The 58,795-nt window shown below is 38.6% G+C and overlaps 1 protein-coding gene across 9 annotated transcripts; it reads left to right on the top strand.

Moving 5' to 3' along the window:
• The first annotated feature begins 23,873 nt into the window (after window positions 1-23,873).
• On the top strand, window positions 23,874-56,403 carry LOC118669947 (protein FRA10AC1). 9 transcript variants are annotated; one of them, XM_036336561.1, is made up of 16 exons: window positions 23,874-24,077; window positions 24,161-24,230; window positions 25,183-25,309; window positions 26,326-26,402; window positions 27,781-27,876; window positions 28,008-28,053; window positions 29,781-29,857; window positions 30,931-31,014; window positions 31,558-31,642; window positions 36,181-36,226; window positions 38,648-38,761; window positions 39,850-39,892; window positions 42,291-42,409; window positions 46,787-46,825; window positions 53,609-53,687; window positions 56,233-56,403. In XM_036336561.1, the coding sequence occupies exons 4-16, from the start codon at window positions 26,326-26,328 to the stop codon at window positions 56,273-56,275; spliced, it is 948 nt and encodes a 315-aa protein (XP_036192454.1). In that variant the 5' UTR covers window positions 23,874-24,077; window positions 24,161-24,230; window positions 25,183-25,309; the 3' UTR covers window positions 56,276-56,403. The 9 variants fall into 9 exon arrangements, 8 of the variants coding, with proteins under 8 accessions (XP_036192454.1, XP_036192456.1, XP_036192455.1 ...); XM_036336563.1 differs by having other exon boundaries at window positions 23,874-24,065; XM_036336562.1 differs by having other exon boundaries at window positions 23,874-24,061.
• The last annotated feature ends 2,392 nt before the right edge of the window (window positions 56,404-58,795 follow it).

Raw genomic sequence — 58,795 nt, forward strand, 5'->3', positions numbered from 1 at the left:
GAATACCATCTAGAAGCCATTCCTCCAGATACAGGACAAGTACCTTAGAGATTCTTGATAATCTACATCAGTAATCCATTCACACAATCCCCCAAAAGTTAAAGAGGAAGGAAAGAACCATTCAATGTCCTTCAAGAGGATTTCGGTGAAACAACAAAATCGACAGATTTAACACATTGGAAAACCAAGGCCAGAAGTACCCTCAGACGTTTCAGGGGTACCAAGGAAGGAGAAGTTAGGCCACGTCCAGCCCTTTTCACAATCCACCATCAGTGACCAGTCCCAGCTCACTGGTCTACCATCCATTTAACATTTCTTTTTCCTCCCATCATACCAAGGCCATGCTTTCCAGGTAGCTAGAACTTTTAAACCACAGTTTCTACCTGAAATAATTGTACTTTACTTTAGAAATTGGATTACTGCTATCCTGGCATAGCTGCTAAATTTCAAAATGGTCACAATTTTCCTGCTGGGGAATTCAAGAAGCAAACCCATAACTATTAAGGCCAAAACAGTCTCGGGTTTTTATTCTGTACACAGCAAAAGGTCAAGTTCAGCTCAAAACTATGCGCACTCGTTTTTAAACTGGCCTTTTCCTTTACATGTGCACAGAAATCCTGGATGCATTTATGAATTTGTAAAAGCATTTCAATTCTCTATCTACAAGCCCATTAAGAAATACAAGCTCTATTGTCGGCCCTTATAAAGCCAACTGCTCAAAACATTGGTCTATCATACCACTAAAATTATATTAAGACCATGATTGCTAATTTAGTATTAAATAAATCTGGGAGGCAGGCACACTTTCTGCCCCATCTGCATTTCCTTAGTAAAACTCCGCCTTAAAACTCCACCCCTGAAATCCCATCCTGCCTCAGTGAGCAGACATTCCTTTTGTAATTGACTAAGTCAGAGGGAGGGGCCTGCTGTTCCAAGATGGCGGCCCCCAGGGGCACGGCATGCCATGCGGCCAACATGGCGGCTGCCAAGTCAGGCAGCTCAACATTGTGGCGGTCTAAACTGTTCTCTGACAGAAAAGATGATTTCCTCATTCTCACAATAAACAAGGGAAGAGCAAACCAAAACCCCTAAAAGATAGATGGCCAACATTATATTGCAGAACTTTTTAAAATCTTAGGTAGCAAATTAAATACGCTAGTCCAAAACCCTATCCGAAAACGGACGGTGCGCACATTAGTTTTAAGCCAGCTTTTCTCCTAACACGTGCACAGAAGTCCCAGACGCATTTACTTGGGGAGGGGGTGACCTGTTTCCACATACCCTCACTCAGGCGGCCGCCCGACCGCCACACAAAGGAGGGGGGAGGGCAATCCCCCTCCCTCCACACTCCCACACTTTCACCAGACATTCATTCAGACTTTAAACAATCCATTCAATTCCTAACAACTTCCCAACTGCTGAGGGAGCTCTAAAGCCTCCCCCAATCTCCTTGAAATGATTAATCACAATACCCAAAGGAGCAGTCTGAGTCCATCCCATACCATCCGTCCAGTACAAACACAGAACACTAAACAGGGCCCGAAAATACAGGCTTCCAACTCCATGGAAGCAACTAGACGTTGGCCTTACGCCAAACCGGCAGGAGTGACCTGCCTTGTCTCAAATCCGCGAGGGGCATATCCATCCCTCGTGAGGGGCATATCCATCCCTCCTGGGGTGAGGGGCATATCCATCCCTCCTGGGGAGCGGAACGTCTTCCAACTCTCCCCTGCCTGTGGTCGTTCACGGCGCGTCCGCCTAGACCCCTCAGGCAATTACAGATTCCAGAAACGAGCTCACACTGAACAGAACATACAACGACACACACATACCGCGGTCAGTCAGACTCTTCGGATCGGGGGTCCCTCGATGGTCTTGGGAATCCCGGACGAGCCCCCAAATGTTGTGCCCAGATTTCATGATTCCCAAGAACCCACAGGGAGCCAGCGAGTCCGATGCAAAAGCAAAGAGTCATTCATTTCAAACCTAGGTTTGGCTCCCCTGCCACACTCACCGATGCAACGGTAAGCTCCAGTGGCCGAGAGAGAGAGAACTCTGTGTGGAGAGAGGTTTTATAGGGGTTTGGGGTAAGGGGAGGAGAAAGGACTGTGGGCCCTGCTGATTGGCCAGGCGTGAGTACACAGGATGTGGTCATAGTGATGGCGTGCACTTCCCTTGACTATCTTCCGGGAAGAAGCTTGCTGAGCACATGGCCAAGTTAAGATGAAGGGCATAGCCCTTACCCTGGGGCAAGGTGGAGGGCGTAGCCCTTATCCTGGGGCAAGGTGGAGGGCGTAGTCCTCGCCCTTTCAATATATATGAAATTATGGGCAGTTCTTGAGGCCTTGTCCATATGAAGCAAGTATTATGCAAAATGTCTGTACAGTATCGTTTGTTAATATGAGGCATGGAAACCACTGAGGCTGACCTAGTCCTAGTTCCAGAGGCTCTCTGGGGATACCTGGGAGATCTCTTGGGCCATCCCAACCCAGTGGGATGCAATCTAGTAAGGAGGTTACAACTCATTATCTGACTGCCATTTACCAGTTCAGTGACCTTGGGCACAATTTTACACTCTCATCCTCAGTTTTCCTCATCTGTAGAATGGAGATAATTATTAGTACTCACCTCAGAGATGGCTATATAAAAAAGAAATGAGGTAATGGAAGAAAATGCCTGTCACATAGCAAGCTACTATTATTTTGATCTATCTCCCACTATTCAGAGTACCCTTATTAGAGCCCCCCTCCTGTGGTTGTCAAAGTGACTGAGAAAGGAGGGATGAGAGGAGAAACCAGGCCAGAGGAGGGGGAGAGCAGACTAGCATGACTGCGTTCCTGACATAGGCTATATCCTTCAACCGCAGGTGGGTAAGTTATGGGAAGGTGACTAGAAAATTTTATGTTAAAAAGGTTTGTAAGTTAGTAAGGTTTGTTATGCAGATAAGAGTCCTTTCAGGTGATAAAAGTTATATTGGAGAGGGCACATGTTTACAAATGGAGCTTATGTTACCTTTACAAAGGGAAACATATCCTGCTTCTGGACAGGAAGGGCAAGGGCAGAGAGCTAATTGCTTTCAGCTCAAAACAATTCTAAAAATAGTGGCATTTTTGGGGGTGACATATTCTGATCCCCTTTACTGGGCCTTGCTTGGGTATTAAACATTGTGCTAAGAACCTTCATATGTCTATTATGTTATATCATTTGTTTCTCTTAACTCAGTGAGGTAGGTATTAGCCTATTTTTTCAGGTAAGGAAACTGAGGCTAAGAGGTGAAATAGGTCATAAACCTAACCAATGGCAGAGGTAGGATTTGAACCAAGGAAAATGAAAAATTAATTGATTATTTCTTAGTAAGGGGCAATTTTTTTTTCTTTTTCTTTTTTTTCTGGAGTGGAGGTAGGAGACACTATTGTTCCTAAAAAGGGACCTTTAGGGAGAATCATGAAAGGGACCCTTAGTAGTTGTAAATCCTCCAGCACCTGGTGGTGCTGGCCACAGGAGGAGCTCAATAAATATGAATTGAGTAAGTAGTAAGAGAGGGCATGAAGAAGGGAGTGAGGGAATTCATGAAGCCCCTCAGATGGTCTCTCCCAAGTCATCAGGACCCTTCCAGGTTTTCCCCTGACCAATCCCAGTCACAGGTCAGCTGCCTGTGTCCTCCTCTCTTGCATCTTGCAGCTCCCAGGAATTTGGGGGGGGGGGGGGGGGCGGGGTTAGTGATTGTTTTCCCACACTTTCTCTGGTCTCTGAAATCCTAGGTCTCAGCACTGGCTGCTCCTGTGATTCAGTCTCCTTGGCATCTTTAGATGCTGCTGCCCAGAAGAGACACCCATAGCACCTTTCATCTCAAGGGACAGAGGATTACAATAAATAGCAAATATAAGGACATTATAGAGGTGGTGGAAACTTCCCAAGTTCCACAAGTGCAGGAGCTTGGGAAGTTTCCATAATCTGACTCCCTATATCATGTGCCGGAGTCTATTTATTGTCTTCACTAGCTGAGTATAGACAGAGACACCCAAAAGTTAGTAACCTTGAAGCCCTAGCAAAGGTCAGGGCTGTGTACCACCCAGTTAATCTAGATACCACCCAGTTAATCTAGATAATGGTAGCTGAAGCAACCTCCCTACCTTTATTCATGTAAATAGCTGAAGCAACCTCCCTACCTTTAATCATGATAGTATCTGTGTATCATTGAAACCTCCTTACCCTAGGGCTACCCCAGACAAACCTCCTTACCCTAAGGGCTCCTCCAGATCAATAAAAGGTTGGAGCAGCCTGAGCATCGGAGGAAGTCCTTCGAGACTTACCCGCCTGGTCCCCCAATATTGCAAAATTATCTCGTGTCATTTTTCTCTCATTTGTTGTGCAGCTCCTCTTTCAGATACCGAACCCTACTCCACACAGAACGTGGAGGGAGTCTTACACAACAATCATGGTCTCCCCAGAGTCAGACAACAGCCTTGCCCCTTGGTATGTAGGTGATCTTGGGCAGATATTTAACTTTCCGGACCATCTGCAAAATGCACCTATCTCTACAAGGTGGGATGAGCATTCAAGAAGGTTGTGTATTTGAAAGCCTTAGCACAGAGTAAATCCTAAATATGTTGAAGTCCTACTCTCCACTATGACTATTATTGGAGACTGGGCCTTTGAGGAGGTAATTAAGGTTAAAGGAGGTCATAAGGGTGGGGCCCTAATCCAATAGAACTAGTGTCCTTATATAAAAAGGAAGAGGCATTAAGGGTACACCCACATGGAAAAGGTAATGTGAGGACACAGTGAGCAGGCAGCCATCTACAAGTTAAGGAGAGAAACCTCAGCAGAAACCAAACCTGTTGACACTTCAATCTCAGACTTCCAGCTTCCAGAATTTTAAGAGAATAAATTTCTGTTGTTTAAGCCACCTAGTCTGGGGTATTTTGTTATGGCAGTCCTAGCAGACTAATACAAATGTTAATTCCACTTCTTAGTGTTTGAACAAACTCACACATTCAAAGGCAACTCCGAATTTGAACTACAAAACTTCTGATCTGCCTGAACCCAACTGGAGCCACTGGAACTCAAAATTTGGAAAGAAGGCCAAGGGAGTTTAGCATGTCTTCTCAGCGTCATAGTGGAACACTGTTTACAGGCGTGCCCAAGGATTAACAATGAGCTGGGCTGGGGAATGAACCTTTGCTTGAATTTCTGCTTACTGTTGATCAAAGGCCAATTTTAAAGTTACTTCTGCACTAGTAGACTTGTGCCCAGTAGAGAAGTAAATGAATTCTGAAAGGTAAAATATCTAATTCTCAAGTTATGGTTCTATTGCCTGCAGGGCATTAGCCAATTTTATATCTAATCCAACTGTCTTCTTCTAAGATTCTTTCTCCAATGCCTATATGATTCCAGTTCTAATTATCTTTAGAACCAGCTTCCCCTTCCGTCACTAATGAGTTGAATAAATCTCTGACATGTGTTCATACAAATATAGAATGAATACATGTCAGATATTTATGTTTTTGACTTTTGAAAACTATATTTTAGCAAGTACAAGGAATTCTAATATTTCTAGAATATAAATATCACACTTTAAGGTGATATAACGCCTTTTAGGATTGAGGTTTGTTTTTTTAATTTCTAGATCTCTGTATTAGTAGCTTTAAAGTGCCAATGTTCAGGAATCACAGTATTTATTAGCTACAGAAGGATCTGATTCCTTCCACAGACAGAGCAAACCTAAAGTAGATTGTAAAGTTGTTTCCTTTATCCTTTGTTCTACTTTTCTTTCCTTCCCACCTTGTCATATACTGACAGGGCTCTTTAGCCTGGCTCTGTTATTCTATCTCTTTGTCTCAGCTGGTAAGAAATGATCTGGTAGGACATAGGGTATGGATGACAGCAAAGGGTTCCTCCAAGGCCATTTGTATTGAAATAATGGGCAGATGCTTTAACCTAGTGGCTTTCAGATTATATTTCTAAGGCTTTGTATCTACTTCCCCTGACTTTCTTTCTCCTTGCCTCTCTTCCTGTAAATACAATTCTGCCAGGACAACTCCTCTTACACACTAAGATTCAGGTAAGATTTAATGTGAATGATCAATTAATTAGAGATTCATTTAACCCAAAGAAATAAAGCCTTAAAAATGGCAGAAGCGATTGTGGTGGAAAGGGAAAAACCCTTAAGCCAGGACACATAAAGAGTCCTTGCTCTGCCATTTACCAGCTGTGTGATCTTGTGCAAATCACTTGATTTTGTGGAGCTTGAGGTCCATACTTACAGCCCTACCTTGCAGGTGAATTGGGAACATTAAGAGAGGTTATGTAAAGTGACATGTAATTGTGGAAGGGTTGCTATGAACAACCTATCAGGCATTGCCAACATGCAATGAAGGAAATTATGGGGACCTAGAACTCCTACATTATGCTGATGAAGTAGCCAGCTACTCACATGGCTCTTGATTTTAACCTTATTGTATGAAGACTTGCTCCCTCATTACCTTAAATTCCTTTTGCCACCCATCTGCTTCTAATTAAAATTTGGAAGTTTCATGAAAATTCTGCAGAAACAGTTTTTACGAAAATGTCTCCAGTGAAGCAGATTGTGCTGCTCATCCAAGTCAGTTCTCAAGCTAATTTAACTCTCAGCCCTATAGCCTTCGTAGGGAAAAGCAGGGAAAGCAGAAATGGAGCTGTGACGAGTGGTGCCAACTGGACTGCCTCATGCTTGTGACTCATTTCAGAACCATTATCATGTCAATAGAAGCATCTCCCCCGCCCCCATATTTTTTGTAAGGAAATGCTATTAGGAAAGCAAGGTCCAGAGGAACATCACATTAACAGTGATCAGGCTTAAAGACAAAGCAGGGTTAGACACCCAGGGATGCCACGGTCACTGGAAAAAGGGGAAGAAAGAGCATTGGGAAAAGTCTATGTACCTAAAGCAGGGCAGATATCACATGATAATAAATAGCTATTGCTTACTAAACATTTACTAGGTTCCTGACACTGTGCTTATAAATCAATGATCTTGTTTGATCCTCACCATTGCTGTATTAGTCAGGGTAGGCTAACTGCCGTAACAAACAATCACCAAATATCAGTGACTTGATATGGGAAAGGCTGATTACTTGCTTGTGCCCCACCCTTCCCAGGACCTTGGAGTCCTCCATTGACACTGCATCCTGCCAATGGATGAGGGGAGAGTGAGAGAGCACTTAGGTAGACTCCCATGGGAGGTTTCTTAAGGCCTAAGCCAGGATGTGGAATGCACCACTTCTGCCAATATTCCACTGGCCAGAACTCAGTCACATGGCCCTACCTAACTGCAAGGGAGTCTGGGAAATGTCCAGGAGGTATATGACCACATGGAAAAGGAAACAGAGTTTAGTGAACACATTGTTTCTGCCATAATAGCTCATCATCATGTTTATTTTACAGAAGAAACAGAATTTTGGACAGGGGAACTAACTTGCCAAGTAGCATATAGCAAGTAAGTGGTAAAACTAGGGTATGATCTCGAGAACAAGGCAGAGAGGTCACTGCCCTCAAGGAACTCCTTGTCTGTACCCGAAAGTTCTTGCTTCATGATCATTCTTTTGCTGGTGGAGTCTAGCTATGTTTGAGGGAATTCGAAAGCAGCTCTAAGGTTACCCCAGGAGAACAGAGTGGTAGTCATCAGTATGGGAAGAGAGCAATCGCTACTCTGACATCAGCAGATTGAAGATGGACGTCTTTGTTTCACATCTGTTTTCTCCCCATGAGAAGCAGTTGGCCTCACTGATTATGTCCTATTGAGCGTGACCTTTCTGTTTTTCTCTGTTGGAAATGTGTAATTTAATGTGAAGCATCTATTGATGGGCTGCAAGCAGGAAGAATTCTCAGGATAATGTGTGTGATTTTCCCCTTGAAATAAATTCACATTTATTAAGTGTCTTTTATGTACAAGGCATGGAGCAAGGTGCTTCACATACATTATTTCATTTAGTCTCATTTAAGCCACCCAGTTGCCTCTGATGTAAGAGGCATCATTAGCCAGCTTTTACAGATAAGACAAAAGGGGAAGAGGAAATGATAGCTCAGGGCACAGAAAAATGCTAATTCACTTCCGAGGGATGAATATGCTTTCTCTCTGATTTCTAGTGGGTGGATTTCGATGAACAGTTTTAACGTTCATACCTGCTCCACATTTGCATAACCCTTTCAACTTTTCAACTCACTGTCAACTCTTCCATATCTCATCGGATGCTCAGGCTAGTCCTATGCTGATAACAGTCTAGAACTATCTGATGAAGTCTTTTTTTCCAATCCTAAACTCTGCAGAGAAACTTGCTTTTATTACTTAGCTAAGGTCCAGGATGATACCAACAGAAATCTTGCCTCCAGAAAATCTAATCCACATCTTCACCTTCAGGGTCTCCTTGGGGTGGTGTAATCTGTTGCTTAGTACAAGCAGCACACATACATCAGTACTCTCATATCAGAGCTGATTGCCATGACTGCATTTACCCCCAACATTCTCTAAAGCTCTAGATTCTAGACATGCTTTACTACCCTGTCCTTGCCAGGATCTTCATGCCACTCAGTTCGCCCCAGTTAAGGATAGCCAAAGAAAAAAGAAAGAAAAGAGCAGGTTTGCGTGTTTGTGCAATTAGATGCATTTATCCTAAAAAACAAACAAACAAACAAACAAACAAACAAAAACCTAAAAAAAACACACCAACCTTCCACTGAAACCAGCATGAATGAAGCAGGGTGGGGGTGGGTGATGGCAGATGAAGCATAAAGCAGCTGCTTACATAATTGTTGCAGCTGGTGCCATGGATTTGGCATAATTTTTCTCCTCACTTTTAATTATTGGCACCGGTGCCCATTTCACTTTTTAGTTGAAGCCTCCGAGGAGAGTCCAGGAAGCTGCTCTGTTCCTCTCTCACTTTTCCAGAAAAGCGTGCCGGCAGATTCTTACAAAGATTGTTAGTAAAACCCATTCTGAGTGTGTGTGTGCGGGAGGGGGGGGGGGCGCCCTCCGCTTCCTACTTACAACAACTCATTGATTATAGAAATGGAAATTGGTTTACATGAAATTTGATCTTTTGTTTGATTCTGCCAAAATTTTGCCGTGAGTTCCATTTGTAACCTCTTTCAAAAGACTGGATTCAACTGTTCAGACTCATCTGAAGTGACTTGGATTTCAATTGGATGTCTGAACCCACCGCTTACTAAGGTGTCTCCCTTTAAAACGCAGGTTGTTACCGACTCTGGTTGCTGCGGCACACTCATTTTGCTATTTGACTTTTTTCCTTTAAGTGAGAAGGGGAAAGTTGAGAAAATGTAGGATGCAGTTTATTTTATGCACTGTCATTCCAAAAATGTTTATGAAGAGCACACACTGTGCCAAACCTTATGAAGAACAAAACAATGTGCCAAGAACAACACAAAGAGCCAGGAGGCGTGCAAAGATAAATAAGATAAAGCCCTTTGCTTTCAGCTGGTTGGATCTTGAGAAGAAAATGCAAGGAATAACATAAACAGTTTTGAGAGAAGGAACAGTAATACACCAAAGAAACCCATGTGTGGACCAATCCCTACTGACGGCAGGTCTAACATAAAGGAGAAAGTGCCTCACTTCCCTGCCATCTTAAAGTAATGAGACATAGAGAAATGCTATTCAATTACTGTATTTAAGGTGAAATTTAAATTTCTGTGCATTTACCATACGTTATCTCCTTCTTTTGACCCTACTCTCTCTCTGTATGTGTAGTTAGTACAGTTTTAAACTGAAATTAAAAAAAAATTCAGACCTTTATTTCAGGCTGCATTTAAGGAAGGGGGAAGGAGAGAAAGGTTGTAGTTCAGAGAGGGCACGAGGACACCTGGGTTCTGATCTTGTTTTCGTCTTCATGGGTCCCGGGTCCCAGAGGGCTTAGCTTGGGTGACTCCCAAGACTTCTTTCAGTGCTAATGGTCTGAATGGAATGTCTCCCATCTTGTGCTGAATGCATCCAGGGACTGTCCCCTAGAAGCAAAGGGAACAGGAGGCTTAAGGGAGTGTCAGAGGTGCCAGAAATGGGAAAGAAAGAGTGGTATTGGGGTGACATACTCTTGGGCTCCTCTATTTCTCAGCTTCCTAGTTAAAGACCACCTCCTTTGTAGGAAAAGCATTAACTTCAGAGCCACTCAAATTTATAGCGGGTCTGATTCCTTTTATCTCCCCGTGGGTATAGCACCGGCTCTGAAAAATATAAACCATGGCATGGCCTAGCAAAGAAAATATCTAAAAGAACCGCAAGCTGGCTATATTTTGAGCTGAGTTGCATCCACAAATAAGTCTGAAGGTAAATGAAGTGAATTCTAAGGAACAGACTGAAGGAAATTGGAGAAAGTGTGGAGTGAGAATGAGGAATGCCATGTCTCTCCATGGTTCTTTCCTGTCTAATTTCACAGCCAGCAGTCTGGTCCAGGTCCTAATTAACCACATGGCCATTGGTTGCTGCTGGTCCCCAAAGGTCCCCTCCCTTCAGACTCTGCCTTTCCGGCTCACACATCATTGTCCTTCCACAAGCACTCCACTCACCATACTGCTCCCCTCGGCAGTGACTTACCATGAGTTCCTATTACCTGTCACATCTCATCTGAACTCTTTAGTCTAGGGCTTGGAATCTTTTATCCATAAAGCATGGTATTAAAAACAAGAGATCTAGTCCTGGCCAAGTAGCTCAGATGGTTAGAGTGTTGACCCTATACGCCACGGTTGCGGGTTTGATCTCCAGTTGAAGCATATACAAGAAGCAACCAATGAATTCATAAATAAGCGGAACAACAAATAAATGTATTTCAATTTAGTTTTTAAATATGGAAACTATCATTATGTACAGAGGACTAGACAGTGTACTGAAAATTCACAGAATGAATACAAATATTTTCAAGTTTACAATAAGTAAAAATAACATAATTTTTAAAAACACACAAAAACAGACCAGGAGATCTAGCTTTAACCTTGATCGTTGCAGCTGTGTGGCTTTGGGCCAGCTGTTACACTTCCCTTGCCTTCATATTCCTTGTCTAAATGACTGGGGGCTGAGGTCTCAACTGTAAATGATCTCCTAGAACTGCTGACCGCCCTGGTCTCACATTTCTCAGGAGTGCCCAGATTTAAATATGCTGGCCCACACTTTCAATAGCATCTAGAAACTTGGCAGACCTTGAGTCCCAAGTTTTAGTTTTTAAATGTCATCCACTAGCTTCCCAAGGCCATCTCTTGTTATTCTCTATAGCATTCCTTTGCTCTGGACAAATCAGTGGCCTCAGGCTGCGAACAAACCTAACTGCTTCCATCTTATCTGTTCTGGCTCTCAGCCAGTGCCCCTGATGGAAAGCAGGTCCCGGGCCCCTATACCACCCCACAGCTGTCAACTCCCCGATTAAAGCCCTTTTTAGCCAGAAGTCCTCACTGACTAACTATACCTAACAACAGGCATTCCTTCCATGGGGACAAGTTCAATAGCCATGTCCTTGGCCCCAGTGGCCTTTGACAATCTATTGAGAAATTCCAATCATTCCTCCAAGAGAACTTTTTTGGGTAAACATAATTTACACTACCTAGGCACCCCCTACGCCCTATTCAGCATTGTGTAACAGATGTTTTCTTTCATTGTCTCATAGTCTTCACAAGCTATACTGGATGCCTTGGGACTTTTCTCCTTTAAGTGGTGACCCTTCCTGTAATGTTGGACAATTTAAGTGTTTAGTCTTTCAATATTATAAATCTCAGTACATGTAGCTTTTTGAATATTTTGCATCATTTCCCTAGTTGACTCAGATGTGTTGTTACTGTAAGACAGACTTTCTTACGGCATCTTGTGGGGTGGCAAGCCTTGCATGTACCTATCTCGAGCTAACTTTCTGGCACACGCCTACAACTATTGTCCCAGACCTTCTCTGCTGCTTTGGCCTCCACTTCACTCTCTCTGTCTTCTGGGAGATCGCCTTCCCCAGGACACTACGTCGCTTTGTCTCAAAGATCCTTGCTTCTTCAACTCTTCCCTAATTCAGTGGTTTTCAGTCTGCAGGTGCATTGGAATCCCTTGGAGGGCTTGTTAAAACACATGCTTTGGGGCTCATCCCCTGATGAGTTCCTGATGCAGTAGGTCTGGGTTGGAGCTGGGAAATTTGCATTTTTTCTTTATTGATTAAGGTATTACACATGTGTCCTTATCCCCCCATTGCCCTCACCCCCCCTCACTCATGCCCTCACCCCCCTGGTGTTGGAAATTTGCATTTCTAATAAGTTCCTGGTGGTACTGATGCTGCTGGACCAGGGTTCACACTTGGTGAACTCCTGCACTCTTTCTCCCCTCTGATCTCAGAGGAAACAATTTAGCCTCTCTGACTCATACCTTCCCCAGTACCTATCCTCTGAACCTCTTTCCCATCTTCTCTGGGACCAAGCTCCTATTCCTGCCTGTTTTCCTCTAGTGCTTCAATTAACTGCACCATTGAAACTCCTTCCTCTGTCCTTCAGGCGTCCTCCCACCACTGCTAAAATAATAATAACCTTTTTTATTACCGATGTCTTTCCTCCTGCTGCAATCTTTCCTGAACTTGAACTTGTGGTTTTCACTTGCTGCTTCTTGGGGCAAGCCTTCCATGTATTTCCTTTTTAATGCCCAGAAACTTCCAAAGCTGCTCTACTGAAACGATCTGGGAAGTTTAAAATTACCCCTTTTCCCCCAGATTCCATCGTTCTCAGCCTTGCCCTTTTTTATTATGTAATAATAACAGTCAATAGTCATTGACTTTTAACTGTGTTCCAAGTATTGTGCTAAGCACTGTATACATGTGATGTGAAGATTATCCTTATGTTGGTGGCAGCAAGAACAGAACTAGGTGTTAGTCCAGTGGAGTTAGATCGGACCTTGGTTCAGCAACCTTGGTACTTGAGTTCTGGCAAGGAAAGAATTCAGAGTCAAGACTCAAAACTATAAGAGAAAGTTCATTTAGAAAGTCATAGAGTAGAAGAAGTGAGCGGTAGAAGAAATGGGCTCAGAAAAGAAGCTACAGAGGCAAAAGAAGGGGCCCTTGGAATTTAGGAGAGAGAAGGATAAAAGGAAAAGAGGAGAAGAGGAGGGTGAGGAAGAGAGCACAGGGTCCTCCGTCCTAAGGGCTTTTAAGGGCAGGGAATTTTAGGGGAGGTCCCAGGGAAGGATTAATAGAATATTCATCAGCTTCCCAGGTGTGTCCGTTCAGGGTCATGGTCTCCACTGATTGGTCAGCGTCAGGGCAGGGGTCATTAGTCAATGTAGCTGGTGCTTGTATGGTTTTGCTGCTTTTCCCAGCCTGGAGCCGAAACACAACTGAGACCTAGATATATTTGATGTGGGTCAGAACCTCCTTGCCCTGAGGACTTAATGCTTAAGGACCATGCTGCTGACCCCTTGTTTGTCCCGCCTCTAAAGGGGCCTGACCCGCAAGACCAGCAATATGGCAATATGCCAGGGGAGGAAAGGTCAGGAGAGGATTCAAACTGCATGATCAGTGATATGCTAGAGAAGGAAAGGTTACCCTGGGGGCGAGGTCTTTGTTTTCCCAGTTTTGCCTATTGCTAGGCACTTGAGGCTTTCCACCCTGGCGACCTTCTGTACCCGGCCCATCATCCTTGCTCTGCTCATGTCTGTCTAACTGCCTACCACATTTATATCAACTATATGTAGTGGGCATTATTTTACAGATTTAAAAAACTAGGCTCAGAGAAGTTAAATAATTTCCCCAACAGTTCAAATGAAGGGACCCAAACTGAACCTGGCTCAGATTCCAAATCTCACATGTTTAAACACAATTCCAGAACACACATCAAAATCCCTGGGCACCTGTTACAATACCGATTCCTGGTTCAAGTGCCAGACATTACAAACCACATGTGGCTAAGGCCTAGAAATCTGAATTCTTAACATCCCCCTGAGTGATTCTGACGTGGTTGCTCCAGCAGCCACACACATTTTGAGAAACAGTCCCTCTGTATTGACATAATTGGCCACTTTCTTTCTTTAAACACTTCCCTTGGTTGCTATGATACAACATTTTTGTTTTCTGGTTCGGTAGGTTCTCTGAGTCTGTTGTTCTCCCTCTCCTTCTTCCTCTCCTGCCCATATCAATGCCCCCCAGACTCTGCCCTTTACCTTCTCCTGCTGCTGCCTGTCCCCATAAGCCCATCCACTTCCAGTACTCCAATTCGGGCAGATGGTTCTCAACCTTGCCCTTCTGGTGCCAGCTTCCTGGGGAGAGTCACAGAGCAGCATGAAATGATTTTGGAACAGTGATGAGCTACAGTCTTGGACAAAGCCCTGAGGCAGGTGACATTGATCTTGGAGCTCCATCGCCCCACACCACCCATCAGATCACTGTGCTTTGCAGCTTTCTCATCAAACCAGTTCAGGAAAAGAGCTGGTCATTTTACACAGTCACACTAATATGTTAATTCTGCCACTCATTTGCATTTTTAAAGCCTTTTTTTCTCTTTTTGTGGGTTCAACTGATGTTCATGTGTTGAAGACATTTCAGGCTTCACTTAACAGATGGGGGGATTTAGAGGGAAACTGGGACCAAAGGGGGAAGGAAGGAGGGTGAGTTGGTTTGGGAGGCCCTTGTCTTCTCCTGGAAATTTTTTGAAGCGTAGACTCAAAAGCAACCGCAGCACCAATGGGAGGGCAGGACTTGGCTGGACTTGCCTCCTGCACACCCTGGGCTGGGTAAGCAATAACTGCAGCTGCTGCAGACCTGTCCCCAGAAGCTAGAGGGTGAGGACAGACTGTGGAGTTGACTGCTCGCTGGCTTCCTGCCACCCCCCACACTTAAATGTTCTCTTGGAGCAGACCATCCTGACAACCCTATTTAGAGAGGTTCCTCTTGGTGATTCTCTGTGTTGGCAGCTGTTTTCCTTCATTGCATTTTTCACAGTTTGTGATTATTTTATTTATTTATTTACTTATCCTTCTTGTCCCCATTTGGACCAATAAGGTTTAAGAAGACAGAAACCAGTCTGCATTAATCCCCACTGTGCTCCTAGCATAATGTCTGCACCTAGTAGATATTAAGTATTTGTAGCAGGAATAACTAAATAGCTGTCCCTTCACCACTGGGCACTTAATGAATAGTCCTTGAGCTGAACTAACTGTCCTCAGTAGCTATCCCAGTGCTGAAAGACTTGAGAGCAGCTGGTTCACCTCACTGCTGTGGTAGGGGTGAGGGTGGGGAATCAGAAAAAATGATGACTTTGAAATAGGCAAAAATTACTAGGAGTCCTTTTAGCACCCTGTTGAGTAATCAAAAATGTCATTGTCTTTGAGCTATTTTACAACTTTTTAAGTTATATAAAACTGAGAACAATACAAATGATTCTTATCAATGAAGATGAAAATGAACGTTGTCTGGTGGAGGAACAATTGATTATTGCCCTGAGGCTATTGACCAATTTTGAATCTATTTGTACACTCATTTTAGGGTTCCTGAGTGCCTATATAGGTGTATTCTTTGAGTTCTCCTTTGAACTGGTGGTAACATCTTGCTGGTTCCCTCATGAATTAGTTAAATAAAATCTCATATGTGTGTTAATTTCATATTTGTACAAAAGTCACAATTTTAGCCTTTAAAATTTATATTTTTCAATTGGACTTTTAATCAAATCAAGAACTTTCGTGCATCAAAGGATACAATCAAGAAAGTGAAAAGACAGCCTATGAAATGGGAGAAAATATTTGCAGATCATATATCTAGCGTTTACAAAGAACCAAAATTCAACAACAAAAAAAATAAAGAACCCAATTCAAAAATAGGCAAAGGACTTGAGTAGACAATTCTCCAAAGAGGATATAAAAATGGTTAATAAGCACATGACGAGACGCTCAATACATTAGTCATTAAGGAAATCCAATTGAAACTACATTGAGCACTGTTTGGCTCAGTGGATAGAGCACTGGCCTTCGGACTGAAGGGTCCCAGGTTCGATTCCTGTCAGGGCACATCCCCTGGTTGCTGGCTTGATCCCCAGTAGGGGGTGTGCAGGAGACAGCTGATCAATGATTCTTTCTCATCATTGATGTTTCTATCTCTCCATCTCCCTCCTCTCTGAAATCAATAAAAATATATTAAAAAATAAACCTTTAAAAAAAAACTACATTGAGATACTGATTCATATCTACTAGGATGGCTATAATAATAATATCAACAAAGAACAGCCCAGCTGATGTGGCTCAGTAGTTAAGTGTCGACCTATGAACCCTCTCTCCTCTCTCTTTCTCTCTGATATTAATAAAAACATATTTTTTAAAAAAACAATAAAGAACAGAAAATAACAAGTATTGATGAGGAGATGGAGAAGATAGGAATATAAAATGGTAGCTATTGTGAAAAACAGTTTGGTAGTTTGTCAAAAGATTAAACATAACACTCTCATATGACCCAGCAATTTTACTCTTATGTATGTATCAAAAGAATTAAAAGCAGGGATGCCAATGATATTTGTACACCTGTGTCCATAGCATTAGTCACAATAGCCAAAAGGTAAAAACAACCCAAGTGTCTATCCACATATGAAAGGGTAAACAAAATGTGGTCTTATATGCAATGAATATTATTCAGCCATTAAAAGGGTATAAGCAGGGACACATCAGCATGTAGATGGTCCTCTGAGCCCTGGGGATGACTGGGAGTGTTGGTAGGGAACACTCACCCCAGCCTTGCAGAACACCGGGAGCCTGAGATGGCAAAGGCTCTGTGGAAGAGAGAAAACTGAGTGTGGTGTCCTAGAAGCCAAGACAGACCTTATTCCTGACGTCTGGCAACTCATTGTCCAGTGACTTGGGGTCACTTCAGCTGCTGCTTGCCCTGGGAGATGGCACCGTGCAATAGAGTAATACTTCATAAACAGAACATCATAGTATTGTCAGAAACTGTGCTAAATAGTATAGTATATAGAAGTACAACGTCAAAAAACAAATCCGGATTTAGTTAGAAGCAACTTTTATTCAACAAAGTTATTGCAAGGGGGAAAGGAACTATTGTAATAGGGGAAGAGCACTATTACAACAGGGAGAACCTGCAAGTATCTCAAGCACAGACAAATAAAGGTCTTCTTTTGTAGAGCGGTGTGAACAAGGCTGGAGAGAACCGAATGTGGGGAAATGGAATGAAAGGGTGGTGTGATCAGATGGTAGATCAAAGAATAGTTTATGCTGAGGCCAGTCTGTTCACAGAAGGGGCTGTATGCTGGCTCAGGCTGAGGGTAGGCCAAAGTTCAGGAGCTTGGAGGAAGGAAAGAAGCTTAGCCAAAGTTTGGTTAACAAACATTTTGTTCCAATTGATCAGTGGGGATGAGTGGTGCGGTTCATCATTTATGAAGCAAAGAATGGGAATTTAGAGGGTCCATGTCTAGCTTTTTCCCAGGTTAAATAGTCTCATGTAAGTCATGTGGAAAGAGTGGTGGTTTGCAGTAAGCTGTTTTCCAGAATACAAAAATGGGGGGTCGCAATAAAGTGTATCACTGAAAAAGTTCTGCTTATGAATCCAAGTATTACATTGGGTGCTGTTGCTTTTACATAGCCAAAGCAAGGAAAAGCATGAAGTCTCCATCCCCTGTTACCACTGTCCCTTTAAACCTATCCGGTCATTTATGTTATCTGTGTGTGTTTATGTGTGTCCATTTCCTACCAACAATTATCACCTTCAGTACCAGGACAACTAATCAAAGAGGTTTTACTTTCAGAGAATATGTTAATTAAGGCATCATTTAGACCAGCGGTTCTCAACCTGTGGGTCGCGACCCCTTTGGGGGTCGAACGACCCTTTCACAGGGGTCACCTAAGACCATCGGAAAACACATATATAATTACATATTGTTTTTGTGATTAATCACTATGCTTTAATTATGTTCAATTTGTAACAATGAAAATACATCCTGCATATCAGATATTTACATTACGATTCATAACAGTAGCAAAATTACAGTTACGAAGTAGCAATGAAAATAATTTTATGGTTGGGAGTCACCACAACATGAGGAACCGTATTAAAGGGTCGCGGCATTAGGAAGGTTGAGAACCACTGATTTAGACACATGTAATTGCTTACTATTTACACCTAACTGCCTGACCACATAATAATGTCCTGATCACATAATAATGATGACATACATCCTTAGACATGTGGCAGACCCACTGCACTGGATATTTCACTTCATTATACCACACACTCTCTACATGGTCAACCTGTGTTCATAAATTTTAAAATCATGTGATATGGCCAAATCTTACTTGCTGCTTGCTTACATCTTATAAGAGAAGCTCTTGGTGCCACTGGTGAATATGGCAGGTCTGGCCTGGAGGATATAACTCCCTTTTCTTTGGATGCAAAGTCAGTGCAGTTTGTGGCACATAATTAAACCTGTGGTTGAAGCATTTTGAACATGAGCATGAAGTCCTCTGTCTCTGGAGCATTTCCTGTCTTTCTTCTCTCATGGCTAGGGGTCCCACCCTGGTGTTCCCACAGGCTTCTGGGACTATTCCTACTGCCCACAGCACTGAAATATAAGGACCTTATTTCTGTGCCGGTGTCCCACTTAGAATTTGAACTTGATGAGGGGAACTATATCTTTTCTATGATTACAGGCTCAGGTCTAGCCAATCCTTGAGGAAGGGTCCAGAGGTACAATACCTATACCCTCATTAATATAGTGAGTCTCTCCACTTGCACATTTCTGAGTGAGGTGGGGAACCGTTATACCCAAGGATATTAGATGACAAAAAAATAAGTGCATCCGTTTTCCGGTGACGTTTAGTGTTCCCACTCTCTGTTTCTCACCTCATCTGACCTGATTAGTATCTCCCTATCTCTTAATCACAAGGCCCTTTATCCATGACTGCCTCAGAGAGGGCTTCTGTAGACATCCTGTCTCTGCTTTTGCCTCCTGGGAACAAGCCTACCAATGACAATTAATTCATCTGGCTAATTGGTATATTGTTGTCTTTCCACGTTGCTTCACGGTGTTCATTCACGCTCTGGCAGCCTCCACCTGGCACTTACACAAGCAAGGGACTGACCTTTGACCAGCTTGCAAAAGATAGCTATTAGACCACGTCTCTTCATGCACTGAGCTTTACTACGGAGGTCGTGGAACTGCCTTCTGCCAGATTCTGGCTTATAAATGTGCAGGAAGTGCAGGCTGACCTTGCCGAGTGCTCAAGGCCTGGCGCTTGCAGTCCTTTGGGTGCTGACTAGCATCCTTTTAAACACTTATAGAGCCACCTGTCTGCTTCCATCTCAGCGCCTACAGGAAATTTGTCTTTGTGCAAGTATTTAAATAGCATCATTTCTGAAGCCTCAGGAAATCCCACCTATGCACTCCCCAATCTATTCTGTTCCTTCCATTTGCCACTTGGACTCAAAGTTTTAAAAACCAAAAGGAACAGTTACATTTTAAAATGTAAACTTTTTATTGAAATATTACATACATATATAAAAATGCACAAATCATGGACCACTCACGTAATGAATGCCAGGATCAAGAAATAGAACCATGTCACTAGAAGCACCCTCCCCTCCTCTTACCATGCTCCCCGCCCCCCCATTGCCACCACTGTCTTGTGCCCACTTCCAGTCTCTTCCCCTACACACACCAGGAAAACTACTATATAGGCTGGTAACAGATAACGTTTGCTTTTGTCCTTTATATAAATGGGATCATGTTATACGTATTCTTTTGAATATACAAATGCTTCTTTGGCTCAGCATTATATTGATGAGATTTATCCATGCTCTTCCATATAGTTGTACTTTGTTCATTTTTATTGCTGTATAGCATGCCATTGTGTGAATAAACTGCTATTTGTTTAATGATTCTAATGCTGATGGACATATGGATTGCTTCCAGATTTGAGTTATAAATGTTGCTGTCATTATCACTAGTCCTTTCTACTATAGGTCTTTTGGTGAACATAGGTACACTTTTCTGTTGAAAATACGCTGGGGAATGGAATATATGAGATATAGGATACATACATTCAGCATTAGTAGGTACTATTGAACACCATTTACACTCCCACCAGCAGCATATAAGAGTTATAGTCATGACACATCTTCATCAGCACTAGATCTGTCTTTTCCATTTAGGTATTCTGGTGGGTGTGTAAAAAATGTGCATTGTGGCCGAAACCGGTTTGGCTCAGTGGATAGAGAGTCGGCCTGAGGACTGAAAGGTCCCAGGTTCAATTCCGGTCAAGGGCATGTACCTGGGTTGCGGGCATATCCCCAGTAGGAGATGTGCAGGAGGCAGCTGATCGATGTTTCTCTCTCATCGATGTTTCTAACTCTCTATCTCTCTCCCTTCCTCTCTGTAAAAAATCAATAAAATATATATTTTTTAAAAAAATGTGCATTGTGTTCTTAATTTGCATTTCTCTGATAACTAGTAGCGATGAGCACTTCACTTTATGTGCATTGGCCACTTGAATATCTTTTTTAAAAATATATTTCTTTATTGATTTCAGAGAGGAAGGGAGAGAGAGAGAGAGAGAGAGAGAGAGAGAGGGAGAGAGAGAAAGAAAGAAAGAGATCAATGATGAGAGAGAATCATTGATTGGCTGCCTCCTGCATGCCCCCTACTGGGGATGGAACCTGCAACCCCGGCATGTGCCCCTTGACCAGAATCGAAACTGGGACCTTTCAGTCCGCTGGCCAAACTGGCTAGGGCTGAATATCTTTTTTGTGAATTGTCTGTTTAAGTCTTTTGCTAATTTGGGGGGCAGGGGTTTATAGTGTTTACTTAATAATTTTAAAAAATACTTTTATTGATTTAATAGAGGAAGGGAGAATGAGAGACAGAAACATCAATGATGAGAGAGAATCATTGATTGGCTGACTCCTGCACCCAACCCCCCGCCCCCCACCAGATATGGAGCCCACAGCTCGGGCATGTGCCCTGACTGGAATCAAATGATGACCATCTGGTTCATAGGTCGACCCTCATACACACTGGCTGAGCAATAATTTTTAAAGTTCTTTTTATATTCTGATAATGTGTTGAATATGCATATTGCAATATTTTCCCCCATCTTGTGAACTTAATGCTTCTTTTTCTTAATAGTCTTTTAAATGAGTCCTTTGTGCTAGCTGTTTGTGTTTCATATCTAAGAAAAGTTTTCCCACTCTAAAGAAGCTATCATGAAATATCATGAAGATGTTTTCTTTGAAATTAACTTGTGTATGGTGTGAGGTAGGAATCAAGATTATTTTTTTACCATATTATTCTGTTGATCTGGAACTAATTATTGAAAAATTCATACTTAAACCTATACCATTAATCATGGGATTATATATGTATGGATCTATTTTTGGACCATTTCCAAGAAACAGTTAATTGTTAAACTTATTCTCAAGAAAGAATGCCTGTAATCTGATTCTTCCCTCAAATAGCATTTATATGTTTATTATGAACTAGGCATCATGTTAATTAGCTGCCTCATTTCAACCTTATCAAACCCCCAGTTAGATAGGCACTATTACTACCATTATCTCCATTTTATAGATAAGGAAATTAATACTCAGAGAATAAAATAACTTGCTCAAGATTTCCTAGCTAGTAAGTATCAGAAACCTGATTTGAATGTAGGTCTGGCTGACTTTGAAGTGTGTCTCTTTATTATACTGTTTAGAGCAGCTTTATTTTGGGGGGGGGGGCAATAAAGATGTGTGATGGAGTGTGGGACCAACTTTCCTCACCTCCATCATATATCTATCAGAATATTTTGTTACTTTATTTGAGTTACACAGCCTTGGTGCACATTTAAATTTTCATATTAATTGAAAGAATGCATTTTAAAGATTGGGAACCATAGGTTCATGCCATTTACTAAGCACTTGGCATGTGATAGAATATATTGTTGTTATTATTCTATATATTCTTTCTTTCTTAATAGCCAACTTTTAAGAGTAAGGAGTGGCTTTTACATATTTGTAACTCTGATGACTAAGGACACTGCTCGGCCCAGAGCAGGCACTTAATAAATATTGGTGTTTGTTTGTTTTTTTATAGTTGTTGAGCTGTAATTGCTAACTTGAGAACTTGAAATTTCCTGATCAAGTATGTTTTCTATCCTGTATTGTTTTTAGTTTAGATCATGTGACCAATTCCTAACATGTATTTTCTATTTTTTCTCTTTCAATAACTGCTGCCTCAAAGGGGAAAATGCAGATCTGTTGCTCAATGGTCTGGTAGCAACAGATCTGAAATTTCTTAAATGTATAATCAGGAGCTGATTCCCACACAATTGAGGAGTTAAAAAGAAAGAGAGAAAGAGAGCCTGAAATTGACACAGAGAGAGACAGAGAGCAAACTGGGTCTTGCTCTAGAGACCCTCTCCGGGTCTGTGGCTTTAAGTTCTGTGCTTCTATTTCTCATATGCAAAACAGGACTAATAACAAAACAGCACAGGCTTGTTGTAAGATAAAATGAAGCAACAGACAAAAATATCCTAAGAACTGGAGGAAAATGCTATTTAATGTCAAATATTGGTAGAAAGTAAATTGAATACAAGGTACAGATGTGTTTGATTTTATTGATAATAAGTAAAAGAACAAAATATATATTTTTAGATGTTTACTAAAAATGGAACTGCTTGACAAAATAATTCAATATGGTATAATGGTAAATTGCGAAGCTTTCTATTGCTTTAAAGTTTTTGCATAAACATTATAATTGATGTATAATCAGATTACATTTTGAAGTAACTGAATTTACAGTAATTTAACTTAACAAATTTTTAAGATCATAGTCAATGCGTCGGCAAGGCAGGACATTTCTTAATTTACTGATAAAAGGGGGCCTTGAACCAATAAGCATATTATCTATTGTGTAGTGTAAAAGATATAAAATAATGAGTGTGTATTAAGTGCCAAGGTTTTCTCTAAACTCAGTAGTGTGCCAGTTCAATTCAACAAATATTTAATTATTGCTTGTGTTTTCCAAGGACCCGTGTTGGGTCCTGAGGAGGAAGCAAAGATGAATAGTACCAGCCAGAGGGAGACAAGGCATTAATCCAGTGACTAGGCTACAAAGCAGAACGAAGAATCATAAAGTAGAAGAGGTAAAACACAGCGAGGACCTGGTGGAGCCTAAAATTTCTTTTCCTTCCTCCCTCCCTCCCTCCCCCCTTTCCTTCATATTCTCTCTCTCTTTCTCTCTCTCTCTCTCTCTCTCTCTCTCTTTCCTATTTTGGACCTCTTTTCACATGTGCCAGATCGCTTATCTGAGGTCCTTGTCTGCAGAGAAGCTGCAATCCTGTAAAATCTCCCCTATTCCCTATTCATCCTTTCCTCACATTTTTATGAGCTCCCCTGCCACCAGCACTGCATTTGGAATGGTATCTATTGTGTGGGTGGTAAAACGATGGACAGCTATTTTTGTTCTAATTATGAGAACGGTTTTATTGGGCGCGGGGGTTGGAGGGGGCGGGTAGGGGAGAAGGAAGAAAGCAGATCAGAGACTGAGCAGCTCAGCAAGGATGCTCCGAGGAGGCGTTACTAAGGTTACTAGAAAGCGGACGGCAGGTGATATTTAGGCAGGATTTTTTCTAAAACAAAACATATTTTCAAATGAGGCGTGTGGACTTAGTGAGCGCAGTGCCACACAGTATTCTCGAGAGGGGAAGGGAAAGAGGCACAAAAAAACAACCACCACTACCCGAGGGCTGCGACTTCGAGACCGCAGGGAGCCTCTGCCTCCCCTTCCAGCCCTGATCTTCCGCCGCCTTTGTTTCCCGGGACGCTTCTGGCTGTAGCACAAGTTCGGCTACTCCCGGGGACGGTGCCATTTAGGTGTAACACGCGTCCGAGCCGGGCCGGAAGCACCGCCCTCTCGGGACCCGTAGGGAGAGGAGGGGAGCGGGTGGTGGCGGCGGCGGGGCTGCGCGGCCGAGCCGGACCGCAGTGGCCCTGCAGCAGCTCGTTCAGGCCGTGGGTCGTCGCTGCAGCCGTCCAGAAAGCAGAAAACGACTCTGCGGGCGAACTCGGCAGCGCTGGGAGGCGGGGAAGGAGTGTGTGAGAAGGGCCGTGAGTGCATTGGGCGTTGGGGAGAAGGACCTCGAACTTGCACCTCCCATGCAAAAGTTGATTATTGTTTTTCCTTTTGATAGATTCTGGAGATAGCCGGCGTCTTCTTTCTCGAACTTCTGTCGGCCCTTGTCCGTTTATTCGTTGCCTGAAGTGAGTGAGAGCATTTTAGTGCAACCGCTGAGTGGAGATGGGTATGGGATGGATGAAGCGGCCGGAGAGAAAAAGAAATGGGAGAGGGGACCGGGTCGGAGGTGGTGTCCTGGGGTGTGGGAACTCGATGACGATGGTACTGATAGTTAGCATGTACCGGGTTTTACTGTGCCAGACACTGTTCTAGAAGCCTTTGCATGTGGTCATGCGATTTCCAGTCCCCTGAAACCGGCCCTCTTCACTAACCTCACTGAGAGATGGGGGCCCTGAGGCTCACAGGGTGTAGAACCTGCTCGAAGGAAGACAAATGAGACGTGCGGAGCCAGGATTTGGATGCTGGTGGGGTGACCCCAGAACATGCAGCACCCAGGCATTGTTCCCCATCAAGATGTGAAGGAAGTGAGGACGTAAGGGTGAGAGGCTGGTATGGCGTGAACAGATGTGATAGGTGGAGCAAGGAATTGACATAACGGGGTGTGCTCCAGGTGAAGACAGATGTGAGGGTAGAGCTGGAGCTGCTGCCTTATAACCTTCTCCATCCTGGCTCGGGCCTTCCTCTCTAGGATTCGGTGGGACGGAAGAGAGGTATTCAGCCGCACACCTACACTTGAACGTGGAAATATAGGAGATAGTCAAACCTCGGTTCTGAAACGTCTTCCATCTCGAACAGTTAGGTTCTCAACCAGGTTGTTCATGCAGAATTCTCTGTTGTCCAGCAAGACGTTGGTTCTCAGTCATGCTGATCCCTGTATGATCAGTCACTGTCTCTCAGGCAGCAAAGGAGAGAATGTGCCAGTGTGAGTCAGTTTACTGCTCACAGTTTACGTTAGCATCTCAGGAAATTGTGCTGTGAATATTTTCGTTTTGTTTTGGTTTTGGCTTTTGGGAATCTGGAATGGGTTAATTCAATTTACATTATTTCTAATGGGAAAAATAATTTGGTTTCAAACAGCCTTCCAGGACGAATTACGTTCCAGAACCAAGGCTCTACTGTAATAGATCATAGGCTTTAAGGATTACGTGATACAGCCACCTTATTTAGCAGATGAAGCCCAAAGAGATGAAGTAATGTATTCAAGGTACCCAGGACTAGAAACATATTTTGTCTTAGGTCCAGTGCAATGAAATTTAGAGAGAGTTCTTTCCTCTTTTTTTATTTTCTTAAACCATCACCTGAGGATATGTGTTTTTGTTGTTCTTTTTAGAGAGAAAGGAAGGAAGAAAGAGAGAAACATTAATGGGTTGCCTCCGGTATGCACACTGACTAGGGATTGAACCCCCAACCTGGGTATGTGCCTGCAGGAATTGAACCTGCAGCCCTTCAGTGCACAGGATGATTCCCCAACTGAACTGTACATAAGGCAAACCGGTTGATGTTTCTCTCTCACATCAACTTTTCTCTCAAATCAATAAACGTGTCCTCAAGTGATGATTAAGGAAAGGAAGGAAAAAAATAATATACTGTTCACAAATGCAGTAAGTCTAATGGAATACAATAATCAAAATATTAGCATATTCCAGAGATGCAATTTGGAATAGTGGAAATCATGGTCTTAAGAGTCAAGTAGGTAAGCTTAGCCACCTGTTTGCTCTGTATAATTGATATACTTTACGTCACTTGTCCTTGATTTCTTTATCTGTAAAATGTGGAGATATTAGTTCCTAACTTGCAATTAGAAGCAGTATTTGTAAGTAAGTACCTAGCATAATGTCTGGAACAAAGTTGATGATAAATACACAGCAACTGTTATTACTCCAAGTTAAATGAAAGTGAAGCATTGCTGAATCTTGTATGCAGTCACATGGCAGCTTCTAGACCTGGTATTCAATAAAAGGGTCAAAGACTAGCCTCTCGTTGGCCTAATGGTGAAAAATGTTTATTCATTTTCTGAAGGGTAAGTCTGTTATTTCAAAGTGAATGAAAGTTTTAGATGTGTAGATAGGCCAGGGACAGTGATATATCCACCACAATCTTTTAAACTATTTTGGCTTTTAAAGTTAACATGTTTTTTTAAAGATAATTTATTTTTTAACTATTCTGTTTCATGAGTAGTGAGCAACTTAGGTTCTTAGTAACTGACTTTATGCTTTACAGATGCATGGTCATGGAGGCTACGACTCTGATTTTAGTGATGATGAACACTGTGGAGAATCTAGCAAAAGGAAAAAAAGGTAATTTTGTATTGAGCTGTGTTTTGGATCCTTTTTAGATTGAGATGAAGTATAAAGAAATAATATTGAAAGTTTTTGAATTGTGCTTGTAGGTGAAGACAACGATGTTCTACTGAATGAATTTTTGTTTAAAGATTTGAGAACAGTTATGTGAAAAATTAGAAAATGTTTGTGCTGTGAAGGGATTTATGGAAGTGGAAGGGGAGGAAGGACTTTTTACTTGCAGATGTCATAGCTAAGACGGGGCATGGTTGGTGGTCCCTTTGCTAGTGCTTTACTTCAGAATAAGCTTAGTGTGGGGGTGTTCATGGGAGTTCTATTGACTTGGAAGGGACAAGATGTGTCAGCAGATAAAGCCGGGGCCTTATAAGGAAGCTACTACATCTTGGTGGGATTGCTATTAGGGGTGTGGTTTTTAGATTCTAGTGCTTAGAAACTTGATTTTATCTAGTAACTTAGGAGTAGTTGACTGATTGACTAGTCAAACTTATAAAAATTGGTTTATTATTTTACACTGTGAGCAATATATTAGACATACTAATTGAGACTGAATATTTTTGTTGGGGATTCAAGTCTTCGTGGATAACCAAAAGAATAGAAAGAATTAGAACAAATTACATTTTATGGTGCTTTCCATTTTTTGAGATTTTTCATTCAAAAATATTACTTTGTAAGAATAGAATTTGAGCAAATCTAGTTAGATAATCTTCTCTGCTCTAGGGTTACATATACCTACCTAACTAGGGCTAACCATTATAGTCTCTATTACCTATAACTAATCCTTTTTTTCATATTATCAGTTCCCCAAAACTTCGATATCTCTACTTTACAAACAGGGAAATTGTGGCACAAAAAACTTAAGTAACTTAGTTTTATTTAAGATTAAGATAGTGAATGAGCCCTGACCGGTTTGGCTCAGTGGATAGAGCGTCGGCCTGCGGACTGAAAGGTCCCAGGTTCGATTCCAGTCAAGGGCATGTACCTTGGTTGCAGGCACATCCCCAGTAGGAGGCAGCTGATCGATGTTTCTAACTCTCTATCCCTCTCCCTTCCTCTCTGTAAAAAATCAATAAAATATATTTAAAAAAAAAAAAAAATGATAGTGAATGACAGAGCCAGAATTTGAACCCAGGAACCTTGTGGGTCAGACACCAGGACTCATACATTTGTTAGTTTCATCTCCATTTTATAGGTATAAAAGAAAGTTAAGATATTAATTAGGACATGTAAGGAAACATAAAATGTATCATTAAAGATCAGTGAGTCTTTTTAAGTTAAGACTTAAATTCTTTAAAACATGTTCCAATTGTGAAGTTAAAAAGAAACAAGAAACCCTTTGAGAAAAATAAACTCTTAATAATTTTTCTTAATAAACCAGGACCACTGAAGATGATTTACTGCTCCAAAAGCCCTTTCAGAAAGAAAAACATGGGAAGGTGGCCCATAAACAGGTTGCAGAAGAATTGCTGGATAGGTATAGTATTTCAACATAAATTACTTTGTTTGATTTAAGATGTTTTTGTAAGCTCGGGGACTTGAAGATTTGAATATATTAATTAGAATATAGACATTGGAATTTGCTTAAAATAAAATTTGTCTTAACAGGGAAGAAGCAAGAAATAGAAGGTTTCATCTCATAGCTATGGATGCTGTATCCTTTTTATATTTCTAGGTTTTTAGAACAAATAGAATATTTTAAAATCTTTTTTATTTTATAAAATTTTATAAAGCCATATTATTATTTTACTTTTAAAGTGTTTATTGAATTTTGTCATTTCTCCTTTTGAGTACAGTTCTTTTTCTCTCTCTAATATTGTATGTAAAAAAGATTGAGAGACAAAAATAATAAAACATATTCCCCATGTTCCAAAAATATGTTTACAAAGTTAATGAACTTGCAAATATTTTTTCTAACCTGTTTTGCCATGCTCACAACATTTCTCATTTTTATACTATGCTTGTCTTCTGTCTCATTTTAATTCATTCTCTTCCTACCCCTTCTTGGGTAGTTAAGGTCTTTGTAAAATAGTATTTAAAAGTATATCTTTGTCTACTCCATCTTCCTGGAAGAAAAGCTCCACCTGCCACCTGTTTTGGAAATAGATTTTTAGAACCACAGCTATGCTCATTCATTTAGATGTTATCTGTGCCTTCTTTCATACTAGAATGGCAGGACTGTGCAGTTGCAACAGAGACCATATGGCCCACATATTTACAAAAAATGTTTGCTGATCCTAGTTCTAAAAGATTTAAATGACTTGCTAAGGTCACATGAGCCATGAGTGAGAGACCAAGAGCTAGAACTCATATCTCCAGATATTTGACTCTTCTCTTTTTTCTTTTCTGACATGTTAACTGTTTTGTTTCCAGTTTTGGAAGTATATTCTGATTTGATACTCTATTAGAACACATTGTGATCAATTAAGTCACTATCCTATATAATAAAAGGCTAATATGCAAATCATCTGAACAGCAGAACGACCAGTCGGTATGACATGCACTGACCACCAGGAGGCAGATGCTCAATGCAGGAGCTGCCCCCTGGTGGTCCACATATCTTGTTATACTGCACTAAAAATAAACATGACTGTGGGTTCTTTGAATATTAAAAAAGCCCTGACCGGTTTTGCTCAGTGGATAGAGTGTCGGCCTGCAGACTGAAGGTTCCCGGGTTTGATTCCAGTCAAGGGCATGTACCTTGGTTGCGGGCACATCCCCAGTAGGAGATGTGCAGGAGGCAGCTGATCGATGTTTCTCTCATTGATGTTTCTAACTCTCTATCCCTCTCCCTTCCTCTCTGTAAAAAAATCAATAAAAATACATATTTTTTTAAAAAGTCTAAAAAATAACATCTTATTTATTATATTTACTGTTTTTTGAAAGCCTAATGTTAGGGTCTAATATTATAGAAGTTGCATCTTCTATTTTTAGAAGTTTTATTATTACTAAAATAGCTAAATTATATTTTATAATAGTGAAAGGTAAATTCTCCTTACCTTTAATTTTTGTACTCCTTAACTTACAATTTTTCATATTGATGAGTAAAATGAGTGGTGGTGTGAGGCTATATGTAGTTTAGCAATAGAAGAGGAAACTTTCTTTCTCACCGGTAGAGAGATGTTTTATCATGAGTAGTATGTGCTGGAGAAAAGTTTAAAACAATATAAACAGTATTCAGTAGAAAGTGAAAGTCCCTGTTTTCTATAATGTTCATATGTAATAGTCTAATATTTACCTTTTTCTATCTTTGAATTTATAAGCATTGTATAGTATATATTTACATATTAAAAAAGCATACTATGCTTTTTATTTCTACTCACTAATACGTCATGGACAAAAACAACTCTTAAATTAAATCCTTAATTTTTTGCATTTCAGTATCAAAGGCATGCAAAGTTTGTAAATGACTATATTTTATATTATGGTGGCAAAAAAGAAGATTTCAGGCGATTGGGGTAAGTGTCATGAAGTTTACATAGAATTAGAGGGGAGAGTGGGGATCTTTTAAAGACCTGTAGCTACTATGTCTTCTGGTTCTGTAGTTTTCCTCTGTTTCCATTCTATAATTTTCCTCTGCTTTCCTCTGTTTTATCATAAAGTGGAGAGACCATCCATAGCTTCTAGCTAAGTAGCTTCTCATGAACCCCATTTTTCTAGTACCAGGCAGCCTGCAGAGCTAGATCTGCCCCTGGCAATAACAGGTTGTGAGGAATACACATGTACCTGATTATGTAGGTTTTTGGGTTTTTTTGAGGATCTTTGAACTTTTTAAACCTCAGTGTTTGGGATTGCTTTTTTAAAGGTAGGGAAAACAAGAAACCTCACTCTAATATTTCCCACACGTGAAATTGCTTCCTATATTTGGGGCTCTTCTCTTGAGAGCCTCTTGGTTTTGTATGGGTTTTTCCCTCTGACTTAACAATTTTCTGAATTGGGAGACCCCTAAAACACTTTATACCATATCATCTATCCCAAACTTACCTCCCTCTCAGTTTGGCCTGTACTCCTATAATCCCTTGTTTTACAAACCTATACTGTTAGCATCCGGAAAAATTATACCCTTCAACTCTCTTCCTTACTGTCTTCCTAGGAAGCTATAGTAAAATGAGGAATGGAAAACTCTTCATATAATTTTAAAACTAGATCTCAATAGGGTAGTGTTGTTGACATTTTTTTATTTTCTGAAAGTTATTTTCATACATTTTCCCTTGTCCATTTAATGTTTACTCAGATTTCTCATTCTAGCTTTGGTTATTTAGCACCGTGTGTATAATTGCAATCAGTGCCAGAGATGGATGAGTTTCTTATCCATTTAAATTGCTTCTGTAGTAGCACCCTTTATAGTGCATTTGAAAAGTACTGAAATAATTTTTACAAATATATGTACATATATGCATACACATAAAACTGTCTTTATCTTTGTGTATTTTATTTTTACTTAGGTCTTCAAAAGCCTCACAGACTGTTTAACCTCCTCAATTTGACTAATTCAGTGTTTATATTAGATTGAAATAGTTTTATTTTCCAGGGAAAATGACAAGACAGACATGGATGTTATACGAGAAAATCATAGATTCCTCTGGAATGAGGAGGACGAAGTGGACATGAATTGGTAATTTTAGTCATCTCACACATAATGCATCAAATGCTTTTATCTGTCTCTCTTACCCTGTATAGAACAAATCTGAATTGAGGACATAAAACCATGCTTCAGGTTACTGAATCTAGTTTGGTTCTTTTGGTAACTTTTACCAATTTTAACTGACTTCTCATTGCTTGAGTTTGTCTTAAAAAAAGAAAAAAAAAAAGAAAAACATTTAAGAAATGATTTTGTTGCCCTGTAAAATGCTTCTTTTTAAAATTTTAAAATATTTTGGAAAAAAAGTAATACCTGAAAATGGTCCTAAAAATCCAAACATTACAAAGGCTAAAAAGTGAAGAGTAAGGCTTTCTCATGTCTGAGTGTCAGTCTTCTAGATTCCCTTCCTGAAAGAGCAGTTATAATAGTTCATATTCAGAATTCTATGCACGTGTAATAGTCCCCTTTTATAACATTAATATTTATATCATATGCATTATTTATTTGACATTGCTTCCAAATAGCAAACTATGGTTAAATTTCTAAAAGAAGATTTATATATTTTTATGAATCTAGGGAGAAAAGACTTGCAAAGAAATACTATGATAAATTATTCAAGGAATACTGCATAGCAGATCTCAGTAGATACAAAGAAAATAAGGTATGCCTTCCAAATGTTTCTATAAGAAGGTTCTTATAAAAGTAGAGCGTTACTTTTTATTATACTGTCTTACCCCCTCATTCTTTTAAAGATGAGATTCTAGTCTAAAGTGCCCTGTATCTACAAAGTATCATTTGGACCATTTAACTCTGCAGCTGTGGAACTTACAAAGGGCCTCTTAGTCAAGGGTGCTTCTTTGTGAGCTGAGGCAAACAAGTCTAAAATTAAACACAAGTGACTACTGGATCCTGTTTTCATATTGACTCTAGAGCCTCTCGTGATTATAATGAATAATTTGACACTGCAGAATGATGTCTTGTTTCACAGATGAAATTGACTATTTTTTCCAAATTGATTATCATTTATAAAGAGGCAGATGCTCATCTTTTGTTACAGAAATGTCTATTCCAGTAAAATTAATTTATCAGCTAATTAGTAATGGCAGATTTTCATTCCCACTTTACATCTTATTTTAGTTAATATTAAAGGGATTTTTATTCCTATCTCATATTTCACATTTGTAGCTATAGAAGGTGACCCAAGAACATATGATCTCAATTTGAAATAGCAGGGGAGGGAATGTTGCATAAATCTTTATGTTTGGATTGTATACATTTATATTAAGAAAGACAACCTGTTTAAAAAGCTGTTTTAAATTTATTATAAGGATTTTGGTTTCATTTAAATAGTTAAATCTCAGAACCGTGGTTGGTTTAATTTTTCAGTAGCACCTTTAACATGTGGGTTGCTTCACAATATTCTTATAGATAATAGCAGTGTCCATTTTTATAACCTATGCCCTTGGTGTATCCCAAAGACTTCCTCAGTTTCATGTGAATTACTCTTATCTTTGTACTAGTTATTGCCATATCAAATCCAAAAGCACCACAGCAGTTGGAGTTTCTTGAAAGTTTCTACACTTCAAGTTGAATGTGAAACATAGGTCTTTCTAACAGCACATAATGAAGCAGCTTTTTCGACTGTGACTCATTTGTTGATTGTTTTGCAGTATTTATTATTGAGGACTAGGCTGGGTATTGTGGATTAACACATGGTGTCTGCCCTTCAAAAAAATAAAATAAAATACCAAACCTATAGTCCAGTTAAGGGAAGAATGTATACTTAGTAAATAATTAAATATTTGTATTCTCCACAGTATATTACTGGAAATCATACTTTAGAGAGGATAATCTTATAACAAATTATATTTTCCTATTAGAACATGATGAATAGTAAGAACAAGGGTTAGTGCAAAAAGAAATTAGATACGACTCGCATATTTTGAGTGTGAATACTAGAGAAATAGGAAATATGGAGGGAGGGGGATCTTTTTAAAAAAATAAGACTTTATTTTTTTTTTAGAGCAGTTTTAAGTTAGCCAAAATGAGGGGAAGATACAGAGATTTCCCATCTACCCTTTGCCCCACACATAGGAGGGTATCTTTTTTTGGGGGGAAGATAATGACTGTGTTTTGGCATACCATGTTTGAGGTGTTGGAGACAGAGTAGTACTTTTGATTTCTTTGCTAGAATGCATTTCCTCACAGTTTTATTTACCCAAAGACAGTGTTTTATTCGTTTTTTAATTAACCAGCTCCTAGCTCAGTGCCTACCATGTATAGTAGTTAGGGTATTTTTAGTGAATTCCAACCTTTGTCCCACACCTCCATTTCCTTTTTTTCTTCTTCTTTTTTTTTTTTTTTATTATTAGTTAAGGTATTCCAAATGTGTCCTCATTCCCCCCATTAACCCCCAACCTCCCCCCCACCCCCCCGCCCCGCATACTCATGCTCCCATCCCCCTGTTGTCCATGTCCATTGGTTTGGCTTATATACAAGTATACAAGTCCTTCGGTTGATCTCTTCCCCTTACCCCCGCCCTCCCCTACTTTCCTTCTGGGGATTGATAGCCTGATCGCTGTTTCTCAGTCTTTGGGTCTGTCCCTTTTCATCAGTCTATGTTGTTCTCTATAATCCACAAATGAGCGAGATCATGTGGTATTTATCTTTCTCTGACTGGCTTATTTCACTTAGCATAATGGTCTCCAGTTCCATCCATGCTGTTGCAAAAGGCAAGAGTTACTTTTTTTTTACCGCAGCATAGTATTCCATTGTGTATATGTACCACAGTTTTCTAATCCACTCATCTGCTGATGGGCACTTAGGCTGTTTCCAAATCTTAGCTATGGTGAATTGTGCTGCTATGAACATAGGGGGTGCATATATCCTTTCTGATTGGCGTTTCTGGTTTCTTGGGATATATTCCTAGTAGTGGGATCACTGGGTCAAATGGGAGTTCCATTTTTAGTCTTCTGAGGTAGCTCCATACTGTTCTCCACAGTGGCTGCACCAGTCTGCATTCCCACCAGCAGTGCAGAAGGGTTCCTTTTTCTCCACATCCTCTCAAACACTTGTTGTTTGTTGATTTGTTGATGATAGCCATTCTGACAGGTGTGAGATGATAACGCATTGTCGTTTTGATTTGCATCTCTCGTATAATTAGTGACTTCCATTTCCTTCTTTGTTGCTTCTTTCCTTTCATCATTGAGAATTTGGTTAGATCATTGCATCAGTGAGGATTAGATTTAGCTGAGAACAACAAGCATTCCCCAAGAACATTGGCATAAATGAACTAGGAGTTCAATCCAAGCAGATGGCATCGAACCTTGAGTTGTCAGGAAGTTAGGACCCTTTTCTCTTATTGCTTGCATGTGTGAGCACTTTGTGCTAGAAGGTAGAGTGAGAAGAAGAGGCTCAGCACCAAGCCCTGAGTAACTCCAGTGTTTAATCCAGTGTATCAGCAGGAAAATTTATATCTTCAGGAAAGAATGTAAAGACATATCGAGACAAAACCTCTAAATCTTTCATATGAGGAAATTTGCAATTGTCACCTTCGTGGTGACAGACGCTTTTAATAACCACTCTCTATCTTCAGTAGAGTGCTAAGCCCAATAAGTAGCTGCTTAATAATTACTTGTTGAATAGATTAATGAATGAAAGAAAAAGTTTGGAAACTGGTACATTACACATTTGTGCTTCAGTAGACATCCCAATATATGTTGGATGGAAAGCAATCCTCACATACATGTTTGGGTTTAAAAATAAAGTTATTTCGAACTTTTTATTTCTCTTTTCTTGGACTGGGAAGATATTATTTTCTTTGGGTTTTAATCAGAATATTTTGAAAGATGTTGTGCCCTCTTTTACTTGAAATACAAAATTGCCTGCCTTAGCCGGTTTTGCTCAGTGGTTGGAGCGTTGTCCCACTGACTGAAGGGTCTTGGATTTCATTCTGGTCAAGGGCATGTCCCTGGGTTGCAGGCTACATCCCTGGGTCAGGGCAGGCAACCAATTGATGTGTCTCTCTCACATCGATATTTCTCTGTCTCTCCCCCTTCCTTCTACTCTCTCTGAAAATCAATGGAGAAAATATCCTCAGGTGAGGGTTAACAAACAACAACAACAACAAAATTGCCTAATTCAAATAATAGATGATTTAAAAAAATAATACAACAACCTGTGAGATTAGGATTTTTATAATAAGGAAATAGACTAGACTGAGAAGTTAAGTTACTTTCCCAAGGTCACAGAACTGTTTAACAAATGTTAGAGCTTGCTTTGGGTCTGCATAATTCTGGAACTGAACTTTTAACTATTATAAAAGTAAACAGAGTAGAAAACTACACCATTACTAGAATTATGGTAAATTAGCTTGTGAATGTGAAAGATCTTAAAAGGCAGTGGAGAAAAATCATTTTTAGTCAAAAAACAAAGTTGTGTTTAGGAATCTGGAGGAAAGTTTAACATCTTTCTGCTTTAGGGCTCCAGACTGGTACCATTACTCTTTCCTGTTTATGACTATACTGTTGTAGTGGGAAAAGAGCCATATGAATGAATGGTGTGGCTGTGTTTCAGTAAATCTTTATAACAATAGGCAGCAGGCCTTTGGGCCATAGTGTGCTAACCGGTGGTATAATATATACCAGGTACAATTCTAACTACTTTATATGTATTATTTAAACCTCTTAACCCAAAAAGGTAGACACTTGTATTACTTCTACTTTACAAATGAGGAAACAGGAACAAGTAGATTAAATAGCTGTTAAGTGGTAGAGCTAAGAAGTAAACCTAAACAGTGTGACTCCAAAAGCTGCACACGTTTGCACTGTAGTATATTGCTTCTTTACTGTACTATAACCTCTTTTTCTGTTTTCTGTCGGTCATAGGAGATACCTATCTATCTATCTATCTACCTATACACACACACATAATTAATTCAGATATCTTTTGGCCTGGCATCTATAACTTTTAAAAGTAAAGAAGATTGTTCCTTAATAGATAAATTGGTAATTGTTCAAATGTATTTTTAAGTACCTGGAATCCTATAAGGAGAGAAAAAACTATGATAATGGGAATTAGTTTTATTTTTAGGTTAATAAATATCATTATTTCAATTGTTGGCTCTGGGTTTAGATTTATATACAATTTAAATAATGTTTCAGTTTACTCTGGCATAAATGTAATGTTTTTTCTTGTCAGTTTGGATTTAGGTGGAGAGTAGAAAAAGAAGTAATTTCAGGAAAAGGTAATTCTTTTCTTTAAAATTTTATATTTTAATAAGATAAGGTTATTTTGTTATATTATTGAGTTGAGGTCATTGGGTAAGATTATTCCTAATGTATACAGTGAATAATTACCCACAAAAGTAAAATTAAAGAAGGTATACTCATGATGTATTACTAGCAGAGGTCAAAATAATTAGTGCTTTAGATTTTTACCTTTAGAATTTTTGCTTTTAGAATATTCAATTGAGGATAAGTAGAAAATGTTTAGAGTTATTTAACTCTAAAGTTAAATATCAACTGGTGAATACTTGACTTTTTCTCTTTGTCAATTTTTGGAATAATGAGTTGGTATTACTGTATTCCAATCAAATCAACATTTTGAAAGTAGAAATTAAATATCACTTTGAGCCTAATAAAATTTTGGACAGGCTAGTTCTTCTTTTGGGGAGTCACTGAGATTGAGCCCAAATATTTACTCTTACAACAAAAGAACAGACATTTGGTATAGATAGTCAGTAAATGCTTTTTTCATGCATTGTAATCTATTCACAAAATTTTTCTGAATACTTAATATCGCTACACTGTCATGCTATAAAATTCTCTATCGATAATTGCATTTTTAATTCCAATAAAAATTAATGTTAATGCTCTGAAAACTTCAGAGGAGCATTTAGGAAATAATTTTAAATTAATAACTTAAAAAATTTATAACTGAACATAAAGGTTACATTTTAAATGAGTAAACATTTATGCCATCAAGGTGGTTTATATACATCTTCTGTAAATTTGAATGTCTATGACAGGTGTGAAATTGGACATGCAATTAAGTAGTAGGAATTAAGTTTAAAGCTTTTTAAGCTTTTCTTGATATCACATTTTAGTTTATTTTCACCTAAAACAGTGAGATATATTGAAATGTCTATCACATTTAAAAATGTTTGTACTTTCATTGAATAGAATTTTCATATGATGGTAAATAATGCTGCTTTTAAAAACCTGATGGACATTCTTGAAATTAAATTAACTGAAGAAAAGATTAGTTGGGAAGGGGAGAGAACGCTTTTGATATGATTTATAAAGGTACAATTTTTGTTGCTGTTTTAACAATAGAACCATTACTGAACATGTACAGAATAAAGTATTCTTTTGAAAGAAGTAAAAATGCCAATTTAGAAAAGTTATCAGCCTTTTGGATTGATAATTTTCAAAATTCATTTTGATAATTTAATTTTTATGAAAAGTTCAGGTTCCTGCTGGTGCCAATTATTAAGATACAAGTTTTTATTTGTTTGTACAAATAAAAGTTTGATCTTGTTTTTTTTTTTTCTGTCAAAGTTAATAATCTTTGAGTTTCTTTCCGCCCTCCCCCTCTTGGATCATCAGTATTAGTTCTTTTTTGCAGAAGGTTTTAATGTACAATGGATATGATAATGTGGTATTGATTTTAGTGTCAAGTGATTCTAAAATTTAGAGCATTGGATTTGATTACTTATTCTGTCTACTTCATCTCAAAGTGCTAGGATTTTTAAATATGCTTTTAATGCCATTTTATGCTGATACCTAAAATAAATGCCATTATGTTAATACTTAAAAATATCTATTGTAATAATATTATTAAATATTGAAAAGGATTCACCCAGATGTATGTGCATGTACTTTGGAAAATATATTTATTCTTTTAGGGTATTAGTGAGTATATATACTCTTTCAGTATTACCATTTTCCAAAGTATAAGATTCCCTAACAGGGACACTAAAACTCTCTCTGTAAATATAAACAGTCTATCTATTGAGCAAAAGTTCTGTGACTGATTTTTTTAAATCAATTTTTAAAAATTGATTTTGGAGAGAGAAATATTGATCTGTTGCCTGCCACACGCACCCCAACCGGCAATTGAACCCACAACCTCGGTATGTGCCCTGACTGGGAATTGAACCCACAACCTTTTGGTGCATGGGAAGACACTCCAACCAACTGAGCCACACTGGCCATGGCTGTGACTGATTTTTAAAAAATATATATTTTATTGATTTCAGAGAGGAAGGGAGAGGAAGAGAGAGTTAGAAACATCAATGATGAGAGAGAATCATTGATCGCCTGCCTCCTGCACGTCCCCTACTGGGGATTGAGCCCGCTACCCGGGCATGTGCCTTTGACTGGAATCGAACCTGAGACCCTTCAGTCCCCAGGCCAGTGCTCTATCCACTGAGCCAAACCAGCTAGGACTGATTTTTTTTTAAAACAGTTCTTTCAGCTTTTTAAATTGATATTTGTATACACATTTGTTGGACATATTATAATTATTGTGGTCAGTTGCTTATTAATGCTGCTTTGTAGAACTAAGAATTTATGTATGTTAAGAGTAAATTTCAGCAATAATACCAGATTAGATAGAATATTGTCACAACTATCATAGCTAATAATTACTTCCTTTTTTGCAGGCCAGTTTTTCTGTGGAAATAAATATTGTGATAAAAAAGACAACTTAAAGAGTTGGGAAGTTAATTTTGGTTATGTTGAGCATGGTGAAAAGAGAAATGCACTTGTTAAATTAAGTAAGTTGACTCTAGATGATTCATTTCTTCAAAGTTTATCTAATAATTTAGATTTTAAAATGTATGGACTAATTTAAAACTCAATTCAAAATTTTAATGTTTCTTCCTGTAAGTGCCCTTTTTCTCAGAGCTTCCCAAAATCACAGTGTTTGAGCCAAACAATTTTGTATTCTCAGCAATCTGGTGACATTTGGGTGAAACAGTTCTAATGTTAAATGTAATGCCATTGGTAAAGTGAAGACCTCTTCTCATTAACTTGAGAATGTCACCAATGCAGAGTGAAATGCATTGTATCAGAAAAGGCAATGTACAATCTCACATTAGTTGATAGCTATTGTTGTGGTGGGGGTAATAATAAATACACTCTCTGTGTCAATAAAGAAAAAGCTTTAGGAAGGCATAATTGTTCTTTATATCAGTCTTAAAAGCTTAGGGTTACACCCCAGAATATAGTAGTTTCTCTTAATATACATGTTTTAGAATCTGTTATTCATTTTTTTCCCCCCCTAAGCTGGTATTATGTCAGCTTCTCTTCATCATATCAGCAGCCTACTCTAGGACCTAAATAAGGTGCCTTCAGAGTGTTCTGCCTACTCCAGAAAGAAGTCATAAATTTCCCCGTATGCTACCTAATGCGTACCAGTACAGACTGGTTTCTGAGTTCCTCCTAGAAGTGCTTGCTCATGAGGAAAAGTCAACTAGTCTGAACTGAGGTGAAGACAAAACAAGAGGCCACAATTGTAGAACTTTTTGAACGGCCCTCTTCCATTTGAAAACTCCTAGAGCATTTCACTATTGTTATCAGATATCTTTGATGTGAGATACACATTAATGCTGCCTATTGCTTTTAGAATAAATTGAGGGTGCATTTTTCTGAAGTAATATTAGAATTTTAATTCCTCAAGCATTCTAATATTATTTTTATTATATATATATATATAATATGGAAAGAATTGTATTGCTTTTTCAGATTATTTGTTTCCTCTCATCGTAAAGAATATAAGGGAAAATGAGAATTTATGATACTAAAGGTAGAGTAGCAGTGCAGTTATTCACATTCAGCAGTGTGACTTTTTTCCCTTTTTTAGGATTATGCCAAGAATGTTCCTTTAAATTAAATTTTCATCACAGGTAATATTATCTTTTAAAATACTATTTTTAAGGTTTAGTAGTTTTGGACATAGTCACTTATCTGCACCGAATGTTTAAATGTAGATTTGAAGGGGTGATGGTTTAATTAGTTGATTACATAGAATATCGGCATCACTTTATGGCCACATAAACGAGAGAACTGGGATGGAAATTCATGGTGCCTTAATCTAGCCAACCAGTTTTAAATGTGAAGGCTTGTTCAGGCTGGTAGATAGATCCTAGAATTTTTAGTTTGGATTCAATGTTCAGATACCATGATATTCTTAGAAACTGTATTATAAAGCAGATCTTCGTAATGTGATTCTTATGTCTCATTTAAACTGTGTTTTAATTGGAGTTTGTCATTCATAGCAAAGGATTATAAACCTCTATGTTAAAATCAAGTTTCTACCGAATGAACTAGAATGTGTCTGCGTATTGAGTAGGGGAGGGTTATCAGTTTTCTTCAATGTGCAGTCGATATAAGATCATGGGCTTTGAAATCAGACCCATGTGTATTCCTCTCAGCTACTCCACTTTCTAGTTATCTTCACGAGCACGCTACTTAACCTCTGCAAGACTCAATTTTATCACCTCTAAAAATTAGGATACTAAGGTTATTATGGGGATTACACAAAAGTGCATGTAAAGTGCTTGACACAGTGCCTGGCATATGGTAAGTTAAACATAGTGGAGTCCCTGGCATTGAAGATGTTCAGACAAAATCAGTGTGACCTCTCAGGATTGTGGTGGTCAGGCCTCATGTTCTGAATAACAATTGAAAGTCTAAGAGTAATATTCTACAATTTTATAAAATATCAAAGTTAGTATATTAATTTTAAAATCAGCTATATTATAAATATGCCCTACCTAATATTTTAGCAATTAAATATTAAAAATAAATATTACGTAATTAATATTTTTTTAAAAATAGATTTTTATTGATTTCAGAAAGGAAGGGAGAGAAGGAGAGAGAGATAGAACCATCAATGATGAAAGAATCACTGATCATCTGCCTCCTGCATGCCCCCTACTGGGGATTGAGCCCGCAACCTGGGCATGTGCTCTTGACCGGAATTGAACCCGGGACCCTTCAGTCCATAGACCAGTGCTCTATTCACTGAGCCAAACCGGCCAGGGCTACATAATTAATTTTTTTTTTAATTTTTAAAATTAGCAGAATTTTTAGATTACTTGAATAGCCTAAACCAGCCGTGGGCAAACTATGGCCCGCGGGCCGGATCCGGCCCGTTTGAAATGAATAAAACTAAAAAAAAAAAAAAGACCGTACCCTTTTATGTAATGATGTTTACTTTGAATTTATATTAGTTCACACAAACACTCCATCCATGCTTTTGTTCCGGCCCTCCGGTCCAGTTTAAGAACCCATTGTGGCCCTCGAGTCAAAAAGTTTGCCCACCTCTGGTAAACCATTATTTTCCCTCAGTATCAATGATACTGAACAATACCAAAGACTTCTATTTGACCTTAACTTTCAAACTTTGTTTCAAACTTGCAATGATTCTTATGAGAAGTAAAAAATTATTACTGTCTTAAATAGTATTATATAACATTTGGCATAAGAACCTTAATTTTTGGAAAGTCTAATAAGTTTCTTAAAAGTAATGATCTCTGTTGTCTCTTCATCTTCCTTTCTCTGTCTAAGTTTCAGCATTCTCACCTTTTCCTATAAAATATTGCTTTTTTTCACCAATTAAAATCAATTGCTTGACAACAATGGTACCGATAACCTTGTAAACCTGGCCTCAAAGAAATAAAGCTACAGCAGTTAAAGGATAAATGGTCTAAAGTAGACATATGAGTTAACAATACGTCCTTCCACCCTCATTCTATAATAGTTTTACTAAAGGGTGTGGCAAAAGTAGGTTTACAGTTGTGAGTACATGAAACAGAGTTTATTCTTGTATATTTATTGTTGCATTGTTTTCCATTCAAACAACTGTAAACCTACTTTTGCCCCATTCTGTATATTCTTTAATTCTTAAGAGAATTTTCTGTTTATTGGTAGAACTATCACCAGTGGATTCTTTTTGTTATATTTTTTTTTCAAGGTGTAGGTAGATATGAATTATTTGAAGAGAAATGAGAGTTGTAATTTTCTTTTAAATAGCTAAATAGAATATAAAAAGAAGGAAATCAGTAAAACTATGATTTATATTTACTAGGTTTGGATATAGAACTTATAAACAATAATTTTTGTTCCAGAATTTTCAGGCATTATTATCGTACAGAATTGTTCTAAATAATATACTAACCTAAAATACTTACAGTCTCATTTAAGGAAGTACTTTAACTTATTTTTTTTTCTCATTGGTTTTAATTTTTGTAAAGGTCAGTTGAAAAAGTTAACTTTAATTTTATATTGTTCAACATAAAGGAGAAAAGAAGTTAAGTCCAAAAAAAGGAAGGACAGAATCAAAAAAGATTGTGAAGAGTCACCACATAAAAAATCCAGATTATCTTCTGCAGAAGGGACCTCTAAGAAAAAGGACAAAGGTAAAGGGGAACTAGGATACAATATCTACTCATATTTCTGAAAATGAAGTGTGATCTTCCATATGTTTCAAATGTAGAATGTAATTGGTGAATACGTTTAGAATTCTGTTTTATAGTTGTTGAAAGGAATCTGATTGGAGAATTTAGATATGAATTTATAGTAACTTACAGGAGTTTCAGGAATAAGATTGGTCTTGATTCATTTTTGGCAGATGGTATAATATTTTGCAAAAAGCCTAATTTTTGGATATGTCACTTAAAAGGCTTGTTACCTTGAGCAAGTTACTGAACTTCTTGAGTTTTACTTTCTTTATGTAAGTAGGGGTGTTGTTAATATCTAGCCTCTGTACAGCTTGAGCTTATTGTGGAGAATCAAGTAATCTGAAAGGCACTTTTAACACTTTAAAACAGCAGTCGCCAACCTTTCGGGTCTGCGGACCACCGGTTGGCGACTGCTGCTCCAAAGGTTTCCTTTAACCAGCGGTCGCCAGCCTTTTGGACTCCACGGACCACCAGTGGTCCGCGGACTACCGGTTGGCTACTGCTGCTTTAAAATAATACATAATCTATAAGTCAGTATAAAATTATAACACTATGATTTCAATTATGGTCTGATTTTCTCACTATCTTATGACCTTGAAATGATAGAGATTGATATGTGTCATCAGAATCTAGCATGGTGCTGTGCGCATACACTGAGTAAATAATTATTAAATTCAAATTAGTCAATCTGTCACTTCTTCCTCTGCAATCCTTAGGCCAGTGATGGCGAACCTTTTGAACTCGGCGTGTCAGCATTTTGAAAAACCCTAACTTAACTCTGGTGCCGTGTCACATATAGAAATTTTTTGGTATTTGCAATCATAGTAAAACAAAGACTTATATTTTTTATAGTTATTTTATGTATTTAAATGCCATTTAACAAAGAAAAATCAACCCAAAAAATGAGTTCGCGTGTCACCTCTGACACGCGTGTCATAGGTTTGCCATCATTGCCTTAGGCTTTTTAAGCCTTCATTTCTTCATGTGTAAAATGGTCATGATAATAGTACCTAGCTCATAGAATTGTTCAGAAGTTGAAATGAGATAATACACGTAAGCAGTTTGCTTGGTACTTGCCACATAATTAGCTATTATGAAGGTTACTGCTAATTGCTTTTTCAGTCCCTAATAGAATCAGATTGGCTATAACTTAGAGTATTCAGACTTAAATTAGGTAGATAATGGTAGATTGAGTTAGATTCAGTCTAATGTTAATAAATACTTGAACAGGAGAGGGCTCCCTTGCTTCAGCTGTGAAGATCTTTAGCTAGGTTACATTCTTACATGTATTTTTTTTCTTCTTCTGCTTGCATACTATGCTATATGTAAGCATATGGTATTACCCAGTTTTAGACTTGGTAAAATTGATAGATTGAAAGGAAAATACTATTATTCTATTGTGTATTGAGAAATGGTATTCAAACCAGAATGCCTTTTTGTCTCTATCTTAATCATTAACTTCAAAATAAATGTTAATTAACAAATGTGAAAATATCATTTGAGCTTTTAAAAAATTTTATATACTCTTATGTGCTAGTAAAATATTTGAAAATTTTGTTGCATTCATTACTGTATTATATAATATTGTTGCATTCATATCATAGTATGATACCATGTTAATCACTGCATATTCCCAATTAAAGAAGAACTGATCCCTGTAAAAATTTATTCATTACCTTCAAAACAGGTAATTAGGTAACTGGATACTTGGGATCAGAGATGGGTTGCACCATCCATGTGATCTTCCTTATAAATATTTTTTCTTCAGTGTTCCATATTTCAGTAGATGGCAGACATCTCTGTTAATCCAAATAATAATATCAGAAACCTAGGCATTATCCTTGATGCCGCCTTTTTTCCCTCCTTTCATTATTTAAGTTTAACTTGTCACCAAATTCTATCAGCTTTACCTGGGTATATATTTCTCAAGTTCTCTCTACCCTCGTTCAAACTACCATGTTTTCTCATTTAGACTTCTGTTCTATTTTCATTACTGGTTTCTTTACTGTCTTGACTTCCCACCTTCTCTCCAATCTGTTTGCCATAATGCAATGATATCCTCTTGTTCTTAGGATAACAACCAGAATTCTAGACAAAGCCCAAAGGCTCTAAATAATCCTATATAATAAAAGCCTAATATGCTAAGGGTCCGGTCGTCCGGTCATCCGTTTAGCCAATCAAAGCGTAATATGCTAATGATATGCTAAGGCTGCTCAACCGCCTGCTATAATGTGCACTGACCACCAGGGGGCAGACAGTTGACCGGTCAACCAGTCGCTATGATGTGCACTGACCACTGGGGGGCAGATGCTCCGACTGGTAGGTTAGCTTGTTGCTGGGGTCTGGCCGTTCGGGACTGAGTGAGAAGGGCTGGACATGCCCTGGTGCCCTCCTGCAGTCCCTGGCTGGCCAACCTCCCATGTCCCTCCCCGGCCCTGATCGTGCACTGGTGGGGTCCCTTGGCCTGGCCTGTGCCCTCTCACAATCCAGAACCCCTCAGGAGATGTCGGAGAGCCAATTTCGACCCAGTCCCACAGGCCAGTCCGAGGGACCCCACTGGTGTACGAATTCATGCACTGGGCCTCTAGTCTTATATACAAGGCTTATTTCTCACCACTCTCCACCTCACTTTCATACTTTACTCATAGAGCCATTTCGTTTCTGGAAATTTCAAACTTTTTTAAATTTAGGGACTACATAAACACTATTTCCTCTCTTCCTAAAACTCCCAGTCCCATCTTAACTCATCCTTCAGGTCTAAGCTTAAATGTCACTTCCTCATTTTTTTGGTTGATTTTTCTTTGTTAAATGGTATTTAAATATATAAAATAACTATAAAAAATAGAAGTCTTTGTTTTACTGTGGTTGCAAATATCAAAAAATTTCTATATGTGACACGGCACCAGAGTTAAGTTAGGGTTTTTCAAAATGCTGACACACGGAGCTCAAAAGGTTTGCCATCACTGGCATAAGGAATGAGAAAATGAAAGACTTTGAACATTGTTTCAGGCAAGTTCAGGAGAAGAAAACCAAACAGAGTGGAATTGAATTATCTTTTTCTTATTTATTCAGAGTGTCTTTGATAGCAGAGAGTACAGGATATAGTTCTTTTTTTTTTTTTTTTTCAGCTTAGGTGATATAAAGTAGAAAATGACTTTTTAACAACTTAATAGGGAAACCATGTGGTATTCTTTACTATCTTCTTATTGGAACGCTCTGAAACTAGATTGATCTTGATGTGATACTCTCTTGCTAGACCACCTTAATTTGGCCCAAACTTGAATAGCAATTAATAAATGCTTAATATCACAGCTGCATTTAGACTGTTGATACTCCTTCTCAAAACAATCTACTTTTTTTATTTCCTTCCTGTCTTCCTGGCCTCTCCTCATCTTCTTTGACTACAGTTCCTCCTTATTCTTATCCTTAGATGTTGGAATTGCTCAGGCTATTATAGAACTTCCTTCTCTCTCTGTTCCTCCTGTACGATCCCATCTATTCCCATAGCTCAGGTTACTGTTACATAAAATGTTACATAAGTGGATGTTTGGATCAATTGATGGATGGATAATTGAATGGCTAGGTGGCTGGGTGAATGGAAAGGATGTGTAAGAAAGACAGATCAATAGCTTGACTTTGAGGACCAGTCTGCTTTGGCAGGTATGAGCAGAACTTAGGTAGACTGATTTGACAGAAACTTCAGGACCTTACCCCTCCCACCACCACCCCATTCCCAAGCTCAGTTCCTTTGAAAGGCCTTTCCTGACGCCCTTCACCCCACTCTTCAGGTAAGGTTAAGTCCCTATTACACATTTCAGTAGCGCTCCTTTGGAAGAACTCACTGGATAACCATTGTAGAACTGAATATTTTAGTTTTATGACAAAATTGTACATGTGATTTTCAGTTACTGAGAATTCTCACCTGTATAGGATCTTTGGAAAAGTATTTTGAAAAATGAGTATTTATTTGTAAACAGCTTTCAGATGTTCAACATATGTATAAAGTAGTGGTTCTATTGTAATGAATCTATGGGGTGTTTTTTTGTTTGTTTGTTTTAGTAACATGAGACTGTTTTTATAGGTATTCATTATTTTTTAAGCTTTGTGTTAGATATTCCAGTCCATATGAAGGCATAAACTGTCCCTGCAAAGAACCTAACGTTTTAATTAGGGAGGTAAGTCTAAGGAATAAGGAACATGAAAGATTGGAAGACCATGAGCTGCTTTTCTGTAAGACTATAATGTAAAGACTGTTGGGAAGAATTCTGGTTACAGCTATGACTGTTGCACTACTGCAAGAGGATTCTTAACAAAACAATGCTGTTTCCTTTTCAGGACATTCATCCTCAAAGAAATCAGAAGATTCTGTAAACCGTAAGTATTAAGTATTTATTTATTTAATAAAAATATGTAGATTCAAGTTATTTGCAATTTGGGTTTCCCATGAATTATGACCTGCTCTAATGTAAATTAGTTTTTGTTTTTGTACTATGTGAGAAAATCATAGAAAAAGACCATATGTGTATGATTTCTTCCCCAATTTAGAACACTTAAGTTTCTTAATTTAAGTATTAAAGAGCATTGATTTATTTTCTATGAATACAATAGATACACATTTCAGTTTTACATTATGAATTATGAAGGAAGAGAAATGGAGGGATGGGGTTGGAGGTGGATTAAGATTTAAGAAATGTTGCTTATGTTGCACGGGACTGAGTTATCTCTGTCATTTGGTAATTTTGATTGATCAAATGAAGTTTGTGATTTGTGCATGGAAAGCAAATGGTTGTTAGTTTTTTTAGTAAGTCCTATGGTTTTCACAAGATTGGATCAAACCAAATTTATTGAATATTCGCTACAAGTTTTATTATTTTTTTCCCTGAAACATTCCAAAAAGTATTCACAATGACTTACAAAAATATATACAATAGGATTTTTAAAAATTTGTCTTTATTGTTGAAAGTGTTAGATATTCCCCTTTTTCCCCCCATTGACCCTCTCCCCCCAGCTTTCATCCCCTCCTCAGGCCTTCACCACACTATTGTCTGTGTCCATGGGTTATGCATATGTGTATATAAGTTGATCTCTTCTCACCCCCTGCTTCTCTTCCCTCTGAGAAACTTCACTCTGTTGCTTGCTTCCATGTGTCTGGGCCTGTTCTGTTTGTCAGTTTATTTTGTTCATTAGATTCCACATATAACTGAGTTCATGTGATATTTGTCTTTGACTGGCTTATTTTGCTTAGCATAATACTCTCCAGGTCCATCCATGTTGTCTCAAAGGGTAGGAGGTCCTTCTTTTTTATAACTGCATAGTATTCCACTGTGTATATGTACCACAACTTTTTTAAAGGTGACATCAGAAAAATGGAAAAATAAGATACAATAGCAAAATAAAGCTAAAATTAATACAGAAAAATTTTTACCAAAAAGTCCTTCATAACTTGAAAGGTAGATCGCAGATTTGTCATTGTTCTTCCTAACAACCAAACCAAAGTAGAAAACCACCAGCAGGATGATTAATTATATCCATATGATGATAAAGAGAACTCGAAGAACTTTCCAGGCAGAGTTTTGAGAACAGAATCTCCTGTGAGTTCATAAAAGGGGACATCCATTTGTGATATAAAGACAATATCCTTGTATCTCAACTAATACAGTGTTGGATTTCTTAAAGATTTTGCAGTAGGCTTAGGGCCTAACAATATAGTATAAATCAATAGCATGTCTAATCAATTTTTTAATATGTGGATTTATTTTATAGAAGTTCAGAAATTTAAGATTTCTAGGCTTATTTGGAAATGTATAAACTTAAATTTTAAATTTTTTTCTGATTTTAAAGTAATATGTGTTTACTGTGCAAACTCAGGAAAAATTTTAGTAATTACTCCAAATCCCACCATTCAAATGTAAACATGATTAGCATTTTAGTATAATTCTTTTTGTTAAATATGTAATTCTTGGGTAGCTATGTTTTTAAACTGCTGGGCTCTGACGCTTTTTTTTAATGGATTATTTTAGAAAGAGGAAGGGGGGAGAGAAGAAAGGAGAGGGGGGGAGAGAAGAAAAGAGAGAGGAGAGGGAGAGAGAAAGAGAGAGAGCCATGTGAGAGAGAAATATCCATCAGCCACCTCTTGAAACTTGGGGATATGCCCTGACCAGGAATAAAACCTGCCATCTCCTGTTGTATGGGACAACGCTCCAACCAACTGAGCCACACCATCCAGGGCTAGTGTAATTCTTAAGGAGAATTTTTAAGTGTTTAATAGTCAAATTTTGCACTGAGAAAAATAGCAAAATAGGAATTTAATTTAAGAGATTGGGTGTTAAAAATTTAATGAAAAGGGAGTTATCAGTGGAGGCATTCCTAAATAACACCAATTTTGATTTCAGTATATTTGAAGCGTTTAAATAACTAAAATTTTCTTCCTCCCAATGTGAATACAAATTTATCAGCAGTTCCTTCTAAATTGGGTAATGTATAGTGACAGTTTCTAGAACATAGTCAGGCATGAGACTCAGACATGCTATCTGGGATGATGTAAATATCTATGTTTTTAAAAATCACACAGGTTAAAATGGGAAATTTTATTTTGGTTTTTACCTATCTCCATAAGTGCATTGCAGTGAGAAGTGTGAAGGCCTATTTAATGAAGAAAAAACATTGTCCTTTTCCAATTCCAATTTTTCATTATTAAAAGGTCTTGACTTACTTATTTTCATTCTTTCATTTACTCTTCCTTTTCCCTCCCACTGTTCTCTCTCTAGCCCTCTTGACCCTCCCCCATTTCCCAGAAATAGCCTTAAGTTTCTTTATCTCTGAAGTAGGACAAACTTCTAGTTGTAGAGAGAGAATATTGTGAAGAATCTGTAGCTTAGTTTGGTTCTTGAAGAAACAGATTATCCACCTCAAGGTGACCTGGCTGTCCATTTGGTAACCAGAAAGCCATTTACCACATTGAGTAGGAGACATGTACCTCATTATGTATGGTGTGCCAAACCCAGATGTCTTCTCATGTGGTCAGTGATCCATCTTAGATGGTTTGGCAATTTCAGAACTCAAGTTTGAAATTCATTTACATTTAAATAATATTCAGCTACTCTTTTACTCCCATTTGACATAGGGATTAGTAAAACCAAATCCATGAAGAAAAAACCAATTTCTGTGGTGAAACGAATTTTAACTTGCATTTGGTGATTGTCTACTTTGTCAGTTACAATGGCAAGTGGTTTAGTTATGTTATCTCATTTAGTATTAATAATGGGCATTTAATATCCCATTTTGCAAACTAGAGAACTGAAACCCAGAGAATTTACAGGCATATTTCAGAAATATTGCATATTTGGTTTCAGACTACCACAATAAAGCAAATATTGCAATAAAGCAAGTTGTAATCTTTTTGCTGGTTGAGAGTCTTGCCTTCTGTTTGTAAAATAATGCAACATCTGTGAAGCACAATAAAGCAAAGCACAATAAAATGAGGTATGCCTGTATATAAATTGCCTATGATCAGGTAGTTGGGATTAAACACAGGTTTACAAGTTTTTTATCATTAATAACTGTTTATCAGTGAGTCAAATGTAAGTCCACTCTGTGCATTTTGGCAGATACATTATGCAAGTCCACATTAAATGATATGCTCTGTCTGTGTTTCATTCCTATCTGTAAAAATGGGTATAAAGAGACTTTGTTGGATTATCATCAGTCTAATGAGATAAAATATGGATAAATCATGTGTCTGATACAAATTAAGTCCTTGATAACCTGTAGCTATAATTGTTGTTATACCAAGATAAAACTGCACATTAAACAGATTCTCTATTTGGTCTCTAAAATTGGTCAGATCAAAAATGAAGTCTGTAAAGTCTGATCTACTGATTTGTTGTCATAATTGGAGGCTTGCCACTTCAGCTGTAGGCCAAGGTATTTAGGTATCATATAATATCCAGAAAAATCAAGATGATAGACCTGCTTTTATTATTCAAAGCAAGTAGGGAAAATTGTATGCAGTTTGCATCACATTCTAAAGGGAACATTGAAAACTTAAAGCAGGCCAAGACTAAAACAACCACAGTGTTGACACAAATTGAAATTGTGTCTTAGGAAGGCTGAAGGAACTGTGGATGTTTAGCTTGGAGAAATATGAAAAGATTGGAGGGAAGGGGTAAGGAAGTAGATATGGAAACTAGATATTTGCAAGACCACTACTATGTGGGAGACTTATTTTTGGTGTGTTGGGGAAAGGGGAGAATCACACACACACACACACACACACACACCCATCCCCATATCTTTCCTAAGTTCTTAATGGCTGGAGTAACAGTAAAATTGATATAAGATTAGAATATATGCACATAGGAGGTCATAATACGATGTTCAGATTATAAAATGAGGCTCAAAGAAATGATCAAACCAGGTACCTTTTATGAGTTTTAGACAAAGAAACAATACATTTGTAAAGAAATTGACAGGACAAAAGGAAAAAAAACAAACAGTACTCATTAGAAGTTTGGGTAGTCATTAATGAAGAAGCTAAACAAGATTTGGGATTGGATGTAAATTAGAAAAGAGGGGACAAGGTTCGTTTACACAGATTCTTTGGCTCTGGGTTCTTTAATTCTAAGAAGGGAATTCTTGGCCTCCAGGTGCAGAGAGGGTACCTTTCACATGTGAGATTTATCTCCTGCTTTTAGGAACAGATGGCTCAGTGTTCTTTCACTGCAGTTTCCTAAGTAACTTTAACTCAAAGTAATCAATATGGCCTTGTAAGATAACTTGGGGCGGCCTGCCTTGGATCCTAATGAATGACTGGTTGGCAGAACTAGAGCCCATGGATAAAAATTGCCCCAGGACAGAGTTTAGCCTTAATTTAAGGAAGAAATTGTCAATTAGAACCATCTGAAGACAAGAATGGAGGATTGTGCTGCTTCAGGAAATAGTGAGGTGTTCAAGTGTAAATTGGTCAGCCACTGTTGCAGTAAGTGACTCATTCCATTGGTAAGGGTTGGATTAAAGACCTCCATGATCTACTTCCAACACAGAGTCAATGACTTAAATTCTGATCTCCACTTGCCATTAGCTTTGCTTAGATTTCACACTGATGCAAGAGTTTCATTTTGGCCGTAACTGGTTTGGCTCAGTGGATAGAGCGTGGGCCTACAGACTGAAGGGTCCCAGGTTCGATTCCGGTCAAGGGCATGTATCTTGGTTGTGGGCACATCCCCAGTAGGGGGTGTGCAGGAGGCAGCTGAGTGATGTTTCTCTCTCATAAATGTTTCTAACTCTCTATCTCTCTCCCTTCCTCTCTGTAAAATATCAATAAAATATATATATTTTTAAAAAGAGTTTCATTTTGTATTGCCCACTGTACAAATTGTTATTTCTTTAGCAACACTCTTTCCATCTCTGGTAGGTTGTAGCAGTTATCATAGGAATCAGTTTAATTAAAAATAATAAAGATAATTCTCTTTTAAAATTATGACAAAATAGACATTTTTCAAAATCAATCACCCTGTACTAGTCAACTAAAAAGATCAAATATTAAAAAATGTATTATAGGGCAATAAAATTATATGCCACAAAGTAACTACAGTAATAATTAATTCTTCTCTAAATATCACCATTAGTTTAAAAAAAAAAATTGACACAAATTTGGCCTGTCAGTATAGAATGTAAATACAGAATGTCCTTTAGTTAAACACCACAAAAATAAAACTACTGATTTGCCACAGTGGTTCTAGCCTTTTACCTGTTGAACTTTGATTCTTGAATCAACATGTGTATCTGAACTTTGTTCCTAACTGAATCCGTTCTGGCACACATCCTAACAAAAAATGGATCAAAAAGGGGATGGGTACATTTCTAATGATCTACATACAAAGGTGATAACATTATAAAGCCTCTGGAACAAGATTGCCACTCAGTAACAACCAGTGTCCCAAACTGAATATGCGAGAAGAATCAAGTCTTAGTTTTATGGGGAGAAAAAAGAAAAAACAACAACCAAACACAGACAAAAATACAGAAAAACTAATTAGGCTGAATCAAGTTATTACTACGATGTAACCCTGTTAATGATGTAAGAGAACAAATTCTACAATGCCTTTAAAAGTGGACAGCTACTAGTAATTTAAAAGGCCTTACAACCACTTGCTCTCATATTCCTTCTAAAGAGTATTTCCCAGATTCCAGATTTCCTACACCAGTTTTCTGATACCAGACAAGAGGTCACCGGTTTGATTCCCAGTGGAATCAGGCTCGATCCCTAGTAGGGGATGTGCAGGAGGCAGACAATTGATGATGTTCCTCTCTCACCGATGTTTCTCTCTCTTTATCCCTTTCCCTTCCTCTCTCTCTAAGAAAAAAAAAAGAAAGAAAGAAAAAATCAATAAAAATACATTTAAAAATTTGATATACTAGACATTTTCCCATGGTAATACATATAGATATGGTAAGGTCTTTTTAGCAGCTGTATAGTATCTATTAAACCAATCTTTAATCCCTAATTGGTGGGGATTTAGGTTGTTCACTTTTGTTGTTATCATGTAATGAACATCTTTGTACATATATTTAAGGTGCTTATTTTAAGTAAATAAATTCCTAAAAGCATCATTGCTGGTCAAAAGGTTATGTATATTCTAAACTAATCTGTATTACCAGATTTTCCTTAAGAGAAACTTTACAGAATTTTTACTCCTAAGAAATAACGTATGAGAATTCCTGTTTCTTCACTGAAATAGGCCTCTCTTCCCTAGTGTACTTTCTACAAAAATCTTAATTTACATGTCTTATGTATGATCAAAAAAAAAAAAAAGAAACTAAATTATAGACAACCACGTATAGTGCAAGGGATAGTTCCCTTATAAGAGTTAATATTGTAATTACTACTTTAACTCAGTCTAACTTAGAAAAGTTTTCCATGAGACTTTAAATCCTTGGTCTTTTTGCCAAGACTCTTTGGTATAGCTCAGGTTATTTATTTATTTTTAGAAAGAATTTATTGGTCTGGAAGAGTGAAGTAAATTTCCAGAGAGCCATAAAAATTGAAGCTAAACTGCAGTTAAATCTGAAGTTAATTTAATTGCATTGGTTGGTATTTCAAAATGTGTTTTAAATATAATACTTATATTTTTTTTAAAATCTCTTTTAAATGAACAGGAAACTCTGATGAGGAAGAAAGTACCTCGGAATCTGAACTTTGGAAGGGCCCACTACCAGAAACCGATGAAAAATCACAGTAAGTTCTAATATTAATAGATAATGCACACCTTTACATCAGTTTGGGAAGCTCATGAATGTCTGTTTAATGCCAAGGACCACTTAGCCTGGTAAGATCAGAGTTTATACCCAGCCATTGTTTGGAGCCGTGAACCAACTTGTTCAGCTTCCTCTTGGTAAGTCTTTCCTCAGCTCTAATAGATGATGACCTCTGGTTTCTGCTTAGATTCCGTCAGAGAAGCATTGTTTACTAGCTTCTAGAGCAGTCTGCCAATGATATTTTGATTATCGTAAACTTGTACTTGAAGACATATACAGTGTAATGTTTACTTGCCAACAACTTTTGCCCCAAAGACAGGAGCTGTCCATATACGGGATAGAATGTTATCAATTCTTTTCATCTACTGGGATGTTCACCACTTGAACTTTATCTGTTAAAAGAGGATAAAATGATATCTATTGCATAGAGTTTATTAAAGTTTGATGAAATAAAGAATGTAAAGCTGGTACAATACCTACAAATGTAGTAACTGCTCAATAAATTTTAGTCTCACGTGTGGTCATTATACATCACATTATTAAAAAGTTGTTGCTATAAATAAAACATTGCTATATTAATGTCGTGTAAGACTCCCTCTATGTCCTGCGTGGAGTAGGGTTCGGTATCTGAAAGAGGGGCTGCACACAAATGAGAGAAAAATGACACGAGATAATTTTGAAATATTGGGGGACCAGGCGGGCAAGTCTGGAAGGACTTCCACCGATGTTCAGGCCGCTCCAATCTTTTACTGATCTGGAGTAGCCCTTAGGGTAAGGAGGTTTCAATGACACACAGATCAGCAGACAATTTCCAGGAATAGACAGAGTATCTGATTAGCTCATCAGTAGACAATTTCCAGGAATAGGCAGAGTATCAGATCAACAATAATCAACAAGGATCTACACAAGTATCTAAGGAATTAAGTGAACTAAGGTGGGGATGATGCTTCAACTACCATTACCTAAATTAACTGGGTGGTTCCTAGAGTAACTGGGTGGTGCACAGTCCTGACCTTTGCTAGGACTTCAAAGGTTACTAGCTTTTGGGGGTCTCTGTCTAAACTCAGCTAGTGAAGACAATGAATGGACTCCGGCATGTTAAATTATTGGCTAAACTTTCAACTGTATAACTTCCCCTTGAATAGCTTTACAGCTGAAAATAACAGAATAGGTTTTAGAGTTAACTCACCTTTTTAGACAATAAAGACACTTGATTAAATCCTAAGAAGGCTTTTATAATCCAGAACTCTTTGTGACTTTATAAAAGTTGACATTGATCAAGTACTGAACATCTGAGTACACCCAGAGATTCAGCTAATTTTACTTATTTACGTTCTTACTATAATTTTTAAAATTCTGCATTTTTCTGCCATGCTAGGGGAAAAGGACAGTAGCATGGGGAATACCAAGTTGCAGATAATTCTTAAATCAACTTTTATCTGATTTTGTCATTTTTTTTCAATTTTGACATAGTTGTGAGGACTTTATGAAGTCACAGTTATTTAAAACCAAATGTTAGAGTCTTATTGTGAATCTCTGATCTAAAAAGAACATTTTGTAAAGAGACTGGTACACCGAATTTGACTATTCAGCTTGATTCCCCATTCCCAGAAGGAAGAAAAGCAACTTTGTATACATTTAATCCTTCAGCAACTCTATGAGGAAATGTAATGTTCTTTATCTTACAGAAAAGTAAACTGAGCTCAGAGAAGTTAACTAACTGCTCCCGCAGCTAATAAGTGACAAAGCTATGGCTTAAACACTGTCTGACTTGAAAACCTGTACCATTTCCACAGTACTGCTCTGGCTCCTAGCATTAATATTTATTTAGTACTTTATGATTTTTATAGTATTTAAACACATTAAAATATAATTAATATCTCAGAGTTCTATTCTTTGTTTTAGACATAATCTGCTACATTTACTATTTTACTCTTTTTTTAGTAAGAAAAACTTGAAGTTTAAATATATTTTCCCTAATGCTAGGAGTAAGACTTATATATTTCTTTAAAATAGTTTATTTTTCATTCATTTATTTTTTTAAAATGTATCTTTATTGTTGAAAGTATTATAGATATTACCCTTTTCCCCCCTATTGACTCCCTCCTCCCTGCTCCCACTCCTTCCCCAGGCCTTCACTGCACTATTGTCTGTGTCCATGGGTTATGTATACATCATTCATTTCTTGATGACAATATAATTTAATATGAGAATGAAAGAGAAGTTATAAAGTCAACCAAAAAAGTAAAGAGAAGAAATGACATAAGTATTTCAAAGTAAAATCTTAGGCAATAAATACATTGAAGGAGATGTGCTAACATATAAAATATTTCAATTTCAGTCAATCTGGGTATAATTTGGGTTGTTCTAGAAGCTAAGAATTATTTAATGGATGAATCATGAAATATATTGACATGTAGAAAAATCAGCAAGTATGTTGAATTAAAATATTTTTATTAATCTATGTCACCTAGTAATATTTTTTCTGTTTATTTTAATCAATTTGTATCCTTTTTTTAAAATAGGGAAGAAGAATTTGATGAATATTTTCAAGATTTATTTCTGTGAAATGGAAGAAAGAAGCCTACATTCCTTAATGTAAAAATATACTTTGAGACTTTTCTGAAATGTTTTATCTACAAGTTGCAGTTTGAGTGATTTGTCTTTGGAAATAAAAATTCAGCCTCAAGACGTCAGATGCTTTGGAAGTTCGTTAGTGCTATTGGAGACCCTTTCCCCATCCTTTGAATATCTCTTGAGTTACTTATCTACAACTCTTTCATCATAAGCTCCTAGAGCAGTGATGGCAAACCTCTGACACGTGAACTCATTTTTTGGTTAATTTTTCTTTGTTAAATGGCATTTAAATATATAAAATAAATACCAAAAATATGTCTTTGTTTTACTATGGTTGCAAATACCAAAAAATTTCTATATGTGACACAGCACCAGAGTTAAGTTAGGGTTTCTCAAAATGCTGACACGCTGAGCTCAAAAGGTTCGCCATCACTGTCCTAGAGGATGGAGCTAGTACACTGTACAGATTCCACTGTTCCTCACAAAAATCATTAAGTAGGTTAAGTATATCTTCAACTTCTTTACTTTCATTTGATACACTGGCATCCCTCTTTTGAGCACCTGTTTAACATTACTACCTATTTCTAGCTGCCTCTTTTTTCCCCCTTACCTTTCTGTTGCTTCCTTCTCACCTCTACCACTGAAGGGAGTTTGTTATAATCAAGTTTGATTTTTCAGTGTGTGTAATTTATTATAAAGCAAATACCATAGAGAACCAAATAATGTCCCAGTAGTCTGATACAGAGGATGTGTTCACAAAAGTTGACTCCAACAGAGCTTACACAATAAAATAATTTAACTAAATAATACAGTGTGCATAAGATAGGGCTTGTCTTAGATATAGTCATACAAGTATGGGTATACTTTATGCACAGATTTATTCTAAAATGTAACTTCTTAACTCGGGGTCCACACCTGCAAGAGTAATTGGTTGTGTTTCCAGAGAGCTAAGCACTCCTAGAATCTGTAAACTTCAGTGTCTATGTATTTTTGGAAGGAAGGCTCCATAGTTTTCATCAAATTTTCAAAAGTATTTATTGATTAAAAAAAAATAAAGACCCACTTTTATAAAGAGCAAAGGGGTGGATAGAGAGGAGAAGATGCATGATTTGATAAGAGTGAGGACATTTGGTATTGCAAGTATGGTCAATGGACAACTTCATTTGTAAATTTTGACATTATATATAATTACATCTAATTCATTTATACATAACTAGAGGCCTAGTGCATGAATTCGTGCATGGGTGGTGTCCCTCTGGGTGGCCTGCGGGGATCGGGCCAAAACCCACAGTCCAATGCTGCCTGCAGCTCCTACCTCCCGCTATCGCTTATGCCAGCCCCACTGTGCCTGCTGTGGGTTCCTGCCCAATCAGTCCCGATTGGGAGAGGCTCGCACCACCGCAGCAGCACTCGCCAGCCGTGAACCCTGTGTCTGGTGTCCTCCTAAGGGGAGTGGTCTGCAGGACTGGGCCGAAACCAGCTCTCCGACATCCCCCAAAGGGTCCTGGATTGCGAGATGGAGCAGGCTAGGCTGAGGGACACCACCAGTGCACAATTGGGGCCAGGGAGGGACCACAGAAGGGCTCCAGGGTGTGTCCAGCCCTTCTTGTTCAGCCCCGATCGGCCGGACCCCAGCAGCAAGCTAACCTATCAGTTGGAGTGTCTGCTCCTGGTGGTCAGTGCACATCATAGCAAGTGGTTGAGTGGCCTTAGCATACCATTAGCATATTATGCTTTGATTGGTTGAGCAGTTGATGTGTCGCTGGACGACTGGACACTTAGCATATTAGGCTTTTATTATATAGGACTAGAGGCCCGGTGCACAAAAATTTGTGCACTCGGTGGGGAGGGATGTCCCTCAGCCTGGCCTGTGCCCTCTCGCAGTCTGGGACCCCTTAGGGGATGACCACCTGTTGGCTTAGGCCCGCTCCCTGGGGGATTGGGCCTACGCTGGCAGTCAGCCATCCCTTTGGCAGCCCGGCAGCCCTCGGGGGATGTCCACTTGCCAGTGGGGAGCAGGCCTAAACTGCAGTCGGACATCCTTAGTGCTGCTGAGGAGGCAGGAGAGGCTCCCACCACCACCGCTGTACTGGTATCCATCAGCCTGGCTTGTGGCTGAGCAGAGTTCCTCCCATGTGAGAGCACCCTGATCACCAGAGAGCAACTCCTGCATTGAGCATCTGCCCCCTGGTGGCCAGTGTGTGTCATAGTGACCAGTCATTCCCAGTCCTTCGGCTGTTAGGGCCAGTTTGCATATTACCCTTTTACTATATAGGATAGAGGCCTGGTGCACGGGTGGGGGCCAACTGGTTTACCCTGAAGGGTGTCCTGGATCAGGGTGGGGGTCCCGCTTGGGTGCCTGGCCAGCCTGGGTGAGGGGATGATGGCTGTTTTTAGCTGGTCATACCCCCTTCAGGGTGGGGGTCCACACTGGGGTGCCTGGCCAGTCTGGGTGAGAGGCTGAGGGCCGTTTTCAGGCTGGCGGGTGACTGAAGCTCCCAACCTCTCCTT

Source organism: Myotis myotis, unplaced genomic scaffold (genome assembly GCF_014108235.1).
Source record: "Myotis myotis isolate mMyoMyo1 unplaced genomic scaffold, mMyoMyo1.p scaffold_m19_p_15, whole genome shotgun sequence".
In the NCBI taxonomy this organism is placed as follows: domain Eukaryota; kingdom Metazoa; phylum Chordata; class Mammalia; order Chiroptera; family Vespertilionidae; genus Myotis; species Myotis myotis.

Coding starts and splice junctions, on each gene's coding strand:
- LOC118669947 (XM_036336561.1), top strand. CDS start 26,326: ATGCATGGTCATGGAGGCTACGACTCTGATTTTAGTGATGATGAACAC. Junction 31,015..31,557: donor GACGAAGTGGACATGAATTG/GTAATTTTAGTC, acceptor TTATGAATCTAG/GGAGAAAAGACTTGCAAAGA. Junction 36,227..38,647: donor AGAAGTAATTTCAGGAAAAG/GTAATTCTTTTC, acceptor CCTTTTTTGCAG/GCCAGTTTTTCTGTGGAAAT.